General features: G+C 39.7%; 5 protein-coding genes and 2 long non-coding RNA genes across 7 annotated transcripts; 4 read left to right on the top strand and 3 right to left on the bottom strand.

Moving 5' to 3' along the window:
• Positions 1–6,290: 6,290 nt before the first annotated feature.
• Positions 6,291–10,469, bottom strand: LOC117483882 (zona pellucida sperm-binding protein 3-like). Its single transcript, XM_034132213.1, has 10 exons — positions 10,354–10,469; positions 10,107–10,273; positions 9,915–10,018; positions 7,550–7,638; positions 7,280–7,460; positions 7,085–7,190; positions 6,900–6,985; positions 6,611–6,702; positions 6,476–6,542; positions 6,291–6,408 (listed from the first exon to the last, which is right to left on the bottom strand). Exons 1-9 carry the CDS (start codon positions 10,448–10,450, stop codon positions 6,478–6,480), a joined length of 987 nt encoding a protein of 328 aa, XP_033988104.1. The 5' UTR covers positions 10,451–10,469; the 3' UTR covers positions 6,291–6,408; positions 6,476–6,477.
• A 1,001-nt stretch (positions 10,470–11,470) lies between these two features.
• On the bottom strand, positions 11,471–11,922 carry LOC117483884. The gene is made up of 3 exons (XR_004556057.1): positions 11,879–11,922; positions 11,686–11,790; positions 11,471–11,591 (listed from the first exon to the last, which is right to left on the bottom strand). It is a non-coding gene; the product is annotated as an uncharacterized LOC117483884 (long non-coding RNA).
• Positions 11,923–15,193: 3,271 nt separating this feature from the next.
• On the top strand, positions 15,194–22,698 carry LOC117483874 (zona pellucida sperm-binding protein 3-like). The gene is made up of 11 exons (XM_034132202.1): positions 15,194–15,248; positions 15,330–15,496; positions 16,678–16,781; positions 19,213–19,301; positions 19,391–19,571; positions 19,660–19,765; positions 19,864–19,949; positions 20,150–20,241; positions 20,310–20,376; positions 21,886–22,077; positions 22,285–22,698. The coding sequence occupies exons 1-9, from the start codon at positions 15,233–15,235 to the stop codon at positions 20,372–20,374; spliced, it is 906 nt and encodes a 301-aa protein (XP_033988093.1). The 5' UTR covers positions 15,194–15,232; the 3' UTR covers positions 20,375–20,376; positions 21,886–22,077; positions 22,285–22,698.
• Positions 22,699–50,732: 28,034 nt separating this feature from the next.
• On the top strand, positions 50,733–52,763 carry LOC117483875. The gene is made up of 3 exons (XM_034132203.1): positions 50,733–51,198; positions 51,304–51,636; positions 52,186–52,763. The coding sequence occupies exons 1-3, from the start codon at positions 50,749–50,751 to the stop codon at positions 52,213–52,215; spliced, it is 813 nt and encodes a 270-aa protein (XP_033988094.1). The 5' UTR covers positions 50,733–50,748; the 3' UTR covers positions 52,216–52,763.
• Positions 52,764–54,436: 1,673 nt separating this feature from the next.
• LOC117483872 lies at positions 54,437–56,862 on the top strand. Its single transcript, XM_034132200.1, has 10 exons — positions 54,437–54,585; positions 54,664–54,848; positions 54,924–55,027; positions 55,101–55,192; positions 55,268–55,448; positions 55,522–55,627; positions 55,703–55,791; positions 56,349–56,440; positions 56,530–56,634; positions 56,722–56,862. The coding sequence occupies exons 1-10, from the start codon at positions 54,519–54,521 to the stop codon at positions 56,733–56,735; spliced, it is 1,035 nt and encodes a 344-aa protein (XP_033988091.1). The 5' UTR covers positions 54,437–54,518; the 3' UTR covers positions 56,736–56,862.
• Positions 56,863–57,721: 859 nt separating this feature from the next.
• On the top strand, positions 57,722–61,795 carry LOC117483873 (zona pellucida sperm-binding protein 3-like). The gene is made up of 10 exons (XM_034132201.1): positions 57,722–57,824; positions 57,906–58,072; positions 58,161–58,264; positions 60,460–60,548; positions 60,638–60,818; positions 60,898–61,003; positions 61,102–61,187; positions 61,388–61,479; positions 61,548–61,614; positions 61,682–61,795. The coding sequence occupies exons 1-9, from the start codon at positions 57,728–57,730 to the stop codon at positions 61,610–61,612; spliced, it is 987 nt and encodes a 328-aa protein (XP_033988092.1). The 5' UTR covers positions 57,722–57,727; the 3' UTR covers positions 61,613–61,614; positions 61,682–61,795.
• A 4,242-nt stretch (positions 61,796–66,037) lies between these two features.
• LOC117483867 lies at positions 66,038–67,884 on the bottom strand. The gene is made up of 3 exons (XR_004556052.1): positions 67,397–67,884; positions 66,927–67,247; positions 66,038–66,390 (listed from the first exon to the last, which is right to left on the bottom strand). It is a non-coding gene; the product is annotated as an uncharacterized LOC117483867 (long non-coding RNA).
• Between the last annotated feature and the right edge of the window lie 3,326 nt (positions 67,885–71,210).

The raw sequence follows: 71,210 nt of genomic DNA, 5'->3' as shown, positions 1-71,210 counted from the left end.
GCTGTGTCGTTTATTGCACCTCAAACATTAAAACAAATCCAGAGTTACATGTTTCTGTACTTCCTCTAAGAAGAAAGGACAGTAACAGAAGATCTCTGTGGCTCCAGGCTTGATCGCCGTTCAAATGACAGCGTTGGTTTCCCCAAAAGTGGGCGGGGCTGTAAAGTGACGGTGTGGCAGTGCGCCAAGGTTATGCCGAGCGTCAAGCTCTTTGAAATGGAACGAAACCACGGCAGACTATTCAAAACTGGACTCGAACGCCCCCCCAGAACTACACATGCTGGCTATTGTGTTTCGCAACATGTTCTCTATGGCACGTCTCTACTGGGAATTGTAGTTTTATAAGACGTTTTCGTTTTTCCCAAAATTAGAAGTTGACAGTATTAAACTGTGTACAGCCCTGGAGGTTTAGGGGATAGGAAACAAATTGGTGTGTACAAATGTAAAACATGTAGCCTAAGTACTAAATGGGTGAAAATCGCTTGTGTCCATAATGGGCAGCATTAATATATACCCACATGACAGCTCATTGTTACTTTGTAATTCTACTCCACTACAATTCAGAGGTTAACCTGGTATTTTTACTCCGCTACATTTATTTTAGTTACTTTGCAGATTCTGATTAATGATGTGAAATATAAACAACCCTTAAATCAGACTTTAGTCTTTAGTCTTTAGTCTTTAGACTTTAGTATGTCAGTTTGACAATAAAGAACCTTGAACCAACAAGTGCCAACAATCAGGAGAGATATTTGATAGTTGGTGTTTGAGAAGACCAAACATTTATCTGCAGATCCCTATAAAGTATATTAATTACTCGTTATTCTCTACTAATAGTTAATTAAAAACTGTATATAATGGCTATTTTGCATATCCCTTTCAAGATTTCAAGATTTTCTAAGGTTTATTGACATATCATATACACAACTACGGTGTAGTTATGCAATGAATGAAAAACTTGGGTTCCTCAACAGTGCATTACAAGACATCTATCAATATGTGTGTATACCTCCACCATTAAACTGTCAAATTCTGCACATTTCTTATTCTATCTACATACATAAGAGTATAATTAATGTGTATAATATCAGTTAAAATAAGTGCTTCAATAAGTTAACATTGCAGGAAAGCAATATATTAGACGTTAAGTACTTTGTCAGGCTTAATATTTATCTGTAGATAGATACCCCCAAAGCTTTTTTCTTATTTGAAAGAAGACCTTAACCTAAAGTATTCTTTAATGTGTTAATAAAGGTTAATTAGTTTGTCTGTTTTGCACATCCTCATATTAAAGATAGGGTAGGTAAGTTTGAGAAACCGGCTCGAGTGCGCTAGAATTTGAAAATACACAACCGGAGAAAATCTGCCACTTCCTTACAGAGCCCCTCCTCCAACACACACGAACACGCACATGACCAATGAGGACACGAGATAAGTTTGTGCACAGATGGAAGGCTGACAGGCAGATAGGGCATCCAGTTATTTTAGCCGGGCCGGCTAAAATGATTGGTCGTGCTTTTTACAGTACTACGGCTTCCACAGATGACATTTTATTATGGATTTTTTGTCAAAGCACTTAAGATATTCATTGCTATCGGGATGTTAAGAGCATTCCATGGAATATAACAAAAAGTGTATCTCGAGCCGGTTTCTCAAACTTACCTACCCTACCTTTAATATCTTTGTACATCCAGCACTAAACTGTTTTATTGTAGAGATCACTTACAGTATCTTCTTGATTTTTTATATTCTATATTTCTATCATTGACCTTCTACTTTCCCCCTAAGGAAGTATGTACTCTTAATATTTTTTTCATCAAACAACATTATTCAACAAAAATAATTCAATAACGTGCTTTAACCACTAGGCGGTGCACACAAGGTACACACAGCATACTAATAATAACTTTGTATTATTAGTGTAGGACACTTATGTATGTATAACATCTGAAGATGTGTAGTTTTATTCATGTTTTTACATAATTTTACAAGATATTGCTATACTATTTCTCATGTTTTACTTCTACACATAAATATCTCTGATTTGTAAAACATCACAGACAGAAAGGTATATCCGTCATTTAATGGTAAGCTATTGAAATTGTGATTCCATAGATGTGTCTCCCATCACCCAAATCCCCTGACTATTCTCTCAACTCAGTATTTACATTCTTATATTCAAAGAAAATCAGTAATTCAGTTGGAGCAAGTATTTTATTACTTTTAAACACCTCTCGTACCTCAGGATGTGTCCCAGCTGCCTTCAAACATGCCGTGGTTAAGCCACTCCTTAAAAAGAAAAATCTCGACCCCTCCATTCTCGCAAATTTTAGGCCCATCTCCCAGCTACCTTTTTTATCAAAAGCCCTGGAGCGAGTAGTCTACGCCCAGCTGCAGTCTTTTTTAACCATCCATGGAATCCATGAAAAGTTTCAGTCTGGCTTCAAACCCATGCACAGCACTGAAACAGCCCTTTTAAGAGTTTTTAATGATCTGCTCCGAGCCGCCGACTCAGGTAGCCCAGCTGTCTTGGTGCTGTTAGACCTGACAGCTGCCTTTGACACTGTGGACCATAGCATCCTGCTGTCACGGCTTGAACAGTCCGCTGGCATCACAGGCTCTGCCCTTGCATGGTTCAGGTCCTACCTGACAGACCGTAGCTTCTCAGTGCAGCTAGGTTGCCTTCTCCTCTGCCAAAGCCCCTCTTACCTGTGGGGTTCCCCAAGGCTCGATTCTGGGCCCCATCCTTTTTCTACTGTACATACTGCCCCTAGGTTCAATTCTCACAAAACATAACATTCCCTTCCACTGCCAGGCCGACGATGTACAGATCTATCTGCCTCTCAAAGCAAATGTCAAACACTCACTACAGCAGTTGATGGACTGCTTAGCAGAGATAAAATCCTGGCTGAGCAAAAACGTTCTCAACCTCAACGAGAGCAAGACTGAGGTCATCTTTTTTGGACCGCAACCTCCAGCCTCTCCGGTTGATATTCTGGGCTCTATCAAAAAAAACATCCTCCCCTCGGTCATGAACCTTGGAGTGACCTTCACTAGCACTTTTAAATTCGACAAGCAGGTCAGCACCGTAGTAAAATCCTGCTTTTTTAAAATAAGACTATTGGCCAAAACCAAGTCGTATTTATCTTTTAATGACTTAGAAAGGGTTATTAACGCCTTTGTAACCTCGAGACTGGACTATTGTAACGCTCTGTATGTGGGTATGGACCAGGCCCCAATTAAACGCTTACAGCTAGTCCAAAACGCTGCTTCACGTTTGCTGACTGGCCACAAAAAGCGTGACCACATCACCCCTATTCTGGCCTCACTACACTGGCTTCCAGTTCGGTTCAGAATTGATTTTAAAATCCTTTTATTTGTTTTTAAAGCACTAAATGGGCTGGCTCCGGCCTATATAGCTGAACTGCTCCAGCGCTACACCCCAGCCAGAGCTTTAAGGTCTGCTGACCAGCTGCTGCTGGTAGTGCCCAAGACCAGGCTAAAAACCCGAGGGCACCGAGCCTTCGCAGTAGCTGGCCCTAGGCTCTGGAACACTCTGCCCCTCCATGTGAGGTCGGCCCAGACCCTAGGGGTTTTTAAATCTAAACTAAAAACATACTTCTTCTCTCTGGCTTTCTAGTTAGAGCGGAGCACGACTCCTGACTTTTCCGTGTGTTTTATTTTTATTTTGTTTTTAAGATATATCTGTTGTAATTTATTGTCGTTTATTGTGATTGTAGTAATGTGTTTTTATTACATGTACAGCACTTTGGCTCGACCAAAAATCGCTTTTAAATGTGCTATATGAATAAAACCTGATTTGATTTGATTTGATAATATCTTTAAAAACTACAAGTCCTTTTATATCAGCTGTGCACCGTTATGGTGTAAATATAACCTATCTACCAATTGGATCAAATATAAAAGTCAGCCGAATTAGTATTGATACTGCAAGGAGACGTATTGTGTGAAAAGAAATGTAAGATGTTTAATTGCTGATATATTTATGATCCACGTCACGTTTTCAGTTTTGGCGGCAGTGCTTCCTGTTTGTCCAGAAGTCTTCTCATCAGGGCTCTATAAATACAGAACTACGGCAGATATGTCATATTTAATGCAGCCGAACCGTGTATTACAATGCCGTTATGTGATAACCTCCAAAGAGAAAAGCAAGCAAACTCGGAATAAAGTATTATTTTATTTTTAAAAAATGTTTTCGGATTTCACATCAACAGGAAGTCCGGTTAACTAAAATGTCCGTGCGGAACAATACCCCCAACCCATAGATCCGTGGGTGAATAATGTCAATCACCACATTACACACATCCCGTCACATTTACATTTTAATTTACATTAAAGTATTTCGTGAGGCCTTCTAAAATGTTTTTAAATATAATCAGGGTTGTAGTTGGGTTAGGGTTAGGGTTGTAGCGATTGCGTTGCCAGGCAACGCAATCGCTACAACCCTAACAATCGCACAACGTCACGTCCGTTAATTCCACATCCATACCATTATATATACAGTACAGTCTATGATCCACACACATGGATTAACATCGATTTAATACATTAATGTAGCCTTTGTTTCTGCTAAAAGAGGTGTCGACCAGCTAGGGCAACAAGAAAATCGGCGAAATAGAGTGTGCCGATTAAAAAATAAATTAAAAACATCTAATTTTGACAATAAAAACCGACCAATAGGCGCGGTAGACCATTTGCTTGGCACTTCTGGGTATTTCTCCACTGGTTAGGCCATGTTAACAATACCGTGTAACTGTCACGTTTGAAGGGACGAAACCGTGACATATTCACGTCTCCCAGCATGGTAGATCGTCACATCTTCACGTCTTGCCGTGATACCGGGTTGAGGCTAACTGTACCTGTTGTTTAGAGCCGTCATTCTTACAGCAAACATACCAGTCTCCATCGAGGAGCACAAAAGCAACCCACAGCAGACCAACTAAAAAAGCCTTGAGAATGTGAAGGAAATAAAAACACCAAGGAACTTCGTGGCATTTAGTGCATGAGCACCAGTTTCTACAGGCACTTTGAAAATAACTGTTTGTCCACAGTGTGAAGAAAGTCATTATTAAGACTGGCAGAACAATGAACGAGTCGCAGCCTGAGTGTTGTGGTTCGCAATCGCACGCAAAGTCCTTTTCAAGCAGAATATTGTAGGTGAACTCTACCATGATGGCGGATATGGTACCCAGCTTCCCAGAAGCTATTCTCTTCAGGATGCTTTCCATCTGTGATGTGCAGACGGCATCAGCTGGCAATTATCCTCAATACTGAGTTATGTTCTCATTATTATAGAGCTTTCTGTTTCTGCTGGAAAAACGTTATTTTCACCGCCCTGATAAACGTTATCAGGGCGGTGAAACTCCTGGTGTCTGTGTGCAGGCCCGTATCCAGGATGTCGTAAATACCGAGGTCCAAAACATGCTAGTGGCTAGATCTGTTGTTAAGTCCTGTGTGGGGCCGCAAATTGGATAATATATTGATTTCACACCATGTCAGTGGGCTGCAGCATAAATGATATTTGAAAGTGTAATGCATGAGAATCAGTTGATTGCTACCAATAATGATCCACATTATAATCTGGACATGCAGGCCAACATGCTCACAAAATATTTGAAAAGTAATCCGTCTTCTTTCTGTTCATTACTCTCTCTGTCCTCTACTCATCACTCATTGTTAACTGTATGCTCCTCCTTTGTCGCTCCTGCCAGTGTATTAAAAACAATTCGGTAATTTAGTTCATTTCACTTAGCAGATAGATATATGGGGTTATTAAGCCTACATAGTTTGTGTTGAACAGAAAGTCAATGCAACCCCGGGCTCAGAAGGCTGTCCCTGCATTTCCTCTCTGACTTCCATCTCTTTCTCTCTGCCTGTCCTGTATCTCCCTTACCAAAGCTGAGCTAGGACAGATAGTCTTTTTTATTATATCTATATCTGTGTCAGTGAAAAAGAAAAGAAATGTTATCTCTTCAACCTTTAACTCAAATTATAATGAAAGAAAATCATTGAAACTCTCGTTAAAAGGTCTGACATTGGATTAATTCAATTAACTTTAGCTCTCTGGATATTTTACCATATTGCTTTCAAAGATTTAGTGTGATCAATATTTCTGGGAAATTGACACATAAGAAAAAAAGTTCATGACATTGAATAGACCTGGAAATGTTCCCAGAAATAAGACAAGGTCATCAAGATTCAGTAATACAGCTTAGTTTAAACTATTTCACACAAAAGGCAAGTCAAACTCAATAATTTGAGAACTTCAATTAAGTAGTTCGGAAACATTTCTTTTTATTGGCCACATACAATCTGAAATGCAAAGAGAACCAAGAATAAAAAAACAAATTCAGATTGAAGAAACCAGTCGGCTAAATGGATCCATTCCTGTTGGGAGAACAACGTTTAATATAGCCGTTCAGAATAAATGTATATTGCAATACGAAACCCTTACCTTCAGGAATTCACATCTGTGATGGTAAATGGCCCAATGACTGCTTTTTGTACCATTCCATGTTTCTCTGCAAAAATATATATTTTAGTACAAGTCAACCAAACAAGTGTAATACAGCAGAAGTTGTGTACATACCTGACGCAACACTCCTCTGCCTCCTTGACTTGCATTTCGATTCACAGCAGTCACAAAGATTGCTCTGGGCCAAATTGTCCAGCAACTCCCAACTGAGTTCATGATTGGATGAAAAGATAATTAAATTGCATCTCAACTCTTCTAAATGAAGATTCCACAAAGTTTGAATAGTTATGAATGGGATCCATCTGTATCTTCAGTAGACTGGGCTTAAGCTGAATAAGTCATCTCATGTAAAACAAATTAACCTACAATTCAAATTCTGATATATTAAAAGTAATATTTTTACCCATGCCCTTCGACAAAGTGGCAGGCTTTCTTAGTGCTGTCAAGACCATTGGGATCCCAAGCCAAAAGTTTGCAGTGGATAAAGACCTGTTGAGTAGAGGGAAAATATAGGCGTCATGGCATAAATTAATCTCAGTTTCCACAATAAAACCTTGAATCTGAAAAAAAATGTAAATCCCAATTTACCTCTTCTCCCATAGCAAACGTAAAGGTCTGAAGTGATAGGCGGATCTCCGATGACTTTTGCCTTGGTTCGAACTTTGATCGTGACAACACACTTTCCAAAAGACATCTGTTGGGTTACAGAAAATGTATTAGCATTACTACCAAGGTTTCGACCAAAATACGTTTTTTTAAATCAATGCTCATTGCCATGAGTACCCTTTATTGGAGATTATAGGGTACATGGTGCTTTCAGGGTACAGCTCTGGTGTGGTAGCTGCTACACATTCCTCAAGAAGCAGCAGCAAGGGCTGATGGGTCTCCTGCACCACACTAGCCATGATGGGGATGATGGAGCCCAGAGGAAAGCGTGTAGATTCAGCAGGGCCTGAGAAGTCGTCTGGGGCAGTAAACAGGAGAAGAGTCATTAAGTTACAAAAGTCAGGGAGAGCTGCCGTTCGTAGAGAGTTTCTCATGTTGTTTACCCACCATTCATAAGGCCAATGTTAAACTGCAGATCTCCTAGACTGTAGGTTTTAAACACCGGGTCATAGATCGCAGCATACCAGTCTTTGGGCCTGCACAAAATAAAGCAGAATGGTACAGAAAATGCTGCAAAGTGACACTATTGAACTTATTAGTGCAAGCTCATTTAGTTGGAATGCTGATACAGCATTCCAACTACTTGTTCTACGGACGAATTCTTTATTATTATTCCGCCGGGTTATTTTGCTTCTCTTCTGCTCCCACATCGCAGAAACTCCGTTCAAACATCAAAACGTTCAGCTCGGTCGTGAATCGATTGCATCCCATAATTCATCACATTTTTAACATGGAAGTCAATGGAGAAACTCTTCAGACTTGAAAAATCTTCATGCCACTTCAACTGCTAATTCATACTTTCACTCAGAAACCTCATTCCAACTTTAAAATGTTACACATCATTCTGACATTATTCGTGTAACAACTTTAATTCTGATTCGTACTTTTAGAGATATTAAACATTGTTCAGACCTTGTTAAAGAGTCCTTCTTCAGATTTTAGAGTGTGTGATGTCACAGCTAGAGTGGACAGATTTAATTTTGCCTTCATATTTTCTTTTAAACCTGCCATAATTCCCAAACCCTACATTCCTGAGACATAATTTGTCATGAGAAACGTAGGAAAACATCTCGTATCTTGAAAAATGAAAAAATAATTCAGCAAAAAAAATTAAACAAAATGCCTCTCGAGGGCATGAAGTGACAAACTTTCAACATGTCTCCATTAAAGCCCATTGTAAATTCAGGCTCATCTTTCCTCACAGCAGCAGCCGCACACCTTTAGTTAATCTGCCAAAAATGCCACATTATTGACCCGAAAGTACACAAAAAGCACACTTCAGATGCTAAGGGTTCTTGAGATGCTTCACGTGTTGAAATTTCACCGATATCTGTTACGGTTCTTCAACAAAACGTTCACATGTAAGAGGTTTATCCCTCATTCAGAACAATGGAAAGGCTCTCCTCTCACTGATTACTGCACATCACCATGGAAACCTTTGATCTCTGGGCTCAAGGACAGGTGTTTCATAACGTTGTTAGCTCAAACATAAACACCTGTGTGACGGAACATGATGATGTCATAACTCCAATTGACATGCTCAGAACGCCACCAAACATGACGGTTAACACTGTGGCCCTGAACAGCTCTACATCAAATCTGATGTTGGGTAATGTGGTGTTACTATGGCAACGCATCCCTCACCATAAAACACGATGTCGTAACTGATATGAAAATGGTCAAAACACCACCAGACTTCAGATGACAGTTAATGGTCCAGCCTTCAACATGTCTTTGTGCCATTAGTGAATTTTTCTCAAAAGCTGTTGCCATGGCAACGCATCCCTTTCAATAAAACACGATATTGCTATAACTATGAAAATTGTCAAACAGTGCTAAAACTACACATGTGTGCTAACTGTCCAGCCGTGAAGACATCTACAGGACAGTTTTGAGATTTCTTCAAATGCCGTTGCCATGGCAACACAATGCTCGCCATGAAACATGGTTCTCATAACTTCAGTGAAAATGCTCCAAACGGCCCAAAACTTCACAGGTTTGGCAACAATGAAGCCATCCACATATCTAAGCATATTATGGGGTGTCATCAAATACCGTTGCAATGGCGACAGATCATTCGCCATCAAGTTAGTTCAATAGTTTGCAGTTCAAATATTCTGCTGCTTTTCCAAGCTTTTTTTACTTTCTTTTCACACATTCAAGCCCCCAGTGTTCATGTATCATTTCAATCTAAATTCTTCACTTTCTTCTTACACATTACATTTCAGCATCAGCATAAAGTATTCCCACTAGCAATTTCTTCAGGAATTGCATTCTCTAGTTATGAACTGTTACTCCTATGCTAAAAGACAGTCCAAAATAAGTAGACATTAACTACTTCCTCCAAAATGCAAAAAAACTAGAGTGTATGATGTTCAATTAAAACTATGGGAAAAACTCAATTGACAATGAATTGGGAAAAACACAGTGTACCTTGGGGATTGTTCTCAGTAAATGGGTACATTTTTTGTTGAGAATACTTCAATAGATAAAGCTAATTTGGGAATAGAACAGAAACAGGCTGTAGATTCCCTAAATCAGTCTCCCATTCATTGTCTATATAGCAGCTTCAGACTTTATACCTGATGACATCACAAGTTTGAGACAGACTTCCATGGTTGGTGGCTTTGAGAGGGAGAAGCTTATTATCAAATTGAACTTTCCCAGGCCATGGAAATGCCACATTTGAAATGTTAGTTAAGGGTGGTGTCACCCTTTAGCACCTTATGTTGTAGTTGGTATGAACACTAACCTCTCATATGCACAGACAACTGGGTGGGTGAAGGCCAAATTGTAAGAATCTGCAGAAGCAACGTAGGTCAGATCATTGCTGTACACCAGTGCATCCCCGGTGACCTGTTAGAGAGACAAAGATCCCCCCGAGAGAGCTGTAGGAAATATAGCAGACTCACAGCTTTCAGGTTTACAATATATATACACATACCAGTCTCCTAAAGTTACAGTCAGTGAGATCCACATAGAAGTAGGCCTCTCCTGCTGAGAAGCTGGTTGGGAAACAGTTACCCAGACGGAGAAGCGACGTGTCGGCCTGGGGTCGGCTTTCTGTCCACATCAGCGTCACAAAATCTGGCCCACAGTCCACTTTCATGTCTGCAACACAAATAAATTAAGTTTTGACTCAAATAGTTGAGTCAAGGATAATAACATGACTTTATTATGTCCAGTCTTACCTGCATATACCGCCATGGCAGCTGCCAGGCTCAGAAGCAGTGCACCTTGACAAAATGAAACCATCATGACTGAATGCTTGCTACTGACACAGTGCATGTTCTTATACCTTGTTCCTGAGAGGCATTAATCAAGATAACGTCTTTCACCTGGTGCCTGTCAACAGTCCCAGCTGCAGCAGCTAGCACACTGATTACAGCATGGGGAGCATCCAATCACATTAGTCCTTACACCCAATTCATTTGTATTCAGCTTCATCAGCAGCACAAAATCACCATTTGTTAATCAATTTATTATCCTGTATGACTACCTGAAATTCTTATTTAAAACACTTAAGGATGATAGTGCATGGGTTGTCTTACTGGTGTTTTGATTTAGTTTTGCTGTTATATATCAACATTAATATATGGGATTCTTTGTTCAACTTCAAGTCATGAAAGAAATAGTTTTCATTGAGAATTGAAAGGAGTCATTTCTAAACAAATGATCATTTGGGGGAAGGTAGTATTCCTTTATCAGATGTCCTGTCTTATTCAAATGTGTTATTTGTATATCTTTGACCTAATGGAAACTTAAGGTAAGGGAAAAGGTACATTTTTCAGTTCATTCAAGTTGTATACAGTGTGAGAAAATATCCACACACACCTGAATATTAGTGTTGCTATGATGTCCTCTTTTAACTGCATAAACACGTGCCATGCAGGCCATCCCTATTGATTTTATATTCATGGCCAGAAAGTAAACTATGCTACATTCAACTGCAGGCATTAGTGCCCAGAAAATAAATTCAGATCAGAATTGTCTTTTCAAATGAGGCTCAACATAAATAGTTGCCATAGTTGTAATACCAGACAGATCACCAATAACTTTTAAATCTGGTGGTGTATGTAATGTCAGAATTTATATCATGTGCAGAGCTCAATGTAAAATGGAAAGTGAAAGAAAAATTCAGGGGCTATACTCCAACTCACATGGCCATTAAAGGTTACATTATAATTGACAGTACTTGACAGTATCTTTCAATGACAAAAGTCACACATGATTAGTCAAATTCTACTGCTAGGACAAATGGACACAGTTGAGGGACAGTAGGACCTTCATATGAAGTAAAGATACTTGTTTATACTCCACAGGAGTTAACAGTTTTATTTATTCAGAGATTATAGACAACTTTAATCTGCATATGGATGTCGTCCACCTGGGCCCTCTGTTCAGTCTCCCCAATCTTAGACTGGACTTTCTGTTGAGAAAATGTTTAGCAACGTTAGTCTTATGGCAAGTTTTGAAAAACTTCAAGACAAATACCATAAATAAATAAATAAATACTCATTAACCTTGGTCAGCAATGGAAACATCTGATGCATTGTGGGCATTTTGTTGCGATGGATCCATTATGATCAGGGGTCCCAACACAGAAATGTGCCTGAAGCCGTTGGATTCTGAGGTGGAAAAAAACAACAATAACTTCATAATGAAAAAGACTACACTATATAAAAAAAAGCATACAAGTTAGCATAAAAGCGATACCCCATTCGTCTCTCTCTTGGAGCGAGTGTTGCAGGTCCTAGAACAGGCTAACAGCAATGTGTACCCCATCATTACAACTAAGGGGTGAGATCCAGTCTATGATTTTCTTTCATTGTTTTCTGAGTTTAGTCCTTATCGCTTATCTGAATTTCTTCAGGTGTCTCCTGGACAGTTGTGAAGGGAAACTCCCAGTTTCTCCCTCGGTACCACTCGTCTGCAATCATCCTCTACCTGCAGTCCTTCAAGTTTGGTCTCGGCGACGAGGGTGAGGGGGGTGTAAATGTAAAGTGCTCTAAAGAATATTGGTTCCTAGCAAACATGTATGTTTCATGTGCTCCTCAGGTGTACATTCACTGCAAACTGCTCGCATGGGATCCTGAAGTTCTAAGTGAGAGCAAGAAAGCTTGCCACTATGTAAAGGGAAATGAGCGGTAAGGGAAGAGTTTGACATGTTGGAAGTATGTGAAAATGTTCTTGCCAGCAGTTTAATATGATGAATGCAACTGATGCCATGTGCAACAAGTATGCACCATTAGCCAAGGATGCTAGCTGATTTTAGCATAACATATCCAACTTGAAGTACATCAATGCATGTACTTTGATCAGTATTGTGCTTTTATATATCTTATAAAAAATGATCTCCTGCTAACTAAAAGTATAGACAACACTTGTGACGAATGATAATTGTAAAATATTTGAGAATAACAATATATTTGTTTTAAAAGGAGGGGCACTCAAATGATTAGCCACCTAATGAGGAATTTATAAATAAAAAAGCCCTGAGCCTTTTGTAAAATGTTAACCTTTTTCTGCACTGTAGATGGAAATATATTGTATATATATAATATATCTATATATATATAGATATAATATAATATTACTCTCTTACTTGCTACCCTTTTCCCTCAAACCTATCCTAAGGGAGTGCTTGTTCTTCCTTCTGTCTGTCTGTGTCTGTGTATTCTCATGTTCCGATTAACCCAGCCTCCCCCAAATGTTCTTGTTTTGTGTCTATATCTACGCTGGGATCCGGAGTCGAGGCTGATCCTCTTGCTGTGGTCCTGTGTCCTGGATCCTCTATCCTGAGTTCTGGATTAGTTGTGGACTTCGGGTCGTGGCTGGGCCTGTCTCTGCGGTCCTGCCTGGGTCTCTTCATGCTACTTCCCTGATGGCTCCCACAAGATCGCTTTTGACATCCTCGTGGATTCATCTTCTTATTATAGACACATGCATTTCCAAACATTCGGTCTACCTACACTGTAAAATGTATTATCTCTTACACACGGCATCTATTGCACGTCTGTCCGTCCTGGGAGAGGGATCCCTCCTCTGTTGCTCTCCCTGAGGTTTCTCCCATTTTTCCCTTTAAACTGTGGGTTTTTCTCCGGAAGTTTTTCCTTGTACGATGTGAGGGTCTAAGGACAGAGGTTGTCGTTTTCTCATACTGATATTCTGCACAAACTGTGGTGTTGTATTTGCTGTGAAGTGTCTTTACTGTAGGGTATTTTTATTATATGTACAGCACTTTGGCTCGACCAAAAATCGTTTAAAAATGTGCTATATAAATAAAACTTGATTTGATTTGATATATATTTTGGTCATTAACTTCATATTTATAATTTGACCAGTTTTTTTATTTTTTATAGAAACATCATACCATTTTTATAACGGCTTTTTTCTTCTGTGTATACAAAATGTTTTAAAGCCATGCTGATGTATTTGAGCCTTAACGATTGCTGCTTCCTCAGATGGGAACTCCTGGATGACCCCATGCAGAGCTCCATGTGGACTGCTGTTCTAGGACCTGCAACACTCGCTCCAAGAGAGGAGACGAATGGGGTATCGCTATTATGCTAACTTGTATGCTTTTTTTATATAGTATAGTCTTTTTCATTATGAAATTATTGTTGGTTTTTTCCACCTCAGAATCCAACGGCTTCATGCACATTCTGTGTTGGGACCCCTGATCATAATGGATCCATCGCAACAAAATGCCCACAATGCATCAGATGTTTCCATTGCTGACCAAGGTTAATGAGTATTTATTTATTTATGGTATTTGTCTTGAAGTTTTGTTCAAAACTTGCCATAAGACTAACGTTGCTAAACATTTTCTCAACAGGAAGTCCAGTCTAAGATTGGGGAGACTGAACAGAGGGCCCAGGTGGACGACATCCATATGCAGATTAAAGTTGTCTATAATCTCTGTATAAATAAAACTGTTGTTAACTCCTGTTGATTATAAACGAGTATCTTTACTTCATATGAAGGTCCTACTGTCCTCAACTGTGTCCATCTGTCCTATCAGTAGAATTGTACTAATCATGTGTGACTTTTGTCATTGAAAGATATTGTCAAGTACTGTCAATTATAATGTAACCTTTAATGGCCATGTGAGTTGGAGTATAGCCCCTGAATTTTCTTTCACTTTCCATTTTACATTGAGCTCTGCGCATGATATAAATTCTGACATTACATACACCACCAGATTAAAAAGTTATTGGTGATCTGTCTGGTATTACATCTATGGCAACTATTTATGTTGAGCCTCATTTGAAAAGACAATTCTGATCTGAATTCATTTTCTGGGCATAATGCCTGCAGTTGAATGTAGCATAGTTTACTTTCTGGCCATGATATAAAATCAATAGGGATGGCCTGCATGGCACGTGTTTATGCAGTTAAAAGAGGACATCATTGCAACACAACTCATATTCAGGTGTGTGAGCGTGGATATTTTTCAAACTGAATACAACTTGAATGAAATGTACCTTTTCCCTTACCTTGAGTTTCCATTAGGTCAAAGATATACAAATAACACATTTGAATAGAACAGGACATCTGATAAAGGAATACTACCTTCCCACAAATGATCATTTGTTTTAGAAATGACTCACCTTTTAATTCTCAAACAAAACTTTTTCTTGCATGACTTGAAGTTGAACAAGAATCCCAACGTATACATATATTAATGTTGATATATATAACAGCAAAACTAAATCAAAACATCAGTAAGACAACCCATGCACTATCATCCTTAAAGTGTTTTAAAAAGAAGTTCAGGTAGTCATACAGGATAATAAATTGATTAACAAATGGTGATTTTGTGCTGCTGATGAAGCTGAATACAAATGAATTGGGTGTAAGGACTAATGTGATTGGATGCTCCCCATGCTGTAATCAGTGTGCTAGCTGCTGCAGCTGGGACTGTTGACAGGCACCAGGTGAAAGACGTTATCTTGATTAATGCCTCTCAGGAACAAGGTATAAGAACATGCACTGTGTCAGTAGCAAGCATTCAGTCATGATGGTTTCATTTGTCAAGGTGCACTGCTTCTGAGCCTGGCAGCTGCCATGGCGGTATATGCAGGTAAGACTGGACATAATTAAAGTCATGTTATTATCCTTGACTCAAATAGTTGAGTCTAAACTTAATTTATTTGTGTTGCAGACATGAAAGTGGACTGTGGGCCAGATTTTGTGACGCTGATGTGGACAGAAAGCCGACCCCAGGCCGACACGTCGCTTCTCCGTCTGGGTAGCTGTTTCCCAACCAGCTTCTCAGCAGGAGAGGCCTACTTCTATGTGGATCTCACTGACTGTAACTTTAGGAGACTGGTATGTGTACAGTGGCGTTTTTATATGTACAAAAGTGGTGGGGCACAAAAAACTTAGATGTCTATATATATATATATAAGCTTATGCAGTGACGTGCAGTGAGGTTCATGGCTGCTGAGACACTGGCACTGACTCTTCAGGTTTACGAATATTATATTTTGACCTAAACCAAAATATAATATATTTTCAAAAGCTTTTTTTGTCTGATGCTTCGATTAATTTTAAACAGACAGTTCTACAAAAGGATACCCAACAAATGTCATTTTATCATTTAAATATTGAATTGTCTCTCTTAGTAAGATCCCATTTTCAATAAAATGGGGTCTTACCTTGACTTGAAGATGAAGTCCATTTGCCTATCCTTCTGGACAAACATTTCTATTACTTTTTTGTAAAGTCCTCCTTATGTTCTTGTAGTTTCAAAAGTCTATCATAAATCTAATCCATAGATTTATGATAAAAAAATTATATAAGTAGGGTAGACATGTGGATGTTATCCGGCTAATCAAGACGTGCATTTATCTAACCGGTACGTTTCCCACAGATCTTATTTCGAGCTATTTTCTAAAATCCTATGGAGAAACCTCATTGCTTTTTTGCAGCTTACTTCCTGTTTTAGGACGCGTCACTGCAGCTCTCGTCTCCTCTTCACACGCCACACTTTTCGCGGCACACGTACTTACAGCCAATCAGCTCTGAATGATTTGAGAAGACGTATGGTGGGGATGGCAGCTCAGTGCCCCTATGGTCATTATTTTTTGCCACACACATTACATTACAAAATACTCTGAGCATGCGCAGTGAAGTTTTTACAGTCACCGTTGACTTCACAGCGAGAGGAAGGGGCATAATCAGGTTTTGTCCCACATGGCTCTAAACAGCTCAATAGGCACACACTGTGACTGTAGACACACTAATTAGAAGAACACAGACTAAAACAGCAATGTACAGACGAATCAGATGATTAAACATGATCTTAAAATATATTTTATATTTTTTTATTATTTTTTTGCATTTTTGTAATCATATTTGTAATACTTTCTGCTGACACTAGGTGGGGCTGTGCCCCACCTGCCCCTAATGACCAGTCGCCACTGTGTGTATATATATTTAAACTTGCAAGCTGTGAGTCTGCTATATTTCCTACAGCTCTCTCAGGGGGATCTTTGTCTCTCTAACAGGTCACCGGGGATGCACTGGTGTACAGCAATGATCTGACCTACATTGCTTCTGCAGATTCTTACAATTTGGCCTTCACCCACCCAGTTGTCTGTGCATATGAGAGGTTAGTGTTCATACCAACTACAACATAAGGTGCTAAAGGGTGACCCCACCCTTAACTAACATTTCAAATGTGGCATTTCCATGGCCTGGGAAAGTTCAATTTGATAATAAGCTTCTTCCCTCTCTAAGCCACCAACCATGGAAGTCCGTCTCAAACTTGTGATGTCATCAGGTATAAAGTCTGATGCTGCTATATAGACAATGAATGGGAGACTGATTTAGGGAATCTACAGCCTGTTTCTGTTCTATTCCCAAATTAGCTTTATCTCTTGAAGTATTCTCAACAAAAAATGTACCCATTTACTGAGAACAATCCCTAAGGTACACTGTGTTTTTCCCATATCATTGTCAATTGAGTTTTTTCCATAGTTTTAATTGAACATCATACACTAGTTTTTTGCATTTTGGAGGAAGTAGTTGTCTACTTATTTTGGACTGTCTTTTAGCATAGGAGTAACAGTTCATAACTAGAGAATGCAATTCCTGAAGAAATTGCTAATGGGAATACTTTATGCTGATGCTGAATTGCTATGCTGAAATGTAATGTGTAAGAAGAAAGTGAAGGATTTTGATTGAAATGATACATGAACACTGGGGGCTTGAATGTGTGATAAGAGAAGAAAAGAAAGTAAAAAAGCTTGGAAAAGCAGCAGAATATTTGAACTGCAAACCATTGAACTAACTTGATGGTGAATGATCTGTTGCCATGGCAACGGTATTTGATGATACGCTTAGATATGTGGATGACTTCATCGTTACCAAACCTGTGTAGTTTTGGGCCATTTTCACTGAAGTTATGAGAACCATGTTTCATGGCGAGCATTGTGTTGCCATGGCAACGGCATTTGAAGAAATCTCAAAACTGTCCCGTAGATGTCTTCACGGCTGGACAGTTAGCACACATGTGAAGTTTTAGCACTTTTTGACAATTGTTATAGCAATATTGTGTTTTATTGAAAGGGATGCGTTGCCATGGCAACAGCTTTTGAGGAAAATTCACTAATGGCACAGACATGTTGAGGGCTGGACCATTAACTGTCATCTGAAGTCTGGTGGTGTTTTGACCATTTTCATATCAGTTACGACAACATCGTGTTTTATGGCGAGGGATGCGTTTCCATGGAAACGGCATATGGTGAGATCTCAGATTTGACATAGAGCTGTTGAGCCATCGACCGGTGATATACAACTGAAGATTGGGGGACGATTGGACCGTGTCTATTGGAGTTACAGCGACATCGTGTTTTATGGTGAGGGATGCGTTGCCATAGTAACACCACATTACCCAACATCAGATTTGATGTAGAGCTGTTCAGGGCCACAGTGTTAACCATCATGTGATGTTTGGTGGCGTTCTGAGCATGTCAATTGGACTTATGACATCATCATGTTCCGTCACACAGGTGTTTATGTTTGAGCTAACAACGTTATGAAACACCTGTCCTTGAGCCCAGAGATCAAAGGTTTCCATGGTGATGTGCAGTAATCAGTGAGAGGAGAGCATTTCCATTGTTCTGAATGAGGGATAAACCTCTTACATGTGAACGTTTTGTTGAAGAACCGTAACAGATATCGGTGAAATTTCAACACGTGAAGCATCTCAAGAACCCTTAGCATCTGAAGTGTGCTTTTTGTGTACTTTCGGGTCAATAATGTGGCATTTTTGGCAGATTAACTAAAGGTGTGCGGAAAGATGAGCCTGAATTTACAATGGGCTTTAATGGAGACATGTTGAAAGTTTGTCACTTCATGCCCTCGAGAGGCATTTTGTTTAATTTTTTTTGCTGAATTCTTTTTTCATTTTTCAAGATACGAGATGTTTTCCTACGTTTCTCATGAAAAATTATGTCTCAGGAATGTAGAGTTTGGGAATTATGGCAGGTTTAAAAGAAAATATGAAGGCAAAATTAAATCTGTCCACTCTAGCTGTGACTTCACACACTCTAAAATCTGAAGGACTCTTTAACAAGGTCTGAACAATGTTTAATATCTCTAAAAGTATGAATCAGAATTAAAAGTTGTTACACGAATAATGTCAGAATGATGTGTAACATTTTAAAGTTGGAATGAGGTTTCTGAGTGAAAGTATGAATTAGCAGTTGAAGTGTCATGAAGATTTTTCAAGTCTGAAGAGTTTCTCCATTGACCTCCATGTTAAAAATGTGATGAATTATGGGATGCAATCGATTCCCGACCGAGCTGAACGTTTTGATGTTTGAACGGAGTTTCTGCGATGTGGGAGCAGAAGAGAAGCAAAATAACCCGGCGGAATAATAATAAAGAATTTGTCCGTAGAACAAGTAGTTGGAATGCTGTATCAGCATTCCCACTAAATGAGCTTAAAGCAAATGTGAGTAAACAAGCTTGCACTAATAAGTTCAATAGTGTCACTTTGCAGCATTTTCTGTACCTTTCTGCTTTATTTTGTGCAGGCCCAAAGACTGGTATGCTGCGATCTATGACCCGGTGTTTAAAACCTACAGTCTAGGAGATCTGCAGTTTAACATTGGCCTTATGAATGGTGGGTAAACAACATGAGAAACTCTCTACGAACGGCAGCTCTCCCTGACTTTTGTAACTTAATGACTCTTCTCCTGTTTACTGCCCCAGACGACTTCTCAGGCCCTGCTGAATCTACACGCTTTCCTCTGGGCTCCATCATCCCCATCATGGCTAGTGTGGTGCAGGAGACCCATCAGCCCTTGCTGCTGCTTCTTGAGGAATGTGTAGCAGCTACCACACCAGAGCTGTACCCTGAAAGCACCATGTACCCTATAATCTCCAATAAAGGGTACTCTCATAGCAATGAGCATTGATTTAAAAAACGTATTTTGGTCAACCTTGGTAGTAATGCTAATACATTTTCTGTAACCCAACAGATGTCTTTTGGAAAGTGTGTCGTCACGATCAAAGTTCGAACCAAGGCAAAAGTCATCGGAGATCCGCCTATCACTTCAGACCTTTACGTTTGCTATGGGAGAAGAGGTAAATTGGCATTTACATTTTTTTCAGATTCAAGGTTTTATTGTGGAAACTGAGATTAATTTATGCCATGACGCCTATATTTTCCCTCTAGTCAACAGGTCTTTATCCACTGCAAACTTTTGGCTTGGGATCCCAATGGTCTTGACAGCACTAAGAAAGCCTGCCACTTTGTCGAAGGGCATGGGTAAAAATATTACTTTTAATATATCAGAATTTGAATTGTAGGTTAATTTGTTTTACATGAGATGACTTATTCAGCTTAAGCCCAGTCTACTGAAGATACAGATGGATCCCATTCATAACTATTCAAACTTTGTGTAATCTTCATTTGGAACAGTTGAGATGCATTTTAATTATCTTTTCATCCAATCTTCATGAACTCAGTTGGGAGTTGCTGGACAACTTGGCCCAGAGCAATCTTTGTGACTGCTGTGAATCGAAATGCAAGTCAAGGAGGCAGAGGAGTGTTGCGTCGGGTATGTACACAACTTCTGCTGTATTACACTTGTTTGGTTGACTTGTACTAAAATATATATTTTTGCAGAGAAACATGGAATGGTACAAAAAGCAGTCATTGGGCCATTTACCATCACAGATGTGAATTCCTGAAGGTAAGGGTTTCGTATTGCAATATACATTTATTCTGAACGGCTATATTAAACGTTGTTCTCCCAACAGGGAGAACAACTTGCGAATCTTGCGAATCTTGCGAAACGTATTTGAGAATGCAGTTTAGTTTTGTGGGAACGTAATTTCTAGGAGACAGGGTTGTTATGTGATGACCTCCAAAGAGAAAAGCAAGCAAACTCGGAATAAAGTATTATTATTTTTTTTTTTAAATGTTTTCGGATTTCACATCAACAGGAAGTCCGGTTAACTAAAATGTCCGTGCGGAACAATACCCCCAACCCATAGATCCGTGGTTGAATAATGTCAATCACCACATTACACACATTCCTTCACATTTACATTTTAATTTACATTAAAGTATTTCGTGAGGCCTTCTAAAATGTTTTAAAATATAATTAGGGTTGTAGTTGAAGAGTTTGTAAATTGCGTTGCCTGGCAACGCAATTGCACAACGTCACGTCCGTTAATTCCACATCCTCACCTCCACACACATGGATTAACATCGATTTAATACATTAATGTAGCCTTTGTTTCTGCTAAAAGAGGTGTCGACCAGCTAGGGCAACAAGAAAATCGGCGAAATCGAGTGTGACAATTAAAAAATAAATTAAAAACATCTAATTTTGACTATAAAAACCGACCAATAGGCGCGCTAGACCATTTGCTAAGCACTTCCGGGTATTTCTCCACTGGTTGGGCCATGTTAACAATACAGTGTAACTGTCACGTTTGAAGGGACGAAACCGTGACATATTCACGTCTCCCAGCATGGTAGATCGTCACATGTTCACGTCTTGCCGTGATACCGGGTTGCCCTGAAGAGAATAGCTTCTGGGAAGCTGGGTACCATATCCGCCATCATGGTAGAGTTCACCTACAATATTCTGCTTGAAAAGGACTTTGCGTGCGATTGCGAACCACAACACTCAGGCTACGACTCGTTCATAGTTCTGCCAGTCTTAATAGTGACTTTCTTCACACTGTGGACAAACAGTTATTTTCAAAGTGCCTGTAGAAACTGGTGCTCATGCACTAAATACCACGAAGTTCCTTGGTGTTTTTATTTCCTTCACATTCTCAAGGCTTTTTTTAGTTAGTCTGCTGTGGGTTGCTTTTGTGCTCCTCGATGGAGACTGGTATGTTTGCTGTAAGAATGACGGCTCTAAACAACAGGTACAGTTAGCCTGCAAAGCTGAGGCGAATATCACGGACAACCAGAGTCATCATTGAAGAACTGAAAAACTCTTCCCAGGTGAGTGCTTCCACTCTTGATCTACTTCATCAGCTTCACTTCCATATTAAAAAAACAGGAATGCAGTTTTGCTGTTATATAACCATCTTTCTTTCTTTTATCTTTCTTCAGCATTACGGTGGCTTTTGGGCATTTTTTATCGCTTTCATCTTGCCATTCTGTGAAAGATGCAAATGCTGTGAAAAAGTATCATGTTGTTTCGACAGTAAACATCTGATTGAGGAACTGATATTCACAGAAGAAGAAAATGTGCTGGAAGAGGTTTTGATGAAAGCAGTAAAAGAGAAGTTGGCTGAAGAAGTCAAGGAGAAAACCTGAGATAAGCCATGGAATGAGTATAAAGGGACTGCCAGAGCGCTGTTTGACGAGGCCATGGCGCAACTGATCAATTCTTAAGAGGAACAGCCAGGAGCATGTGAACGAGAACCAGGTAAAGAATAGAATAAAATCTCAAGGACTACAGAAAACACATTTTGTAGGTGGATAACTTTTGTTCATGAGCAGTTTCTAATAACTAAGTTACTTCACCTAATTCCGTTCAAGCAACAATGAGGTGCAAATTATTTTTTTAATAATTGTAACTGTTTTAACTCGACATATTTGAACAGTTTCTGTTTGTTTTTGTCTCCAAATGCAGGGCATTCCAGTAAACTCTTCCTACCAGCAGGTGGATCAAACAGGAAAAGGAATTTGGTCTTTGTAATTAACCCTACACCAGTCATCCGTGTTTCACCAAAAATACACGCACTTTTAATCAAGTAACTGAATAAATGTCTGTGCTCACAATTTCACAACAAGAAGATAATTATATTTCTCTCTAATGATAATCTTTTATATTTTATATTTTCTGAATTGAAGATTAAGATATCTCAAATAGTGATGAAGCTAATAATGTTGAATGATTTTTATTTATTTGTCAGAATGCAATGTGATCAATTTTATATTTTTAAACTTTTTATTTTCTCAACAGATAATTGAGATGTATTAAAATGTTTGTACTCCACTGGATTTATAATATCCTAAAATAAATGTCACGCAAGCTTGTTGTCAGTGTTTTTTGTCCTGGTTTTTTCTTTTGTTCAGTCCAGATGATAACTGTGTGCCGACTAGACTGGCTGGTTCTTCTCACACCCAGCTAGCCCATCTGTCTGTGCAAACAATATTAGAGACGGCTTCAAGTTGTTTATATCTGTATGACAATAGTAAGATAAGATGTACTTTATTAATCCCAATTTGCAAAAAACCTTTTGTTGCAGCAGCATAAAAAAAAAACAGGCATTGCACATAATAGCAAATGAAAACAGAAATAAACAATTATAAAATAAAAAAATATCTCGAAATAGAAATAAACCAGCATTACACAGTAAGAAACATCTATAAACTGTCTGACAAATACAAACACTGCTGAAGGGCCAATATAATATATATAATTAAATGTTTATCTTATTTTGAGTGTTCCATGAAGAACACAAACAGCATTGGGCAGTTGGCAGCCATGGATGTATTAAGAGAACAGCAATCCTAGGTCATTAGTATGAAAGTTGCTCAGTGGCTGATGGAGCATAACAATTGACTGAGTGTAGTTACAAAAAGTTACAGGGATCATTCAGGTTCTTGGGCCCATAGCAAGCGTGATTGAGTTCCCCCTTAAGCCCTGCCACAGTCGGTCTGGGTTCAGTCAAATGGAGGAGGCTGTATACCTATGGATTTGGCTTTGAGCACATTTTACAACACATGATTTAAAGGTCCCATGTCATGCTTTTCCGGTTATTATCCGTCCCCTTGAGTGTTATGAAGGTTTTTCTGCATGTAAACGGTCTGCAGAGTCACAAACCCTCAAAGTACACCCTGTAGCGAGTAAAACTCTAACACAAAAAATACCTGTCTATGCTGCCCCAGAACGCCTCGTTGGGGATTTATCTTTTTCCATCGTTTACTTCTTGGGTATAATGACGTTACGTCCGCGGAGCCGTTACGTTTGGACCAATCCGCGGACTTCCTCACACACACACACACTTAGCGGGCAGTTGCGAGGCTCGCTGCTGCAAGGAGCGGGACACTGTGAGCTGGCTCACTGGTGTGGGGTCGGCGAAACAGCGAGACACCGCGGAACTCAGCCTGGGCACACACACAAACTCCCAGCCAGGCTGCGGGTGTGTGTGTGTGCCCAGGCTGAGTTCCGCGGTGTCTCGCTGTCTCGCAGACGGCCACTGGGCTCACAGGGAGGGGAGGGGGGGGGGCAGGAGCTCCAACAAGCCATTTAGGACAGAGAGTGAATACACATACTATACAGAGATGCTGTATGAGAAACCAATGTGAGTTTGGAAAATTGCACAATATAAATCTATTTTAGTAGACCTCAACAATGGAATTATGATCAGTAGAAATGGCCATGACATGGGACCTTTAAATACGGGCTTTTCCAGTGTTTTGAGTTAGTTAGTTAATTTTTGTTTGGCACATCACCCATTGCATTCCTCCCTCCCATTGTTGTGTGTTCACTGTCACATGCTTTACCTGATAATAAATACACTCTGATTACCTCAAATATATTAGTTGTTATATTGTAAAAACAAAACAAAAACATTTTAAACTGTTCATTAGGCCTTGTAACTAATTCATCAGCACTGTAGAGCCACTGTAGATGCTCCGCCAAACAAGCCCCCCCAGAATTCACGCATACACAAAGTGCGGCGGGCAGGAACGACAAGCCGACCACCACGACTCCGGAGAACAGGAGCCTGGGAGACGACGACTGCAGGGGTGGTCGATGGGAGCGGTGGGACCGGAACCGTAGGTGATAAGCAGTTGTCCGGTGGAGCTTCACCCCCAAATCCCCGGCCATGGTGTTCCAGAGCTCGGACGTGAACTGCGAACCACGGTCCGAGGAAATGTCCGATGGGGTGCCGAAATGACACACCCATATTGCAATGAAGGCACCATGCTAATTCAGCCGCAGTTGTCGACGCCTGTGGGATTTCCTCCGGCCAGCGGGTCATCCTATCCACCATAGTCAGGAGGTAGGTGAAACCTTGACAGGAGGGTAATGGGCCAACCAGCTCCTCTCAGGCACGAGGAATTGCTCCAGGGGGGCCATCGTGTGGCGGTGCACTTTGGCACGCTGGTAAGCCACACACGTTGAGTTCTTTTTGAGTGCCCGCCAGACGAACTTCACGGCCACCATCCGCACCGACGGCTTCCCACCGGGGTGCGACAGGTCGTGCACCGCCTCAAACACGGAGTGCCTCCAGCTGGTGGGAATAACTGGACGCGGCTGGCCCGTGGAGACGTCACACAGGAGAGTAACGACCGCGTCGCCGAAATCCACATCCTCTAGACGCAGCTCCACGTCGGCCCCCTTCAGGGCCTGGACGCTGGGATCCGTGACCTGGTCCGCTGCCATGCGGGTATAGTCGAGGCCCAACTGGATGGCCCCGATGACGACCCTGTAGAGGCAATCTGCGACCAGGTTTTGACTTGCCAGCCACGTGCTGGATGTCCGTGGTGAACTCCGAGATGTAGAGAAGCTGTCGTTGCTGGCGAGCAGACCAAGGCTCCGCCACCTTGGACATGGTGAACGTGAGCAGCTTGTGCTCCACGAATGCTGTAAATTCACGGCCTTCCAGCAAAAACCGGAAGTGCCGCATGGCCAGCCAGAGTCCAAGGAGCTCCCGGTCAAAAGCGCTGCACCTGCGTTCCCTGGGCGTCAGCTGGCGGCTGAAAAAGGCGAGTGGTTGCCAGGCGCCCTCCACCCACTGCTCATGCACCGCACTGACGGCGTAGTCCAATGCGTCGGTGGTAATGGAAATGGGGGCCGTGGGTGACGGATGCGCCAACAGACAGTGCGGTCTTGACCTCCTTGAAAGCAACCTCAGCCTCCGCCGTCCAGCTGATCTCCTGCAGGGGGGTCTTACCCTTCAATGCCTCGTACAGTGGCCGCATAATTTGGGTGGCCCGGGCGATGAAACGGTGGTAAAAGGTCACCATCCCGAGGCACAGACAATCGGGCCGTGTGCGGGCTGTTTAGAACAATTCCGTCTTGATTTTGAAGAGAGTATGATACTTACGGAACCCCCATATTCGTGTCCGAAATAAAGAAAAACAGCAAATTTGATGCTGGAGGAACAGAGGTGAAGACACAATCTGGTGTTAAATAATTTAAGGCAAAAAAATGTTATTCAAGTAATTTTGGGATTACAAAGAAAAGGTACCTATTTTAGAAAGATTTTAAAGATTGAACTTTCTTTGTATGTAACTACACCTTGGGCACATATACATATGGCCTTAAATCATGGTTCAGAGACTTCAGGAGGATGCCGTGGTTGGTCTTCAGGACTCCTCCAACACGGTTGAGCTGCAGAAAAAGGAAATCAAAGTCTAAGTCAACTTTATTGTCAATTCCTCTGTGTGTGTGATACAGACAGGGAGATCTAAATGCATGCATATACAGTACTGTGCAAAGGTTTTAGGCAGGTGTGGAAAAATGCTGTAAACAAAGAATGCTTTAAGTAGGTGACATTTTCCAAAAATGCAGTTTCCAAAAATGGCGTTACTTGACTTTATTCTGTGTTCGAGCAACAAGAATGCACAATCTTAATCGTATGGTAACAGTTGTGTTTTTCCTAAACTTGTGTTAGGGTTAGGGGATACATCAGGTTAAAATCTGCAGGCTTACTGATTATGAAGAATGCAAACTATGTTTATGATATAACATAATTTAATAACATGCAAAAGGACACATCCTTAACATTTTCTATTTAATCAAAAACTGCAAAACGTTTGGTCTTTACAATCTTTGAAATTAATACTAAACAGTTTGCACTGGACATGCTTTGATAGATTCTGCTAGTTTTTTCTCAAATTGCAAGTCGCTTTATCTTAGTGTGTGTTGTAGACTGGATTTGCATTAAGTGATGTTTGAGTTTACCTATTTTGATATAAGAATGTCCTTTTTATGTTAGATATCATCATCATCACTGTCATTTAAACACATGTAAATGCACTGTGCTCAATGCACCAGGCGATGGTGCCAGACAGGCTGTTAGTGTGTTTTTCACCTCCTGCTCTCTTTTCTCTTAGCCTCTTTGTCCAGTCCAGTTGACACGCATCATATCTGTTCCTGCCGGTGCCGACTAGAATGGACGATCATTGAGGAGGCACACCTGGAAGAGTTCTGTCTCTCCATGGATCATAATCTGTTGCTGACTACAGAGCTTAAGTGTAGACAGCATCTCCCAGTACGGCTGGTCTCCCTTGAAAAAGAGATCTATGATATCAATGGGACCAATCTGGTTAAATAAAGGTTTGAAATTAAATTAAATGTGCATTAACATGCATATTAGCAGTATATTGGCTCTTTATTAGACAGTATTAAACACGTATTAATGCCTTATTCTACATGAACATATTTTACAAGTAATAAGCCATTAGTTGAGAGTTTGTCCTCAATAACCCTCCAATTAGTGCTTATTTATTGCAAGTAAGGAAGTTGTTGTACATGAGTTTTGGTCTTAATATGCTCTGCTCAATATCAGCCTAATAAGGCAGTAGTACCACAATAATAGTAATTCTCCCATAATAACACTTAACAAATATGATCTATTCTTATGTAACAATACATGAAACTATAAGTGTTAATGGTGTCTAAATAACTTAAAATTAGGTATTTCTATCTAAGAACATGTTCCCTATTTTAAAGTGAAGTCTTGTTCATAACCAATACGCTAGTAGTTTGACTCTAATTGAGCTGAACAGGTTCCCTATTCTGAAGTTGCCTCCTCTTCACACTTTGTATATACATTATAACACACAACTACTGCAATTAACCTCAACAGTACATTCAAAGTAGGCACACGTTGAAATATATGTTTTATTAAACCACTAAAGAGTGGTTCAGACACATTAATAAGTGTTTTATAATGACTAATAAAGAGCCAATATACTGTTAATGTGCATGTTAATTAAGAACTAGTTGATGGTGAATTTGTGTACCTTAATATAAAGTGTTATCATAAACTTGCTTTGTCTTGCCTGGCAGTACTGGTTTATCAATCTGATCTCTGGGGGAAAGGGCGTGGAGGCGAGGGACGACTGAAGGCGAGAAAAAAGGATCTGAAAGAGAAAAAAGGATCTGAAAGAGAAAAAAGGATCTGAAAGTGAAAAAATATATATTTAATTCCAAAAGATTGCTGAAGTGAATCAAAATAATATTCAACCTGAATTTGTATTTTTCAAATACTTATTTTTAGTTTGAATACATCATTGAATTTTTCAAAGTTCAGGATAAAAACTTGAAATTTCAGATAAATCGTATTTTTTTGAATGATCAAAACTTTGGACCCTGATAAAGCTCCATAGTAAAATGCTTGCACGACATCAGGGACTTTGTAGGATTATAGTCAGGTGTATGATCAAACAATTATACCAAGCAAGTGCTAATGATCATCAATTTCACACGTTGAAAAACAGTCATTAACTGAAACAGAAACAGCTTTGTAGGAGGGTTAAACTGGGTGAGGAACAGATAAACTGCTACGAAAGTGAGGTTTTGGAAGACAGTTTCATTTCCCAAGTCACTCACACACCATGGCACGACTGAGCATGGCAACAAGACACGTAGTTATTCTGCATCAGCAAGGTCTCTCCCAGACTAAGAATTCAAAGCAGACTTGGGCTTGGAGTTTCAAGATGTACTGTTCAAGCTCTTTTCAAGAACCACAAAGAAACGGGCAACGTTGAGCATCGTAGACGCAGTGCAGCAGAAGAAAAACTGTAACTAAAGGTCTTAAATAAATTAAGTGGAGCAGAAGTACACCATTTACCTCTGAATTGTAGTGGAGTAGAAGTACAAAGTAGCATAACATGGAAATACTCAAGTAAAGTAAAAGTACCTCAAAATTGTACCACTACGTGAGAATGTATTAAGATCATTTAATGAAGTAAAAAAATATATATATATACCTACTGTATACTGTAACTATTAGTCCAAATATCAATGATGTCAATCAGTTACAAAATCTCACTGCGTAGGTAATGGCGAAGACTCTAAAGTTGTTGCAGCATTAGTAGTGCAGAGATTGGAAAGTGCTAGAATGGCACCACAAACATGAATATAAACATGGCACGACATAAACCAGTCACACTTGTAATTTATTCTCTAATATTCCTTGTACTTAAAACACATTTGCTAACATTTGTTATCATTGTTTCTGCCGTTGTTTGCACTGCCGTTAACACTGACGCCATAATGTGGTTTCTTTCTGGTTCTGGTGATGGATCTTACACATCATACGTTTCACAACACTGTACCTTTTGACATCTGAGTGATCACAAAACACAGACTGCATAGGGAAACTTCGTGTACCATTAGTGCGGGGGGCCCCTTCTAAGAAAACTCATAGCATGATTTACAGCACTTTATTATATATCCATGATTCCCTCTACACTACGATCATACCATATACTACCATGATAGTGTTGAAGCAAAGATGGATAAAAACAACTATGTAAAACAAGACACAAGGAAACAGAGATCGGAGGCAATGGTGATTGCAATGCTATTGCTGTAAAGTCTCGTTCTGACACAAGACTTTACAGCGTCGCTGCTTGTAAAAACGAACAGGAAATACTTTTTTTGTGTATATATGTAAATGTGTAGCTGCAGAACTGTGATCATTGTCAGTTGATGCCAGCTGCACATCAAAGATGCAGAGCCTTATAACAAAAATCGCCACTGAGAAGCTGAGCACCAACGCTGCGATCATATCTATCTTCACCTACACTATTTTGCTCAACAGGGATTTTACCTGCACCTGCAAACCACAAGCCTCGATCTGCGACCTGTACATGCTTCTGCCACCCTTTATCATTTCTTTATTAATATTGTTGGCGGACAGTTCTTTCCAAAGCGTCTGCAGATACTATTCCTCACATTGTAAATGCCTCTGCGGTCTTTGCTGGTCTTATGTCCATTTCTTTTTTTTTGGACAAGTCTGGAAAAACTTGTCCATGCTTTTATCTTCAGTAGGCTCGACTACTGTAATGGAGCTGCTGCTCGAGTCCTCACTAACACTAAGAAAGTGGATCACATCACTCCTGTTCTGAAGTCTTTACACTGGCTTCCTGTGTGTCAAAGAATTGATTTCAAAATACTGCTGCTGGTTTACAAAGCACTGAATGGTTTAGGCCCAAAATACATTTCTGACCTCCTGCTAAATGATGAACCATCCAGATCTCTCAGGTCTTCTGGTCAGCTTTCTGTCCCCAGAGTCAGAACTAAACATGGAGAAGTTCAGTTATTATGCTCCAAATATCTGGAACAAACTCCCTGAAACCTGCAGGTCCGCTGCAACTCTGACTGCTTTGAAATCCAGGCTGAAGACTTTTCTTTTTGCCGCTGCATGCTTTTAATTGATATATTCATATCTCAAACTGCATTGTAACTTCTATTCATGTACCTGTGTTATTCATGTTTTATAATCTTTGCTTTTAAATGAATATTTTAAAATGCCATTTAATAATATGTTTCTGCTGCACTATTTCTTAATGCTCTTAAAGGTCCCCTATTATACTGTTTTTCATCAATATATTATAGTTCTCAGTTATATACAAAACATATCTCTGAAGTGTTTGTCTGAAACACCGAACAGATCATTGCAGCATCCCATAATCCCCTCTGTTTCAGCCCTGTTTCAAAAGTGCTGATTCTCTGTCTGTTACTTTAGATGAAAATAAGGAGCCACGCCCCATGCCCCTCTGAGAGATATTTGGTTAAAAAGAACACAATAGCCGCTTTCACACCAAGTTCTTAGCCGGTACTTGTTCCCCCGGAAATCTTTAGTCCCTCGAACTGTCCTAGTAGATCGCGTTCTCACCGGAATAAGTTCCCTGGGGGAGGATTAGGCAAATGAAGCCGCTGACGTCACTTCTTCTTCTTCTGCTTTGGGTTAACTGGCAGGCTTACTTTGTAGTGGTTTATCTGCTATTTATCTTTGCACTAAGGTGTGTCTGTGTGTGCTGCTGAGCCTATTTACTATGCATACGACACACCTGGGACAGTGTGATGCCGTTATTGTTATTACAACACACTCTCACTCCATAAACGTCCAGGAGCGACGCTTGGTCAGGGTCCCGTGGCGTGCAGTTGGGACGCTCCTATAGGCTCCTTCAGCTTCATAAAGGGACGCAAATAGCTTTCAACTGATTGCAATGTATTCCCATCTGCGGCGGGATTTGACGCTCATGGAAGCACGGCATTCGTTTGTGTCGGCGGCTGTTAACCTGTTAAGCCCTGAGCCTGTTTTTCAGGTCTCAGGCTCGAAAAAAAAAATGACATTCCCAGAACAAATGACCATATCTTCCCTTCTAAAAGGGTTCAATTAATAATATTTTTTCTCAAAGCAATGATAAACCTGTGAGTTGGATGTAGAAAAGTCAGAATCAATATAGATGTTTTTTATTTAAAAAAAAATTCAGATTTTACATAATAAAAAACTGTAAATTATAGTGTCCGTCCAAAAATTATTTTTTACTTATAGTGAAAGCTACCCTTGGATGATGGTAAGGTAGACTAAAAGCTTTAGGAATCCAAAGTACAACATATAATAAGTATCTGTATCAAGATTGATGCAAAACAAGTGACATTTGACCTTTTTTAGAGAGATTTAGCAAAAAAAAAAACACTTCTGGGGTCATTTGGGTGGATTTTCCATATCTCTGGCCCCCCTTGCTCGATTTTGATGGTTGACACCTCTTTCTGACCGCTAGAGCCAATAGAATCGAAGGGGGAGTCCCCCACACACACTCATTGTGAAACAAAAAGGTGGGGGCTTTGCGCATGTAATTTTGCATTAGAGTGAAGCTACATTCTAGCTCTGACATCTAGAAACGGAAAAACATGGATTATCAATCTCATTGCTCATGGATTATCAGAAATCATTTGAAAGGGACACAGACACATTGGATTAACCTATGGATTAACTTCAGCAGCGTTTTTATCGTTTTAATGCCATTGAAGACGACTTTGGAGATACTACAGAGCCAAGGTAACCATGTTAGCATGTTTAGCTACCTTGCACCACCTGTTTTGATGTCTGTTTTTGTTTATAACGTCGCGATTCCGTATAATTCAGTGATAATGTGGGTACCCATCGATTCTGTGTCACCTCACGATGTGAATCGATGTCATGGATGTGGAGAAAACATAAATAATAAGGTTTTGTGAGTGATTTTCGGTGCAGTAATCTGTTAGCATTTTTTGCTCATTGCTAATTCAGAGGCTCAGTGTTAGCATTGTGGTTTTTCTTTTGAAAAATAAATAAAAATGATCAGTTAGATGAGTTTCTTCCCGTTACATGGATATAAAACATTCATAGTTTATTAAATGAACATGCCCTCAGACACTGTTTCCTGCAATATGTTGCGGCAGTGCCCCGGTACCGGGGTCTCTCGGACTTAACAGGTTAAAGGCAATGTGAGCGTCCATTCCCATTGGATAACGGAGAATTGTACACCCGGAAGTAAGTATTCCCCTTACTGTCGATTGATTTGACAGTGAAATCTCCACTACTCATCAACTCATCTGCAGCACAAAAAGACCAGATTATCCTTGTTAATTAAACGACATTGATAAGTTTTAGTGTGTTTAATGCTTTTGTCACGTTTTCCCGTTCAATTCTGAGAAACAAGTAGTTTTCTATGAGTTTTGGATGGCCGAAGACATTACATTACCCACAATCTTCTGTAGCAACCATAGTCTGTATATTGCAACAGGCAACAGCTTCGGTTCATGTTAATTTACAAACTCTTCAACTACAACCGTAGTTATATTTAAAAACATGTTAGAAGGCCTCACGAAATACTTTAATGTAAATTTAAATTTAAATGTGAAGGAATGTGTGTATATTAACTGTGGGTTTTTCTCTGGAAGTTTTTCCTTGTACGATGTGAGGGTCATCCGCAAATGTTTGATGGGGCGGAAGTGAGTGCACACATGGAATCGAGTGCTGCTACAAAAACCTGAAAGAACGTGAGAGATAACATAAATAAACATAACTAAAGAGCAAAAATGGCACCCAGGAAAAATCCAAACTCTGACGAGGTGGAGGAGATCAAGAATTCTCTCGACTTCTTGTCAGCCGAAATTAAAACAGTCGCGGCCCAGCAAAATAAAATCATGGAGCTGATGGGAGAAATACAATCTCTGAAAATGCAGAATATTGAGAAGGACAAAAAGATCACTTTTCTGGAGAATCGAGTGGACGACCTCGAACAATACACCAGGATGAACGATTTGATTATCAACGGTCTGAAGACCAGACCCCGAAGCTATGCCAGGGTGGCAGCGGCCTCAGAGGACTCCGCCGCCGGGAGAGGTGGAGCCGACGCTCCGGAGGTGGACCGTGAGTCGCTGGAGCAACAGGTGCTTTGCTTTTTGGACAGCAAGGGCATATCTGTTGACAGCGGAGACATTGAGGCCTGTCATGCCCTGCGGAGCAAGAACTCAACAGCCACCCCAGCAATAATAATCCGGTTCATCAACAGGAAAAAGAAATATGCACTCCTCAGACAAGGAAGGAAACTGAAGGGGACCAATGTTTACATCAACGAACACCTTACGAAGAAGAACGCGGACATCGCAAGGAGAGCACGTATACTGAAGAAACAAAACAAGATTCAAGCAACATGGTCGACAAATTGTAAAATTTTCATCAAACTAAACGGATCAACAGCAGAGATGGCGAAAGTGCTCATTATCAGGGACATCACCGAGTTGGATCAGTTTGATGAATGAAACATCAAAATCAACATAAGGTAACTCAATCGCTACACACTGAAATGAACACACTAAGAACACCCATGATAAGCTTGGACAAAATTGCTGAATATAAAAAACTGGACTTGAAATGTTTCAAATACACGGAACATAAATCGCAAGACAATGAAAAGGATATTGACCCTGAAAATAATTTCTACAAGAACATCCATAACCAATGTGAATACTACACAGAAGATCAACTCAAAAGAAATGGATTGATGGATGGATCAATATCAATATTACATTTCAATAGCAGAAGCCTAATTTCAAATGTATCAAAGATCAAACACTGTTTAAGGCAACTGGAGAAACAAGTTACAGCCCTAGCAATATCAGAGACCTGGCTTAGTGATGAGCAAGCTGACATGGTTGAAATCGAGGGATACAACATGTTTTTTACTAATAGGACTCATTCTAAAGCTGGGGGGACTGCACTTTATATTAACAAAAGTTATAAAAGTAGATCTGTCAGTAATATGTCTTTTGCTTTAGACAACATCATGGAATGCATAACAGTAGAAATTGAAATCAAAAAATCTAAAAACCTTCTGATAAGCTGCGTGTATAGAAAACCAGGATCATGTGTTGACACATTTGAGAAAAAGCTAGCTGAACTTTATAACTACACAAGCAGCAAGAAAATGCTTTTTGTATGTGGAGATTTTAATATTGATTTGCTGAACCCACAAGAACACAATGCAACTACAGAATTTATTAATTCTATGTATAGCAACAGTTTATATCCTACAATCACACGACCGACCAGAATAACATCACACAGTGCTACACTCATTGACAACATATTCACAAATGTTATGGATAGGAAAGTAATAAGTGGAATATTAATAAATGACACAAGTGATCACTTGCCAGTCTTTGCAACAATACAGAACTGTACTAGGATCAAAAAAGACACCAGAACAGTCGTAATTACAAGACACAAAACACCAGAGTCTGTCAATTATTTTAAAGAAGAATTACGTAAACAAGACTGGAACAAAGTGTATGTACCAGATGTAAATGAAGCTTATGAATCATTTCTAGATATTCTATCAGGGCTGTATGAAAAACATTGTCCTCGTGTAAAGAAAATTGTGAAACAAAAATATGCTGAAAAACCATGGATCACTAAGGGAATAGAAAATGCTTGTAAAAAGAAAAATGAATTATATAAAGACTTGTTAAAGAATAGAACAGTAGAGGCTGAACAAAAATACAAGACATACAAAAACAAATTAACAAAGATAATACGATGTAGCAAAATGGATCATTACAACAAATTATTGGAAGATAACAAAAATAATATTAAAAACACATGGAATGTATTAAATACCATTATTAAAAAAGGAAATGGAAAAGCACAGCACCCAAACAGTTTTCTGTCAAAAGACAATACAGTCATTTATGACATGACCTTAGTTGCTGAACAGTTTAATGAGTATTTTGTTAATGTTGGTCCTTGTCTAGCTGGGGAAATTCCAAATACTGGTAGTAGTGAAGGTGTAGAAAGTAAAGATATAAATGTGAAGGAAACTATATTCTTAAGAGGGACTGATGAAAATGAAATTATTGACACAGTTAAAAAACTAAAGAGTAAAAGGTCTACAGACTGTCATGATATTGACATGTATACAGTTAAAAACATTATTGAATGTATAGCCAAACCACTAACTCACATCTGTAATCAGTCAATACAAACCGGTGTATTTCCAAATAAAATGAAAACTGCTAAAGTCATACCGATACATAAATCTGGAGATAAACATGTACTGTCAAACTATAGACCAATTTCATTGCTCCCACAGTTTTCTAAAATACTGGAAAAAATCTACTATGTAAGACTAAATGACTTCTTCACCAAACATAACATACTCTATGAACAACAATATGGTTTCAGAGCAAACAGAACCACATCATTTGCAGTTATAGAATTTATGGAACACATTACTAAGGCAATAGAAAAGAAAGAATATGCAATAGGGATATTTCTGGACCTTAAAAAAGCATTTGACACGGTTGACCATGAACTATTATTAAAAAAACTACAGAGATATGGAATTAGAGGTGTTGCACTATCATGGCTATCCAGCTACCTACATAACAGGAATCAGTACGTTGAAATACAAAGTCATACATCACAACTACTACAGGTTACATGCGGGGTGCCTCAAGGCTCTGTCTTGGGGCCATTATTATTTATTCTGTATATTAACAACATATGTGAAGTATCAAAAACTGTTAAAACCATTCTTTTTGCAGATGACACAAGTCTACTCTGCTGTGGGGACAATCTAGAACAGCTATTGGTCACAATGGAAAAGGAACTGAGCAGGATGAAGATCTGGTTTGACCAAAATAAATTAACATTGAACGCAAGCAAAACCAAACTCATAATATTTGGGAATCGGTCGACCAATACAGAGAAGAAACTCACTATAAATGGCGTCCAACTAGAAAGAGTAACGTAAATAAAATTCCTTGGAATAATCATAGACAATAAATTAAGTTGGAAACCACATATAAGCTATATCAAAGCCAAAATATCCAAATCAATAGCAATCCTAAATAAAGCCAAATACCTAGTTAATCAAGCTTCCTTGTTTATGCTGTACTGCTCCTTCATACTTCCATACATGATGTATTGTGTGGAGGTTTGGGGGAACACATACAAAACAAATACACATCCTATCTTCATCCTGCAAAAAAGAGCAATACGAGTTATACACAAAACTTTGTACAGAGAACCAACAAATAAATTATTTATCAAACTAAAAACACTAAAACTACAAGACCTGGTTGACTATAAAACCATTCAAATTATGTACAAGGCCGCAAATCATCATTTGCCTCATGGTGTCCAGGGACTTTTTACACGGAGAGAAGGCATGCACATGTTGAGAGGAAACTGCATTTTCAAAAAACCACCCGTACGTACAAATGCCAAACTTCATTGCATCTCATCAAAAGGTGTTAGTCTGTGGAATAAATGTAGTGATGCACTGAAAAATTGTACAACTTTATATAAAATGAAAGTATTATTCAAGAGCCAAACCATTAGTGGTTATGAACAGTACCTGTAAAAATTATTTTTGTTATTTCCTGTAATTGTAAAAGTAATTACTTCCTGATTGTTTTTGTAAAAAAGTATCAAGACAAACATGTCGCTGATGACGATGACCAAATTACTTCATTTATACTGCAAGGAAAATGTACGCTAGAAGGGGTAGGACCAGAAAAGTTTTTTTAAGCTTCTTCTTGCCCCTGTTGAACACGACAGAGACTAATTTAAGATTTATTGTTGTTGTTTCTTTTTATTTCTTTTTTTTTTTTTTTTTTGCATTATCATTATTATTTATTTTATTGTACTTTGGTATAATTATTATTATTATGAGTGAGAAGGAAGAAAAGGAAGAAGCAATATATATTATTATTAGTATTGATGTATGTTTTGTTTCTGACATGTTCAATAAATTGACATAAAAAAAAAAAAAAAAAAAGGGTCAAAGGACATGAGGATGCAACACACTCTCACTCCCTAAACGTCCAGGAGCGACGCTTGGTCAGGGTCCCGTAGCGTGCAGTTGGGACACGCCGAGGCTCCTTCAGCTTCATAAACGGACGCAAAGAGCTTTCAACTGATTGCAATGTATTCCCATTGGCGGCGGTATTTGACGCTCATGGAAGCACCGCATCGGTCCTTGTCAGCGGCTGTTTAAAGGCAATGTGAGCGTTCATTCCCATTGGATAACGGAGGATTTTACACCCGGAAGTAATTATTCTCCTTACTGTCGATTGATTTTACAGTGATATCTGCACTACTCATCAACTCAAAAACACCAGATTATCCTTGTTAATTACACAACATTGATTGGTTTAAATTGTGTGCAATGCTTTTGTATTTTTCCCCTTCGATTCGGAGAAACAAATATTTTTTCGGAGTTTAGGATGGCAGAAGACACTACACTACCCAGAATCCTCAGCTATCGTTTAGGACTACACCATGTGCTTTGTTTGACAAACCCCGTGATTAGTTCTCAAGCTCTGTGATTGGTTGACCTCCAACTGCATTCCATATGAAAAAAAACGTTTCGTAAAAGATCAAATCATACTTTATTCAGCAGTGCTTGCTTTACTCTTTGTAAATCATCACATGAATGCATTGTAATAAATGGTTCGGCTGCATTAAATATTACACATCTGTCGTAGTTCTTTATTTATCTACAGAGATCGGGCTTCAGAATAGACCGGAAACTATTGTTTTACCGTTCTGTTTTAATTTCACAATAAAGTTAGTAGTAATATTTTTGTTTTGATATTATTGTTTTTTATTAACTACTAGACCGCTGGGTCATGTTAAGACTATCTTTTCTGTGTTGCTGTGGGTTTTTCCATCGCTTTTGTGTTACAAATATCAAAACAATAACAAAATATATCCGTCATAAACTAAACCGGAAACAGCAGTATATTTTATTTTGTTAACACTGTAAACTGGACAGCTTTTTAACCCAAACCACCTACTGGATATAGCACGTTATTACACGTTTAGAGTAATTGCAATGCAGGTAGATTGTGTTGCTTTTTAATGACTGTTTTAAAATGCCTTTTTCTTAATGTCTTTCATTTTTTTAAAGCACTTTTGAATGTGTTATATTTTATGAAAACATTTAAATATTAAGAGTATATACAAAATAGGAGGAAAGTAGAAGGTCAATGATAGAAATATAGAATAGAAAATATCAAGAAGATACTGTAAAGGGTATCTAGAATAAAACAGTGTAGTGCCGGATCGGATGTACAAAGATATTAATAGGAGGATGTGCAAAACAGACAAACTAATTAGGCTTTATTTAAACATTAAATAATACTTTAGGTTAAGGTCTTCTTTTAAATACATGTAAGCAAAAAGCTTTGGGGGTATCTATATTAAGCCTGACAAAGTACTTAACGTTTAATATATTGCATGGTTTGTTTTGGGACTTGACAATCAACTTTCCTGCAATGTTAACTATGTTGAAGCACTTATTTTAACCGATATTATACATATTTATTATACCTGAAAAACAGGCTCAGGGCTTAACCTGTTAAGCACCAAGCCTGTTTTTCATGTTTCAGGCTCGAAAATGACATGCCCAAAACAAATGACTACAACTTAACTTCTAAAAGGGTTTTATGAATAATTTCTTTTATCAAAGCAAGGTTACATCTGTAAGTTGGATGTAGAAGTGTCAGAATCAATATAGATGTTTTTTATTTTAAAGAAAATTCTTATTTTACATAGTAAAAAACTGTAAATTATAGTGTCCGTCCAAAAATTCTTTTTTACAGATAGTGAAAACTACCCTTGGATGATGGGTTAGTAGACTAAAAGCTTTACGAATCCAAAGTACAACATATAATAAGTACCCTGTATCAAGATTGATGCAAAACAAGTGACATTTGACCTTTTTAGAGAGGTTTAGCCAAAACCACCCCACCTCTGAGGTGATTTGGGTAAAAATTGTTTTTTTTCCATATCTCTGGCCCCCCTTGGTCGATTTTGATGGTTGACACCTCTTTCTGACCGTTAGAGCCAATAGAATCGAAGGGGGAGGCCCCCACACACACACACGTTGTGAAGAGAAAAGGTGGGGGCTGCGCGCATGTAAATTTGCAGCAGAGTGGACCTATCTCTAGCTCTGGCATTTGGAAACGAAAAAGCAGTTTTATTGCTTATGGATTATCAGAAATCATTTCAAAGAGGACACAGACACATTGGATCAACCTATGGATTAACTGCAGCATCGTTTTTTTATCGTTTTAATGCCATTGAAGACCAGTTTTGACCAAGGTAAGCCATGTTAGCGTTTCTAGCTACCTAGCTCCACATGTTAAGATGTACGCTTTCGTTTATAGCGCCGCAAATGTTTATCACTGAGTGTTGAGGTGGGCACCAAACGATTCTGTGTCTCCAGCTGATGCAAAACGAGTGGTTGGCTGTGCATCTAGGATAAGTAATAAGGGAGTTATTGTGAGTTTAGGTGCCGTTTTAGGTTACATTTTTTCGCTCGTGGCTAATTCAGAGGCTGAGTGTTAGCATTGTGGGGTTTTTTTGGAGAAAAGAAATTAAAAAGATCAGTTAGCTGAGTTTCTTCCCGTTACATGGATATAAAACATTCATAGTTTATTAAATATTAAGATTCCTTAGAAGTTGTTTCCTGCAAATGACGCGTTTATCCGCCCGGTACCGGGGGGGGGCGTGCGTAACAGGTTAAGAGGTTAAGGGTTGTTTATGTTTCACATCATTAATCCAAATCTGTAAAGTAACTAAAATTAAAACTGCGGTCACAGACGTGCACGCAGTTGTGGGCGGGCCTTCGCATCCGAGCGCCCGTAGGGGAGTGTCGCCGGTCGTCCCGGCGTCCAGCGGACGCACGCGAGTCCGCCGAAATGAGCCGTTTGTCAAATGTTTGCGGCCCGGAGTCCCAGGTCCTCCGGCAGTGACCCGGAAACGCATGTGGGCGCGCCGCCTGGAAGGAAATGGAATTTCTGTAAAGGCTCGTCGAGGATCGATTATGGCGGAGGCTGTCTGGAGGAGCAGTAACCGTGGCGTGTGGTGCAGTGGGTTGTGCAGACTTTCTGCCCTTTACCGTTTGTTTACTCAAGAAACGCATCTCCTCTGGATATTAGGCCATGTATATTTTTAATACAACTGCTTTAATTGTGAGCCGACATTTACAGCGACAACAGCTGCTGAGGCCAGTGCAGAAAGCAGAAGAGTGTGTATAATATATATCACTCAGTAATATAAGTAACAGGCCGACATTACACACTGTATTTGTATGCTTTAGTACAGTGGTTCTCAACTGGTGGGTCGCGACCCAAAAGTGGGTCGCGGACCCGTTTCGAGTGGGTCGCGGATGTGTGAATGAAGAAAAAAAAGTTGGAAAAAAAAATTTTGATTTTTTTTTTTTTTTTTTTTTGGGGGGAAAAAGTCAAACTTTTATTTTGAAGGCCCGATTTTCTTCTCAGAGTGTACCAGAATGCGTAGTTTGTTAGTATTTCTAAAAATCTTCTGGGGGAGAATCCCCCCAGACCCCCCTGCTGGTGTTGGGTTTCAGCATGTGTGCCTTTTTATATAGTTCAGCTTTGATTCCATCATCTCATTAAACCTTTTTTAAAAGCATACTTTAGTTCTGTGAAGGGATATAAGGGATATATGCACTGTACTTCAATTTATTTTATTAATATTGTATGCTCAAAAGCGTATATATATATTACAGCACGATTTTTTGTTGAATAGATTTGAGTGCTTCAAAATGTTGGGTCGCGATGTATTGACCAAGTAAAATGTGGGTCCCGAGGCCTGACCAGTTGAGAACCACTGCTTTAGTAGATATCTACAAATAAACAGTTGATATTTTGCATGAAACCAAATAGTGTAAATCGTGAAAAATTGTATCTTTTCTGTTAGCTCTCGACCGCCCCGATTGAGCTAGCAACTTCTTCATTCCCAATTCAGCATGGCTGTGGATATGGGCATAATTTGTCCTTGACTGGAATTTTTACCATCATTTCCCCAAGAGCAGTGTGCAAAAATGTGCAGAAAATGCATGAAAAACGGCCATCTTTCCAAATTGCCATTTTCTGATTTGATGAAAATCAATTTGAAATATGTGTGCAATCATAAGAGCAATGTGTATACAGCGTGTGGTGAATATCGAGAAAATTATATGCGAGTAGTTTGGAGTAACCCCTAATCCTAACCCTAACCCTCGTAAAAAATGGTACATTCTCTGTTAGCTTACGACCGCCCCGATTGATCTAGCAACTTTTTTATTCCCAATTTAGCATGGCTGTGGATATGGGCTGAACGTGTCCTGGACTGGAATTTTCCCGATCATTTCCCTAGGAGGAGTTCGCAAAAACGCGCTTAAAACGCACATTTTCCAAAATGGCCGACTTTTTGGGGGGAGGGGCTAATGGAAGCCATTTTGAAATATGTCGGCAATTCCATGAGGCATGTCTGTGCCAAGACTCAGGTTGCTGGGAGAAACTATATGTGACTACCGCATAATAGGGGGCGCTACTGAGCTGATTTCACAAAACGCACGATTTTATTGTACAGTCTGGAAAAGGTCCTGGGCTGTGACGTCTGTCCCAAGTTTCACGTCCGAAGGTCATTTTAGCGAATTTGTGCTATTTAAATCGTCGAACATGCCACATTCTCCGTTAGCTTACGAGCACCCCGTGTGAGCAGTCGACAATGCGTTTCGCAATTTAGTTAGTGAAGTTGTGCTGGATTGGAATTTTTCCGATCATTTTCCTACGTGTAGTTTGCTTTCGACCTGTTTTTGAGGGGGTTACCACACTATTCACGTATCGACATTTGGCAACGCCGCCAGGACGGGTGAAACATTTTACATTCTGGATTCGATGGTTGCAAAATTTCCGACATGCTCACTAGCGCCACCTGTCAAAATTCAGTTTTCGAAAAATGTACATAGTCGCAGCGTAAATCGGATGGACCTGAAATTTTGCACACTTATCCGGGTGGAGCAGCCCTACATATTATCCTCTCATATCCCTAAGCTCCGCCTACTTTGATTTTTTTTAAATTAGCATAATGTGAAAAACAGTGAAATATTAACTACAATTTCAATTTTTTGCTTTTCAACACCAAACTTAGTGTACAGTATCAGTGGAGGGTCAGACACACTACCGTAGAACATGAGCACGACGTGTGGAAAAATGTGCCCGACATCAATCGCAACGTATTAGCAAAAAGGTGTGGCTTAGACATAAATGCTCCTAACTAATCCGCAATGTAACCAAATATCACAGATTTCGGTGGATAGGTTCAGTCTGTCTTGGGGAATAGGCACAACAAAGCATGTTCATTTTGGACAATATGGGGCGCCAAAAGCACAACAAATGTATACCTCAAGATCCGATGGACGAAATAAATATATTTTGTCATGCACATACTGGCAGGATGAGTATGAACTGAGATTTAAAGGGGCGCAACCAATGACGGAAGTGGGCGTGACCTATTCAGTTTTTTGTCGAAATCGAAGGGTTAAAAAACGTACCGAGCCATAAGTAGCGGGAAAATACAGTTACGGCCTTTAAACTTGGAACACACGTCACAGACCACGGCCTCCTCCAGACTGTACAAAAACATTGTGCGTTTTTGCAAATACGGCTCAGTAGCGCCCCCTATTGTGTGGTAGTCACATATAGTTTCTCTGAGCGACCCGAGTCTTGGCACAGACATGCCTCATGGAATTGCCGACATATTTCAAAATGGCTTCCATTAGCCCCTCCCCCCATAACGTCGGCCATTTTGGAAAATGTGCGTTTTAGGCGCGTTTTTGCAAACTACTCCTAGGGAAATTATCGGAAAAATTCCAATCCAGCACAAGTTCAGCCCATATCCAATGTGATGCTAAATTGCTAAATGCATTGTCGACCGCTCACACGGGGTGCTCGTAAGCTAACGGAGAATGTGGCATGTTCGACGATTTAAATAGCACAAATTCGCTACAATGAGCTTCAGACGTGAAACTTGGGACACACGTCACAGCCCAGGACCTTTTCCAGACTGTACAATAAAATCGTTCGTTTTGTGAAATCAGCTCAGTAGGGCCCCCTATTGTGCGGTAGTCACATATAGTTTCTCCCAGCGACCCGAGTCTTGGCACAGACATGCCTCATGGAATTGCCGACATATTTCAAAATGGCTTCCATTAGCCCATAAAGTCGGCCATTTTGGAAAATGTGCGTTTTAAGCGCGTTTTTGCGAACTCCTCCTAGGGAAATGATCGGAAAAATTCAAATCCAGCACAAGTTCAGCCCATATCTAATGTGATGCTAAATTGCGAATGAATAGTCGACTGCTCAAACGGGGTGCTCGTTAGCTAACGGAGAATGTGCCATGTTCGACGATTTCAATGGCACAAATTCGCTAAAATGAGCTTCGGACGTGAAACTTGGGACACACGTCACCGCCCATGACTTTTTCCAGACTGTATAATAAAATCGTGCGTTTTGTGAAATCAGCTCAGTAGCGCCCCCTATTGTGCGGTATTCACATATAGTTTCTCCCAACTACCCGAATGTTGGCACAGACGTTCCTCATGGAATTGCGGACATATTTCCAAATGGCTTCCATTAGCCCCGCCCCCCAGAAAGTCGGCCATTTTCAGAAGTGGCCGTTTTTCATGCATTTTCTGCACATTTATGCACACTGCTCTTGGGGAAATGATCGTAAAAATTCCACTCCAGGACCAGTTGAGCCCATATCCACAGCCATGCTAAATTGGGAATAAAAAAGTTGCTAACTCAATCGGGGCGGTCTTAAGCTAACAGAGAAGATACCATTTTTCACCATTTACACTATTTGGTTTCATGCAAAATATCAACTGTTTATTTGTAGATATCTACTAAAGCATACAAATACAGTGTGTAATGTTGGCCTGTTACTTATATTACTGAGTGATATATACTATACACACTCTTCTGCTTTCTGCACTGGCCTCAGCAGCTGTTGTCGCTGTAAATGTCGGCTCACAATTAAAGCAGTTGTATTAAAAATATACATGGCCTAATATCCAGAGGAGATGCGTTTCTTAAGTAAACAAACGGTAAAGGGCAGAAAGTCTGCACAACCCACTGCACCACACGCCACGGTTACTGCTCCTCCAGACAGCCTCCGCCATAATCGATCCTCGACGAGCCTTTACAGAAATTCCATTTCCTTCCAGGCGGCGCGCCCACATGCGTTTCCGGGTCACTGCCGGAGGACCTGGGACTCCGGGACGCAAACATTTGACAAACGGCTCATTTCGGCGGACTCGCGCGCGTCCGCTGGACGCCGGGACGACCGGCGACACTCCCCTACAGGCGCTCGGATGCGATGGCCCGCCCACAACTGCGTGCACGTCTGTGACCGCAGTTTTAATTATTATTATTATCTAGTGTTTCCCACATAATTTGATTCTATTTGTAGGGGCACCACTCCCCCCCCCCATGCAAATGAGCCATTATACCATTAAATATGCGCATATTTTAATACATGTTCAGGGTCATTTGTTTTTTGTATAACATTGCTTGGTGCAAGTGACAATTGTTGTCGTCTTCCCTGTGAACGTTTTTATCGCTGTTCTTTTGCCATTTTGAGATTTAAATTTCCAGGGAAAGCAAAACCAGGAAGTGTTTTAGCACCCCACGTGACGCATCTGAACGAATCACGTTGTCAGAAATTGACATCAGCCAATGGGATTTTGTTTCTTGGTTTAAGACCCCTTTGTACTGTCACGATTGGTTGCTGATACAAAGGAAATGACCATATTTGGATCCGATGAGATTGTGCAGGAGAAACGGAGCTTTCGAACGATACCTCTGATTACATGGTCCAAACAGCGGTCGCGGTACTTTATGTTACGTTAGAATGCTAACTTTTGGTGAATTTAGGAGAAACCTACAGACGCAGATAGACAAACTATAGTAAAATAAACACCTAAATGTGTATTTTGTACGTTTTCCTTCCAAAAGCCTGAAAGAAAACATGTTATGGAATCAAAATAGCACAACATATGAAAATTGACCAGTGCATAAAAAACTATGTTTTTGCCTGCAGTGTCTCGCCTTAATGAGTGAGACACACTGGAGTTGAGGATCTGTGGGGTTTGTATCTCGATGTATGGGAAACACTGTTCTTTGTATGACAATTCACTAACAACCAAAAAAAAAGTTATGTGCACCCCTGGTTATGACATCATAAAGTGGTCAAAATCTGATCAGCTCATTTTCAGACAGGTTTTTATATAAATGGATCAGGACAAAAAGTGAGAGAATCTTTTTTCCTGACACTTTCAGAGTCTCTTTACACAGAGGGGACACATGTTGATGGAGAAGAGACATGAAGAAGAGGGGACACATGTTGATGTAGAAGAGACATGAAGAAGAGGGGACACATGTTGATGTAGAAGAGACATGAAGAAGAGGGGACACATGGTGATGTAGAAGAGACATGAAGAAGAGGGGACACATGTTGATGGAGAAGAGACATGAAGAAGAGGGGACACATGTTGATGTAGAAGAGACATGAAGAAGAGGGGACACATGTTGATGTAGAAGAGACATGAAGAAGAGGGGACACATGTTGATGTAGAAGAGACATGAAGAAGAGGGGACACATGTTGATGTAGAAGAGACATGAAGAAGAGGGGACACATGTTGATGTAGAAGAGACATGAAGAAGAGGGGACACATGTTGATGTAGAAGAGACATGAAGAAGAGGCGACACATGTTGATGTAGAAGAGACATGAAGAAGAGGGGACACATGTTGATGTAGAAGAGACATGAAGAAGAGGGGACACATGTTGATGTAGAAGAGACATGAAGAAGAGGGGACACATGTTGATGTAGAAGAGACATGAAGAAGAGGGGACACATGTTTATAGAAAAGACAGGAAAAAGTGGATTTTGCATGATAGGTGAACTTTAATGTGTTTCATTTTTGTAAAGGACTTTGAATTGCTTTGTGTTGAAAGGTACTATATAAATAAACGTGCCTTGTCTTGCCTGGCAGAACTGGTTTAGCAATCTGATCTCTGGGGGAAAGGGCGTGGAGGCGAGGGACGACTGAAGGCGAGAAAAAAGGATCTGAAAGAGAAAAAAGGATCTGAAAGTGAAAAAATATATATTTAATTAAAATATTTAATTCCAAAAGATTGCTGAAGTGAATCAAAATAATATTCAACCTGAATTTGTATTTTTCAAATACTTATTTTTAGTTTGAATACATCATTGAATTTTTCAAAGTTCAGGATAAAAACTTGAAATTTCAGATAAATCGTATTTTTTTGAATGATCAAAACTTTGGACCCTGATAAAGCTCCATAGTAAAATGCTTGCACGACATCAGGGACTTTGTAGGATTATAGTCAGGTGTATGTTCAAACAATTATACCAAGCAAGTGCTAATGATCATCAATTTCACACGTTGAAAAACAGTCATTAACTGAAACAGAAACAGCTTTGTAGGAGGGTTAAACTGGGTGAGGAACAGACAAACTGCTACGAAAGTGAGGTTTTGGAAGACAGTTTCATTTCCCAAGTCACTCACACACCATGGCACGACTGAGCACGGCAACAAGACACGTAGTTATTCTGCATCAACAAGGTCTGAACAAATAAAAAATTGTACCACTACTTGAGAATGTATTAAGATCATTTAATTAAGTAAAATTATTAGTCCAAATATCAATGATATCAATCATTTACACAATTTCACTGCGTAGATCATGGCGAGACTATAACGTTTTTGCAGCATTAGTAGTGCCGAGATTGGAAAGTTCTAGAATGGCACCACTAACATGAATATAAACATGGCACGACATAAACCAGTCACACTTGTAATTTATTCTCTAATATTCCCTATACTTAAAACACATTTGCTAACATGTGCCCATTTGTTATCATTGTGTGCGCTGGCGTTAACACGGACGTTATAATGTGGCTTCTTTCAGGTTCTGGTCGGTCGAGAACAAATTCTGTTCTTAGTGTGAACCAGCACTACAAACTGAAATATCCCCAGGACAGAACTGGAACAAATTTCAGTGAAAAATACATTGGTCTTGACTTGAACCCCCCTGTGGCCCCCCTTTGAAAGAAGAATCTATGATCATATATCTGATAGTGTTGAATCAAAGACTGATAAAAACAACTATGTAAAACAAGACACAAGGAGACAGACATTTGAGGAAATGGTGGTTGTCATGCTATCGCTGTGAAAAATGGTGTTTGCCATGCCAGAGTCCCGTCCTGTCACGATACCAGCGTCGCTGCTTGGTAAAAAAACAGGACATGTTATTTTTTGGGTATATATAAATGTGCAGATGCAGAACTTTGATCATTGCCAGCTCATGCCAGCTGCACATCAGAAATGGAGAGCCTCATGAAAAAAATCGCCACTGGGAAGCTGAGCTACTACGCTGCGGTCATATTTATGTTTACCTACAATATTTTGCTCGACAGGGATTTTTCCTGCACCTGCGAACCACAAGTACCGATCTGCTTCCTCTACATGCTTCTGCCACCTTTTATAATACTTTTATCATACTGTTGACGAACAGGTCTTTCCAAAGAGTCTATAGATTCCATTGCTCACATTGTAAACTGCGCTGGGGTCATTTCTCTTTTTATATCCATCACTTTTTAAGGGCATTTTTAATCGGCTTGCTGTGGGTTGCTTTTTTGTTACTTGATGGAGACTGGTATGTTTGCTGTCAGAATGACGGCTCTGAACAACAGGCAAAGTTAGCCTGCAAAGATAAGAGGAAAATCAACGACCACGAGAAAGTTCTCAAAGCTGAACTGAAGAACTCATCCTGGGTGAGTGCTTCCACTCTGGATCTACTTTATCAGCATCAGTTCTATCTGAAGTAATGCTGTTGTATTATAACTATCTTTCTTTCTTTCTTTCTTTCTTTCTTCAGGTTATCGGTGGCTGTATTCTATTTGGAATTGTTTTCGTGGCTTTCGTCTTGCCATTGTTTAAAGAATGCAAATGTGAGAATGAAAACTCATGTTGTTTCAACAAAACATTTCTGTATGAAAAACTGATTATAATAGAGGAGGGCAAAGTGCTGGAACAGGTTTTGAGGAATTCAGCAAAAGAGAAGTTGACCAAAGCAATCAAGAGTAAAATCCGTGATGAAAAATGGGAAGAGTGTTTCGATGTTGCTGGAACGCTGATTGATCCACAAAAGCAAGTGGAAGAAAAAACAGAGGGCCAGGTAAAGAAAATAAAAAATGTTAAGATTTCAGAAGGAGGACTCTGCTTTGTAGTTTCCTACATAAAGAGCCCAAGCTGTTAAATTTGCCAAAGCTCTGTATCGTTATAACATCTATACACAAATACACACAAATAGACAAATAAACAGTTATAAACAAACTGCTAAGAATTTGAATATTAAGCAAGAACATGTTTTTTTTTCTTCGTGTTTCTTACAAGGAATACAGATTCCTTTAATTCATATAATACATTAATTCAAAATATAATATGATATATATACATAAGATAAGTTATCCTTATCATTCACTTTAATACAGAAATACACTTAGTACCAGAACATAATGGAGTAAATGACATACACGTGCTCATTTGATGTAATTTCAATTGTTTTAATTATGTATTTCTTAGAATGGAGCTTTCACTATTTTATGAACACTTTTTCAGGATCAAGGAGGAAGAGGTGAATATATCCACTTTTATCTATCAGTATGTCTGTATTTTGTAAGTATTTGAAAACAGGTTCCACAGGACATATTTTAAAAGTTTCTGTTTGTTTGTTTTTCTCTCCAATTGCAGGTTGTTTATCAACAAGTTTTGAGGGTCCACAAGCTCTGACAGAAAAAGGAGGGAGGAGTACTCAGAATTAAAATAAAAGTAGCAATACTAAATGTAAAAATACTCTGTTACAAAAACAAATCATGCTGAATGATTTATTACTTTTTCATTATTACTTTAACATAAGTCAGGATGCAATGTAATTGTATATTTGAGATAATTTAGTTGTATTGGTTTTGTTACTGTGTTTATGCATGCCCCATTAACACCAATGCAAATTGTATGTGTAAACCTACTTGGCAATAAACCTGTTTCGGACTTTGATTGTTTTGTTTTTCGAACAATGGATTTACAGAATATCGTAAAATAAATGTAACATACACTGTGAGCCGAAACTACTGTATACAAGTGATTAAACAGCTAAAGACAAGTTCATTACATTCAATTAAATGGGCCCTATTATGCTTTTGCAGTTTTCCCTTCCCTGTAGTCTTTTATATAGGTTTTTGTGCATGTAAATGGTCTGCTAAGTGTTCCCTCCAAAGGGAGTTTCTACCTGAAAATGAGCATATTATGTCCTTTTTTTACAGTGCACTGTGCTTAAAGGCCAACTTGGTCTCACCAGAATGCGTGACTCCACCACGACTCCTTAACACTGCAGTGCGTGGTGGAGTCACGAACTTTGCTACATTGTACATTACCACAACCCCAATGTAAAGTGAATGAGGCTCCTTTGTCGTGGTGCACACACGCATTTCTACAACGTCCCGCAGTGAGCTTTTATTCTATAAAACGTTTTTAAAATCTACTTTATAGCTTGTAGTAACTCACAGGAGGCTTCTTTTATTTTATTTGTATTCATAATAATTTTTATTTTTCGGAAGAGTTGACGTGTCTGAAAAACGATGGTTGTTACCAAGTGGCTGAATAGGACTACAGAAGTTGTGGAAGACGTTGTACGTCATTACACCGAACACGTAAACACTCCTCTAAGTTTGTTTGCCCTGTTCTGCTTGAAAGCAAGTACCTGCCTCCTGCAAACTGTTCAAACAAACGCTTCAACTTGAACCATTTAGAATCTGTATGTTTGAATATGGATCTTAAGTTGGCGTGACGTTGAAGTCGTGCTGCTGTACTCGGCTGTAGTTCCTTTATAGCATAACGTTAGCATTTTGCTTCTAGTGATTAGATTTATGATTGGAAAATTATAAAAGTAGGGTAGACATGTGGAGATTATCCGGCTGAACAAAACGTGTATTTATCAAACAGGTTCGTTTTTCACAGATCTTATTTCGAGCTATTTTCCAAAATCCTATGGAGAAATCCCATTTCTTTTTTGTTGAGGGGACCGGGAGGAGCTTACTTCCGGGTAAATACGTCATCCCTGCACCACTCTATTGAGGATAATGGTAACGCCTTACATATTAATGACAGTGGGATGCAGTATTAGTAGAAAAAAGGTGTGAACGATGTTGTTAATCTGAAACAGACTTTTCTCAAAGAACTTGTTGAAGAAAAAACATGCATACATTATAAAATGAAGCCTAGTGTTCATAGAGACTTCATTAAGAGAAATTGAGCTGTGAGCTGCAAAAAAACAAGTCTGCGCAGAGGTTAACGTAATGTTTTTGATGTTTGATGGCCATCTCTGTCACAGAAAGCTGTTGCTCCCAATCTGGTGAGACACATTTCCCCTGCTTTGATAGACAGTTTGTCTTTTTCAACCTAACAACCCAGCACAGCATTTATTGGCGGTTGCAATGCTATCGCTGATACACAGATCTGGGTGTGCCATGATGACACACATGTGGGGTTCACAAGATAATACGGTGCCAGCATCCCTGTCACTACTTCTAAAAACGAACAGGAAATGCTTTTTTTGTGGGTATATATAAATGTGCAGATGCAGAACTGTGATCGTTGTCAGTTGATGCCAGCTGCACATCAAAGATGCAGAGCCTTATAACAAAAATCGCCACTGGGAAGATGAGCACCTACGCTGCGATCATATCTATCTTCACCTTCACTATTTTGCTCGACAGGGATTTTTCCTGCTCCTGCAAACCACAAGTACCGACCTGCAACCTGTACATGTATCTGCCACCCTTTATAATTTTTTTATTAATGCTGTTGGCGGACAGGTCTTTCCAAAGAGTCTGTAGATACTATTGCTCACATTGTAAATGCTCCTGCAGTCCTTGCTGGTTTTTGATCCAACACATTTTAAGGGCATTTTTAGTCGCCTTGCTGTGGGTTGCTTTTTTGTACCTCGATGGAGACTGGTATGTTTGCTGTAAGAATGACGGCTCTGAACAACAGGCAAAGTTAGCCTGCAAAGCTGAGAAGGATATCACTCTCAACGATACAGGTCTCAAAGCTGAACTGAAGAACTCATCCCGGGTGAGTGCTTCCACTCTGGATCTACTTTATCAGCATCAGTTACAGTTTATCTGAAGTAATGCTGTTGTGTTATAACCATCTTTCTTTCTTTCTTTCTTTCTTTAGCGTATCGGTGGCTGGATTATATCTGGAATTGTTTTAGGGGCTTTCGTCTTGCCATTGCTTGTAAGATGGAAATGCTGTGGGAAAGAATTTCTGTATGACAAACTGATTATGATGGAGGAGGGAAAATTGCTGAAAGAGGTTCTGAGGAATTCAGCAAAAGAGAGGTTGACTGAAGGAATGAGCAAAATCAGTGTGAACGAATGGGAAAAGTGTTTCGATTTTGCCAGACAGCTGATTGACAAAGACCCGCCAGACCTGCCAGTGAAGCCACGGCCACTGCCCACCACTGCAGGACCAGAAGTCAACCCTGACCGACTAAAACCGCTAATAAAGGTAAAGAATACAAAAATAATAACAAGAGATGTTTTCATTCAGTCGGCCTCAAGGCCTGCAGCAAAATATTGTTTGTAGGAAGATAAGCAGGTGAAATGTTATGAGCAGTTTCCAAAAATTGCATTACTTGACTTTATTCTGTGTTCGAGCAACAAGAATGCACAATCTTAGTCGTGTGGTAACAGTTGTGTTTTTTCTAAACTTATGTTAGGGTTAGGGTATACATCAGATTAAAACCTCTAAAGTTAAAATCTGCAGGTTTACTGATTATGAAGAATGAAAACAAATGTTTTTAATAACTTGCAACAGGCCACGTGCTTAAAATGTTTCTATTAAATCAGCAACTGCAAGTCGCTTTATCTTAGTGTTCATGGTAGACTGGATTTTTAAACCTATTTTGATATTAGAATGTCCTTTTTATGTTAAAAATCATCATCACTTTTATTTAAATAAATATAAATGCTCTGTGCTCAATGCACCAGGCCTTTGGCCAGACAGGCTGCTAGTGTGTTTGTTTTTTTCACCTCCTGCTCTCTTTTCTCTGTCCAGGATGATGCAGTCCAGGATGATGCAGGCTAGAATATACCCTTGCTCTCTGTATCTAGACGGGCTGATCATCGAGGAGGCACACCCTGAAGAGTTCTGTCTCTCCATGGATCATGATCTGATGATGACTGCAGAGCTGAAGTGTACCTTGTTTAAAATGTCAACTGTAAAATGTGTTATATGAAGTTTAGGACTTTAGGTGATACATCTCTTCATCACGTAGTTCAGCTTTATGTAGGTTTATTGGTCATTGCCCCCCCGATTTGATTTCTGTATAAACTGTATAGTGGATCTAGGCTGCAGTAGCTCAGTCTGTACAGACGGTGCTTTGTAACGGAGGGGCGCCGGTTTACTACACCTTCATGCATAAATATGGCTTACAATTATTGCAATTAAAGAAATGTTTTGTCAATATGACAACATTTATTTAATGTAGCTTTTACTTAGAGATACTGAATATTAAGGAATTAAGAATGTTATACAAAAACTCGCTTGATAATGATCTGATGCAAAATAAATCTGGTTTTAATTAAATATATATATTTTGATTGAGTTCAGTAAACTTTCTATTTGAACATTTAGTTTTGTGTCCTTTGTGAATTTTCTTTTTTTACATGTAATTAAAATGTTATCAAATCAAAATAAATCAAAACATGTTAAATAGATCGAGCAGGATATTTTCATGCATGTTTTCAGGATAAATCATTTCTGATAATACTGAAACGTGACTTGAGGTGAGTCGATATTTATGAGGTGAAAGCGAAAGAAAACAAGTTTAGGATGATTCTGAAATGTTTTATATTCCAGAGTGATTCATGACGGCACACAGCACGGTGTCACTCACAATGACGGTGAACGGCTCCGACTAAAAAGAGCCTTTTTGAAAATACAGAATATGACAAAACACCAACAATCAATACTAAATCTGAGCCAGTTCCAATCCCAGTTGTATAATAACATACTGTACATAAAATAAAAACGTTTATTTTCTCATACATCTGTGCAAAGATCCCCAAATTCCCTCGAACACCACCAACACCGCCAAAGTGCATAACTGGAAGAACACTGTATGCTATGCATATCTTCAACACTCACATACTGGAGGTTTTACTAAAGCACAGGACAGTAGGAGTCATTATATGACAACATCCAATGGAATTAGCTTAACGTAACACATGACACCTTACAAACATGAACATTTTTTTTCCTTTCACCTTTTTTATAGTTTCCTTTTTCGCCTAGTATCATTTTTAATAGGCTTATAATGCAGTCTTCATGTGCTCTTAAAAGTGATACTAAGATTTATGTATTGAAAAGAAAGACTTGAGACACAGCAGGACTTCGTTTTCTCACCTAAAGCGAACAGTACTTTAGTACATTTGAACCTAACTTGAGAACTCCTTTTCAAGTGTACTTGGATCCAGGCCTCGGTCTCTGATGTGAAAGCCTCCTTACAAAGACATCATCTGTTGGAGGGTTACACTCTGTACATCTTCCCCTACTTGATGCACTTTGGGCATACGCACCAACTCAATAAAAAAGGCTAAAGCTAACTATTTTTAAATAAATGTCTCTTACACTTTAATGTTGGTTATTATCTTTTAGTCTCTTTTTGGACTGACTGATCTACACAGAGGCCACCAGAGGACGCTGCTCTATTCATTTCAGTCCTTGACAGCGGCCTGTCTGTTCTGGATTAACAACGTGTCACGTGTTCTGAATTGACCAATCAGAATCGAGTATTCAACTAAACCGTAATAAAGTCGTGAAATAACTGCACATAATTAACAGGGTTCTATGTAGTACTTCCATTTACCGACGGTGGGGGCCAGAGACCTGCACAGACATTTTGGGGGGCGGGAGCTCAAGTGAGAAAAAGGGCACTTCCCATAATCATTTATAAAAAAAAAATGTAAAACAAAAAGTTAAATGTAATTGCACATCTCTGACTTACTAACATGTAGGTATATTGACTTGGAAGCTTGTTATGGTTGGGCTGATTTGAGAAAATTGCCTTTAAGTAGTTTAATCTGAATTGTTGTATTGTTTTATAAATAGTGTTGTATGTAAAATAATCAGGTAATTGTTGAAACATAAATTCAGTAGAATACAAAAAAAAAGAAGCAATTGGGCAGATAAATAAAAATGTACTTGAATAAGTGCACTAGAAATTATCCAGATGAAAACTCTACAATGAAATTGCAAGTATGTGAAATGGCATCCCAGTATAAGTAGACAGATGCTGCCCTGCTCTCACACAGGTGTTGCTCGTTCAGCTAATTTGGCAGGGAGTCTACAAATTGTGCCACTTCCTGTGTGATCCAGATCATTCAGTCATGGGGACTCAACTCTACCTAGGTGTGATAGTCGTGACTCTTTTTGCAACGACTGTTGCCAATGCAGGTATGCTTAGCACATGTATGTAAACATCTGCTTTTGTTGGGGAATGTAGGGAAATATATAATAATGATTTTTTTGCAGAAATCAAAGTACAGTGTGAAAAAGACTCCATAAGCATCACATGGACGATCCCCTCGACGCTGCGGCAATATGCAGCTCGTCTCTTCCTCGGAAACTGCAATCCATCTAGGTTTAATGTTCTGCCCAGCGGAGAGGGGAAAGCTGAGTTTAACTACAAACTAGCTGACTGCAATTTTAAAAGACTGGTAATGTAACTGCCATGTTTCACCAAAATACCTCTCAGTCTTTTCAATGTCATAATGAGCTTCTTTTTTCTTCAGGTGAAAGGGAAAAATCTCCTTTACAAAAATGAGCTGACTTTCCGGCCCAGACCAAAGTCGAGTCCTGCAGCTTATGTGTATCCCATCGAGTGTGTTTATCCAAGGTAGGAGTTGCTTTCTTATTTAAATTCAAGTTTAAAGCTGATATATGGGATAAATGTTGTTAATATATTTCAGACCTAAGGAGTGGGCTCCTCCTTTCCTGAACCCGGGGTCAGGTGTTGCCGAAGGCCGAGGAGGGCTGAAGTTCCACATGCTGCTCCTAAATGGTGAGGGCTCATGCTCCCAAAGGCAAAACACTCAAAAAATGCACACTAAGCCGTTTTGACTTTTCCCCTTTTCAGAAAAAATAACAGGGGTAGCGGAGACAAATGTCATCCCCCTGGGCTCCTTCATGCCAATATGGGCAACAGTGGAGCAGAAGTCCCATCAGCCATTGCTGCTGCTCATGGAGGAATGTGTGGCAGCCACTACGCCTGAGCTGCAGGCTAACAGCAATGTGTACCCCATCATTACAAATAAGGGGTGAGATCCAGTCTCTGATTTCTTTCATTGTTTTCTGGAGTTTAGTCCTTATCGCTTATCTGAATTTCTTCAGGTGTCTCCTGGACAGTGTGAAGGGAAACTCCAGGTTTCTCCCTCGGTACCACTCGTCTGCAATCATCCTCTACCTGCAGTCCTTCAAGTTTGGTCTCGGCGACGAGGTGAGGGGGTAAATGTAAAGTGCTCTAAAGAATATTTGGTTCCTAGCAAACATGTATGTTTCATGTGCTCCTCAGGTGTACATTCACTGCAAACTGCTCGCATGGGATCCTGAAGTTCTAAGTGAGAGCAAGAAAGCTTGCCACTATGTAAAGGGAAATGAGCGGTAAGGGAAGAGTTTGACATGTTGGAAGTATGTGAAAATGTTCTTGCCAGCAGTTTAATATGATGAATGCAACTGATGCCATGTGCAACAAGTATGCACCATTAGCCAAGGATGCTAGCTTATTCTAGCACAACATATCCAACTTGAAGTACATCAATGCATGTACTTTGATCAGTATTGTGCTTTTATATATCTATAAAAAATGATCTCCTGCTAACTAAAAGTATAGACAACAATTGTGACGAATGATAATTGTAAAATATTTGAGAATAACAATATATTTGTTTTAAAAAGAGGGGCACTCAAATGATTAGCCAACCTAATGAGATTTATAAAATTAAAAAAAAGCCCTGAGCCTTTGTAAAATGTTAACCTTTTTCTGCACTGTAGATGGAAATATATCTTTTGGTCATTAACCTGATATTTATAATTTGACCAGTTTTAGTTTTTTATAGAAACATCATACCATTTTTATAACAGCTTTTTTCTTCTGTGTATACAAAATGTTTTAAAGCCATGCTGATGTATTTGAGCCTTAACGATTGCTGCTTCCTCAGATGGGAACTCCTGGATGACCCCATGCAGAGCTCCATGTGTGACTGCTGTTCTAGGACCTGCAACACTCGCTCCAAGAGAGGAGACGAATGGGGTATCGCTTTTATGCTAACTTGCATGCTTTTTTTTATATAGTATAGTCTTTTTCATTATGAAGTTATTGTTGTTTTTTTTCCACCTCAGAATCCAACGGCTTCAGGCACATTTCTGTGTTGGGACCCCTGATCATAATGGATCCATCGCAACAAAATGCCCACAATGCATCAGATGTTTCCATTGCTGACCAAGGTTAATGAGTATTTATTTATGGTATTTGTCTTGAAGTTTTTTCAAAACTTGCCATAAGACTAACGTTGCTAAACATTTTCTCAACAGGAAGTCCAGTCTAAGATTGGGGAGACTGAACAGAGGGCCCAGGTGGACGACATCCATATGCAGATTAAAGTTGTCTCTAATCTCTGTATAAATTAAACTGTTAACTCCTGTGGAGTATAAAACGAGTATCTTTACTTCATATGAAGGTCCTACTGTCCTCAACTGTGTCCATCTGTCCTAGCAGTAGAATGTTACTAATTATGTGTGACCTTTAATGGCCATGTGAGTTGGAGTATAGCCCCTGAATTTTTCTTTCACTTTCCATTTTACATTGAGCCTCATTTGAAAAGACAATTCTGATCTGAATTTATTTTCTGGGCACTAATGCCTGCAGTTGAATGTAGCATAGTTTACTTTCTGGCCATGAATATAAAATCAATAGGGATGGCCTGCATGGCACGTGGTTATGCAGTTAAAAGAGGACATCATAGCAACACTAATATTCAGGTGTGTGAGTGTGGATATTTTCTCACACTGTATACAACTTTAATGAATGGAAAAATGTACCTTTTTGCCTTACCTTAAGTTTCCATTAGGTCAAAGATATACAAATAACACATTTGAATAGGACAGGACATCTGATAAAGGAATACTACCTTCCCCCAAATGATCATTTGTTTAGAAATGACTCCTTTTAATTCTCAATGAAAACTATTTCTTTCATGACTTGAAGTTGAACAAAGAATCCCAACGTATACATATATTAATGTTGATATATAACAAAAACTAAATCAAAACACCAGTAAGACAACCCATGCACTATCATCCTTAAAGTGTTTTAAATAAGAATTTCAGGTAGTCATACAGGATAATAAATTGATTAACAAATGGTGATTTTGTGCTGCTGATGAAGCTGAATAAAAATGAATTGGGTGTAAGGACTAATGTGATTGGATGCTCCCCATGCTGTAATCAGTGTGCTAGCTGCTGCAGCTGGGACTGTTGACAGGCACCAGGTGAAAGACGTTATCTTGATGAATGCCTCTCAGGAACAAGGTATAAGAACATGCACTGTGTCAGTAGCAAGCATTCAGTCATGATGGTTTCATTTTGTCAAGGTGCACTGCTTCTGAGCCTGGCAGCTGCCATGGCGGTATATGCAGGTAAGACTGGACACAATTAAAGTCATGTTATTATCCTTGACTCAAATAGTTGAGTCTAAACTTAATTTATTTGTGTTGCAGACATGAAAGTGGACTGTGGGCCAGATTTTGTGACGCTGATGTGGACAGAAAGCCGACCCCAGGCCGACACGTCGCTTCTCCGTCTGGGTAGCTGTTTCCCAACCAGCTTCTCAGCAGGAGAGGCCTACTTCTATGTGGATCTCAATGACTGTAACTTTAGGAGACTGGTATGTGTATATATATGTTAAACCTCCAAGCTGTGAGTCTGCTATATTTCCTACAGCTCTCTCAGGGGGATCTTTGTCTCTCTAACAGGTCACCGGGGATGCACTGGTGTACAGCAATGATCTGACCTACGTTGCTTCTGCGGATTCTTACAATTTGGCCTTCACCCACCCAGTTGTCTGTGCATATGAGAGGTTCGTGTTCATACCAACTACAACATAAGGTGCTAAAGGGTGACACCACCCTTAACTAACATTTCAAATGTGGCATTTTCATGGCCTGGGAAAGTTCAATTTGATAATAAGCTTCTTCCTCTCTAAGCCACCAACCATGGAAGTCCGTCTCAAACTTGTGATGTCATCAGGTATAAAGTCTGAAGCTGCTATATAGACAATGAATGGGAGACTGATTTAGGGAATCTACAGCCTGTTTCTGTTCTATTCCCAAATTAGCTTTATCTATTGAAGTATTCTCAACAAAAAATGTACCCATTTACTGAGAACAATCCCTAAGGTACACTGTGTTTTTCCCAATTCATTGTCAATTGAGTTTTTCCCATAGTTTTAATTGAACGTCATACACTCTAGTTTTTTGCATTTTGGAGGAAGTAGTTCATGTCTACTTATTTTGGACTGTCTTTTAGCATAGGAGTAACGGTTCATAACTAGAGAATGCAATTCCTGAAGAAATTGCTAATGGGAATACTTTATGCTGATGCTGAATTGCTATGCTGAAATGTAATGTGTAAGAAGAAAGTGAAGAATTTAGATTGAAATGATACATGAACACTGGGGGCTTGAATGTGTGATAAGAAAAGAAAAGAAAGTAAAAAAGCTTGGAAAAGCAGCAGAATATTTGAACTGCAAACTATTGAACTAACTTGATGGAGCATGATCTGTCGCCATGGCAACGGTATTTGATGACACCCCATAATATGCTTAGATATGTGGATGGCTTCATCGTTACCAAACCTGTGATATTTTGGGCCGTTTGGAGCATTTTCACTGAAGTTATGAGAACCATGTTTCATGGCGAGCATTGTGTTGCCATGGCAACGGCATTTGAAGAAATCTCAAAACTGTCCGGTAGATGTCTTCACGGCTGGACTATTAGCACACGTGTGAAGTTTTAGCACTTTTTGACAATTTTCATAGGAGTTATAGCAATATCGTGTTTTATTGAAAGGGATGCGTTGCCATGGCAACAGCTTTTGAGGAAAATTCACTAATGCCACAAAGACGTGTTGAGGGCTGGACCATTAACTGTCATCTGAAGTCTGGTGGTGTTTTGACCATTTTCATATCGGTTACGACATCGTGTTTTATGGCGAGGGATGCGTTTCCATGGAAACGACATATGGTGAGATCTCAGATTTGACATAGAGCTGTTGAGCCATGGACCGGTGATATACTACTGAAGATTGGAGGACGATTGGACCGTGTCTATTGGAGTTACAGCGACATCGTGTTTTATGGTGAGGGATGCGTTGCCATAGTAACACCACATTACCCAACATCAGATTTGATGTAGAGCTGTTCAGGGCCACAGTGTTAACCATCATGTGATGTTTGGTGGCGTTCTGAGCATGTTAATTGGAGTTATGACATCATCATGTTTCGTCACACAGGTGTTTATGTTTGAGCTAACAACGTTATGAAACACCTGTCCTTGAGCCCAGAGATCAAAGGTTTCCATGGTGATGTGCAGTAATCAGTGAGAGGAGAGCCTTTCCATTGTTCTGAATGAGGGATAAACCTCTTGCATGTGAACGTTTTTTTGAAGAACCGTAACAGATATCGGTGAAATTTCAACACTTGAAGCATCTCAAGAACCCTTAGCATCTGAAGTGTGCTTTTTGTGTACTTTTGGGTCAATAATGTGCCATTTTTGGCAGATTAACTAAAGGTGTGGTGCTGCTGTGAGGAAAGATGAGCCTGAATTTACAATGGGCTTTAATGGAGACATGTTGAAAGTTTGTCACTTCATGCCCTCATGCATTTTGTTTAATTTTTTTTCATTTTTCAAGATACGAGATGTTTTCCTGTGTAATGTGTAACATTTTAAAGTTGGAATAAGGTTTCTGAGTGAAAGTATGAAGTAGCAGTTGAAGTGGCATGTTGATTTTTCAAGTCTGAATCGTTTCTCCATTGACTTCCATGTTAAAAATGTGATGAATTATGGGATGCAATCGATTCACGACCGAGCTGAACGTTTTGAGTTCCTGCGATGTGGGAGCAGCAAAATAACCCGGCGGAATAATAATAAAGAATTTGTCTGTAGAACAAGTATTTGGAATGCTGATACAGCATTCCCACTAAATGAGCTTAAAGCAAATGTGAGTAAACAACTTTGCAGCATTTTCTTTACCATTCTGCTTTATTTTGTGCAGGCCCAAAGACTGGTATGCTGCGATCTATGACCCGGTGTTTAAAACCTACAGTCTAGGAGATCTGCAGTTTAACATTGGCCTTATGAATGGTGGGTAAACAACATGAGAAACTCTCTACGAACGGCAGCTCTCCCTGACTTTTGTAACTTAATGACTCTTCTCCTGTTTACTCCCCTAGACGACTTCTCAGGCCCTGCTGAATCTACACGCTTTCCTCTGGGCTCCATCATCCCCATCATGGCTAGTGTGGTGCAGGAGACCCATCAGCCCTTGCTGCTGCTTCTTGAGGAATGTGTAGCAGCTACCACACCAGAGCTGTACCCAGAAAGCACCATGTACCCTATAATCTCCAATAAAGGGTACTCTCATGGCAATGAGCATTGATTTAAAAAAACGTATTTTGGTAGTAATGCTAATACATTTTCTTCAACCCAACAGATGTCTTTTGGAAAGTGTGTCGTCACGATCAAAGTTTGAACCAAGGCAAAAGTCATCAGAGATCCGCCTATCACTTCAGACCTTTACGTTTGCTATGGGAGAAGAGGTAAATTGGCCTTTACATTTTTTTCAGATTCAAGGTTTTATTGTGGAAACTGAGATTAATTTATGCCATGACTCCTATATTTTCCCTCTACTCAACAGGTCTTTATCCACTGCAAACTTTTGGCTTGGGATCCCAATGGTCTTGACAGCACTAAGAAAGCCTGCCACTTTGTCAAAGGGCATGGGTAAAAATATTACTTTTAATATATCAGAATTTGAATTGTAGGTTAATTTGTTTTACATGAGATGACTTATTCAGCTTAAGCCCAGTCTACTGAAGATACAGATGGATCCCATTCATAACTATTCAAACTTTGTGGAATCTTTATTTGGAAGAGTTGAGATGCATTTTAATTATCTTTTCATCCAATCTTCATGAACTCAGTTGGGAGTTGCTGGACAACTTGGCCCAGAGCAATCTTTGTGACTGCTGTGAATCGAAATGCAAGTCAAGGAGGCAGAGGAGTGTTGCGTCGGGTATGTACACAACTTCTGCTGTATTACACTTGTTTGGTTGACTTGTACTAAAATATATATTTTTGCAGAGAAACATGGAATGGTACAAAAAGCAGTCATTGGGCCATTTACCATCACAGATGTGAATTCCTGAAGGTAAGGGTTTCGTGTTGCAATATACATTTATTCTGAACGGCTATATTAAACGTTGTTCTCCCAACAGGAATGGATCCATTTCGCTGACTGGTTTCTTCAATCTGAATTTGGTTTTTATTCTTGGTTCTCTTTGCATTTCAGATTGTATGTGGCCAATAATAAAAAAAATGTTTATAAGGCATATTTATACTTTTTTTTTTTTTTTTTTTTTTTTTTAAATGCCAAACTTATCATGCATTTTAGCCATGCCTCATTTCGCTCAATTTGCACTTTTTTAGCTCTGTTTTTGCAAGGGCTGATTCTGTGAAAACAGCACCACCTACTGGCCTGGCATATGTACTACAGCACTTTCGAACGGCAATGGCCGTGGCTGTCCTCCTGATTGGTGGAGTTGGCCCAATAGCCATAGCGCCACTGTCCTGACGTCAGGACAGTGTTCAAATCTGGATCAGTTTTGATCAGATCCGTTGCAGCCCCTTTTTTAGAGATTTGGGTATGGAGGAAAATAGAGAGGGTTGTGTTTTCTGACACTTGGTGAGTTCCCTGGAACACCGGGGACACATATTCATGTAGAAAAGACGTGCATTTTGCATGGTAGGTCCCCTTTAAGATTATTTGTTTTTCTATATGATTTTGGCCGCTACAAAGTAAAAAACCTTGCCGTCAAAGCGGACTTGTTTTTTGAAGTTCTTTTTTTGTGGATTGCCCGCATTTGAAGTGGAGTATTGGATTTCACTTTAAAAGACACATCGGACTCTGGACGGACTTCAACAACGGCACAGGAACATGGGCGGTATGTGAACATTATCTCCAGTGGCTGTATAGGAAAATGGCCTCACTATTGGAGTGCTGGAGTCATTGTTTCGCCGCATATTAATGAACAGTGGAAAACGTTTAAAGAATAGTCGGACCGTGGGAACAGGTGCACATAGTGATGACGCGCATGCAACAGCGTTTTCTGCTGTGGATTAAAATAACATATTTGGATATTTAAATAACGCCAATCAAATAAATATTATGCAAGACGCCGCATCAAAGGACAGAAGTGGATCTTCTGACGAGGTAAACCCTAAGGACATTGCACCACACGTTATGTTTAAAGGACAATGATTCCAGACCACAGAAATTGTTCAGATTATCATACCGCTCATCTGCAATAATCCAAGCTGAAGCGGATTTAGCAGTCCTTAAAGAACGCATGGCTGCATTGAAGAGGAAACATGCATTGGAAGCCCAAGAGGAGGAGCTTAGAAAAGAAAAGACAAAACTTGCTTTTGAACTAAAACTGTCTGCACTCAATGCCAAAATTGACATACTGAAAATCCACTCGAGGCGTGGATCTAAAGGATCTGTGGAAAAAAGTAACAAACAGATGACTTTCCGGTCCTTTGGTGCAGTTTCTAATGTTTATTTAGCGTTTTACATACCAAGGTTTTAATTATACAGTTTAATGGTTGTGGTGAGCATCTGCCGGGCTGGTGGAATCGGTATGCTCTCTTCTGTGTACTCGTTATTTCCTGTCACCTGTGACCCCTTTATACACCCGGTGCAGCTAAACACCGCCACCAAGTGTTCAAAAATAATATTGCACTATACATATAAATAAGGTAAACTGAGACACCAACAACACTCATAAAATGGCTCCTACACGGGTTGTATCCGCATAGTTTCTCTTGCGTATAGCCCTTTCGTTTACACAAGGCTGTAACAAAACTATAGAAACGGACCCCGCAAACGATAACGGGTCCCAAGATGGATAGATCTGCAAACGGAACACTCTGGGGGGTCAAACGGCTCCGTGTGTACGCCTCTATACGATCATTTTCTGATAACTATGAAATAGCCTCGCCTCCCTCTCCCCACATCTCCCTCTCCCCACGTCTCCTGCTCTGAGATCAGCTGCTGGGCTGTCAGAAGAGGGGGAGGAAAAGAGAGGCTCCGTTTATTATTCTTATATTATTATATCGAGTCGTTATCAATTTGTTTTAAAGCTCAATAAATAACAAAGAAGACCTCTGACGGCACTTTTCTAATTTTGTCCGGAAGATTTAAACTTTAACGGACATGTTGACCGGCGGAAAAAAATGTTAACGGAAACTCTGCTGCATGGTTCCTTCGTAGTCGAAAATCGGCTAAAGGGCCCCCCACTGCGTTGATAGTGACACCAAGGGATCCTGACATATAGGACGAGTTAGGAGTGAGAATGTGTTGGACAGTGACGAGAATACTCATTTCCAGCAGCGAGACCTGGCAACCACGTTACTGTGAAAACACAGACACCGGAAATACTGTTTTCACGCCGAGAGATGACGATAACTTCACATGGAGACTGGCCAATCTAAAACCTCTTTAGTAACATACGTAGTACATATACATTTGCTTGACAAGAACTGAAAAAATCTTCTGTGTTTTAGTGAACCAAAAGTCGTGATAGAGGCTTGCCTGTCAACATCCGGATATTTCTGCACTGGTGGGCCATGTTAACAATACCGTGACACAATATCAATCGATCCAGCAGAGCAATAGCCTACAGGCAAAACACAGAAGATCAACAAAATATATGACATAAAATGAACTTACCAAAGCTGAAGTAGATGGTCAACTTCATTCATTTTCTTTCCGTTTTACTGATTTTTATCGCTATAAGCTGCTCTCTCTCGTCTCCTCTTCACAGCTACACTTTGCGGCACACGTACTTACAGCCAATCAGCTCTGAATTATGGGATGACGTTTGGTGGGGTTGCCAGCACTTTGCCCCACTGGTGATTATTTTTTTGCTGCACACATTGAATACAAAAATACTCTGACCATGCGCAGTGTAGTTTTCACAGTACCCATTCATTTTGACAGCAGAGAGAGGGGCTTGCTAAAGACGGCTCAATAGGCACACTGTGGACACTAATTAGAAGAACGCAGACTAAAACAGCAATGTACAGACGAATCAGACGACTAAACATGATCTTAAAATATATTTTAAGATATATATTTTTTTCATATTTTAGGAATTATTATTTTAATTACTTTCTGCTGAGACTAGGTGGGGCTGGGCTTTTCTCAACTTTCGAAGCGAGCAACGGAGGCAAAGCGATGGAACCACAATGCAGTTCGGCAAAGCGTGACGTCACCCCATTTAAAGTGAATGGGAAGCGTCTCCGTTGAAGCAACGCACGCTGCCGTGTGGACGGGCCGTAACACTGAAGTTCTGCACTGTCTGTGTTTAAGTGGATGTCATTGAAGACCTTAACAAGAGGAGTCTCAGTGCTGTGGTTTGGTCAAAAGCCTGACTGGAACAAATTGAAACTGTTATTTAAATGCAACAAATTTGTGATTTTACCTAGAAATGGGAGATTTGATATGGGCCTGTAATTGTTTATTACTGAAGCATCTAGATTATTCTTTTTTAAGAGAGGTTTAATGACTGCAGTTTTCAGGGCCTGTGGAAAAAGACCTGAGTGAAGAGACTTGTTTACTAGTGGTGGGGGAAATAATCGATACAGCATAGTATCACGATACTTTGCGTGGCGATATTGTATCGATACACGTTACATTTTTTTTATATAAACTGTAGCATATCCCTCCGAAAGATAGTCTTACACTTGACTGATGATTTTTTACTTATTGAAAACTCCAAAAACCAACGTAAGAGCTACACAAAGACTCAAAACAACAAATACATTTAAGCTACATCCGAGCATTACTTTAGAATACCATTAAACAAGTGAACTTCAAATAGTTAGCAAAGTTATAATACAGTATAAACGAATTAAGACACACACCACATTTTTACATTACAGTTAACACCTTGTACCTCTTCGCTCCCCGATACTTAAATGTAAACTTTATCTTTTGATACCGCCGTATTTAAATGTTGATATCTCCGTTAATATCTGTACTTTATCTCCGTTATTTTTCTCCGTCAAGTTTTTGCTTCGGGAACTTCCTGCAAAGTCGCCTTCAAAATAAAAGCATGTCTATATAAAACAGCAAGTTACGTTAAGACATGTATACAATTGCAATGAAAGTAAGTAAGCCTGGTGATTCCCACCCCTATTGTTTACTATTTGATGTAGATCTGAGACATTTTTGAAAAAGCCTGTTGGAATAACATCAAGGCAGCAGGAGGAGGATTTCAGAAGTTGTATAACGTCCTCTAGGTTTTTATCATTAATCAGATGGAATTGTGTCATGGTGTTTGAATTTATTTTAAGTGAACACAGAGACAACACATCTGCTGTACCTGATACAGAGGCACTGACTGCTTGTCTGATTTTCTGAATTGTGTCAGTGAAGAAGGAGGCAAAATCATTGCAGGCCGTGGTGGATAGAAATTCAGAGGCTACTGACACTGGGGGGTTTGTTAGTCTGTCGACGGTAGCAAACAAGGCACGTACATTGTTTTTGTTTTTGGCAATGATGTCAGAGAAGAAAGACTTTTATGCATTTTTCAATTCCAAATGATAAAAGCCAAGTCTCTCTTTATAGATTTCAAAATGGAGATTTGTTTTTCGCCACCTGCATTTAGCAGGTCATGGCCTTTCTGCATGGAGATATTTTCTTGCCAGACACTTCCTTTACCTTGGTGGGAGCAATGGCATCTATAACATTTTCCAGTCGTACTGGGAGCTGCTGACTTCACTTAAACTCTGTAGTCAGCAACAGATCATGAAACCATGGAGAGACAGAACTCTTCCAGGTGTGCCTCCTCAATGATCGTCCAGTCTAGTCGGTACCGGCAGGAACAGATAGGATGCGTGTCAACTGGACTGGACAAAGAGGCTAAGAGAAAAGAGAGCAGGAGGTGAAAAACACACTAACAGCCTGTCTGGCACCATCGCCTGGTGCATTGAGCACAGTGCATTTACATGTGTTTAAATGACAGTGATGATGATGATATCTAACATAAAAAGGACATTCTTATATCAAAATAGGTAAACTCAAACATCACTTAACATCTACGACATATTGCAAATCCAGTCTGCAACACACACTAAGATAAAGCGACTTGCAATTTGAGAAACAACTAGCAGAAACTATCAAAGCATTCTTCATAATCAGTAAACCTGCAGATTTTAACTTGAGAGGTTTTTAATCTGATGTATCCCCTAACCCTAACCCTAACAAGTTTTGAAAAAACACAAATGTTACCACACGACTAAGATTGTGCATTCTTTATGCTCAAACACAGAATAAAGTCAAGTAACGGTCATCAAATTTCACCTACTTATCTTCCTACAAACAATATCTAGCTGTAGGCCTTGAGGCCGACAGAATGAAAAAGAAAAGTGGAGAAGTGTTATTTTATTATTCTTTACCTAGGTCTCTGCTTCTTGTGCCCCTAGCGGTTGGAGCTCATCTTCTCGCGGGTCTTTTTCAATCAGCTCTCTGGCAACTTCGAAACACTCTTCCCTTCGTTTTTCACGGATTTTGCTCTTGATTCCTTCAGTCAACTTCTCCTTTGCTGAATTCCTCAGAACCTCTTTCAGCACATTGCCCTCCTCCATTATAATCAGTTTGTCATACAGAAATCTTTTGTTGGCAGAATGTTTTTTTTTCCCCCAGCATTTCGATCTGACACAGAATGGCAAGATGAAAGCCACTAAAATAATTCCAGATAGAATCCAGCCACCGATAGCCTAAAGAAAGAAAGAAAGAAAGAAAGAAAGAAAGAAAGAAAGAAAGAAAGAAAGAAAGAAAGAAAGAAAGATAGTTATAACACAACAGCATTACTTCAGATAAACTGTAACTGATGCTGATAAAGTAGATCCAGAGTGGAAGCACTCACCCGGGATGTGTTCTTCAGTTCAGCTTTAAGAACTTTCTCGTTGTCTTTGATATCCTTCTCAGCTACGCAGGCTAACTTTGCCTGTTGTTCAGAGCCGTCATTCTGACAGCAAACATACCAGTCTCCATCGAGGAACAAAAAAGCAACCCACAGCAAGCCGACTAATAATGCCCTTAAAAAATGATGGGCATAAAAACAGCAAAGACCGCAGAGGCATTTACAATGCGAGGAATAGTATTTACAGACACTTTGGAACGAACTGTCCAACAAAAGTATTAATAAAAAAATGATAAAGGGTGGCAGAAACATGTACAGGAAGCAGATCGAGGCTTGTGGTTTGCAGGTGCAGGCAAAATCCCTGTCGAGCAAAATAGTGTAGGTGAAGATAGATATGACAGCAGCGTAGGTGCTCAGCTTCTCAGTGGCGATTTTTGTTATAAGGCTCTGCATCTTTGATGTGCAGCTGGCATCAACTGACAACGATCACAGTTCTGCAGCGGGACATTTATATATACCCGCAAAAAAAAGCATTTCCTGTTCATGTTTACAAGCAGCGACGCTGTAAAGTCTTGTGTCAGAACGAGACTTTACAGCGATAGCATTGCAATCACCATTGCCTCCAATGTCTGTTTCCTTGTGTCTTACATAGTTGTTTTTATCCATCTTTGCTTCAACACTATCTTGGTATATATGGTATGATCGTAGTGTAGAGGGAATCATGGATATATAATTAAGTGCTGTAAGTCATGCCATGAGTTTCTTAGAAGGGGCCACCCGTACTAATGGGGTATAATCTTTCTATAACAAACCATGTCATTCCAGACGTGTGGAAAACTGCAAATGTTCTCCCCTTATTGAAAGGTGGTGATGAATAATTACATTCCAATTTCCAAGCTCTCTATTTTAGCTAAAGTACTTGAAAGGCTGGTGAATGATCAAATCAAAGAATATTTAAGTTTGAACAACATTCTATCTCCTCACCAGTCAGGCTTTAGGAAGCAGCACAGTACAGTAACGGCTGCTTTGAAAGTAGTGAATGATATTGTTGAAGGCTTGGACACAAAGAGCTACTGTGCTGCCCTTTTTATAGACTTATCCAAGGCATTTGATACTGTGGACCATGGCATTCTATGACCAAGCTGTTGGTTGGTTTTCAAACTATCTTTCAAATCGCAAGCAATGTGTACAATTCAGCGGTCTCTCCGCAAGCTTTCTTAAGTTAACCAGAGGTGTTCCTCAAGGTTCGGTCTTGGGACCCACCCTTTTTACAATTTATATACATGATGTGGGTCAAAGTATTGACGCCTCTGTACATCTATATGCAGATGATACTGTTGTGTACTGTTGTGCTAGCACTGTTGCCCTTGCATTTGAACGTCTGCAGTCTGCTTTTGACACTTTTCAGTCACACCTGTTCCACCTCAGGTTGGTGTTAAATTCAGACAAGACAAAAGTCATGTTGTTTTCCAATAAGAAAAAGTTACCAACTGTTCTTCCCTGCATCATGTCTGCACAGCATAACCCAATTGAAGCTGTTAACACCTACAGATACTTAGGCATCACTATAGATGAAAATCTCTGCTTCAAACCACATATTGACAATCTTTTAAGGAAACTGAAATTAAAACTGGGATTCTTTTTTAGAAATAAGGCCTGCTTCTCCACAAGTGCGAGGAAACGGCTTGTAGCTGCCACAGTTTTTGCCGCTCTTGGACTACGGGGATGTTGTGTACTAGAGATGGGCGAGTCCTGATTCATCCGGATCATTAACCCGGATCCTAGAAATGAGCTGGTCGTGACGAGTCTCCCCTCTCCATTAACCCGAGTCCTTGAGTCCCACACTTGGTGTGACGTACAAATTAAAACTATAAATTGCGTCACTCGCTACTCTCTTTATAACATGTAAAATCACATTACAACGTACCCCAGTCCATCTGCCTACCCTTTAGCAAGTATACAGGATAGCTGCCTGCCAGAAGTTATCGTTTGGCTCAGGGGAGGGGACGCGGATCAGTGAAACTTCCTGCAGACTCGTGGGGACTCAGAGGAGCCGACGGCTCCTAACCGTAATAGCATAGCAGATCCAGAGATCCATACTCGTCATGTGCACGAGCATAGCCCCTCCTCCAGCACCCGGCTCCCGCGCTATATTATGCACGAGTCAACAGCAGACTCGCAGACTCGCAAATCCTGACTCGCTGTGCAACACACAGCAGAGCAGACTCGTGCGGACTCGGAGCCGTAACCATATAGCAGCAGATCCAGAGATCCAGCAGACTCGTCCTCATGCACGAGTCAACAGCAGACTCAGATTCGCAAATCCTGACTCGCTGTGCAACACACAGCAGAGCAGACTCGTGCGGACTCGGAGCCGTATATAGCAGCAGATCCAGAGATCCAGCAGACTCGTCCTCATGCACGAGTCAACAGCAGACTCAGATTTGCCAAATCGCAAAACAACCCTTTTTTTTGTGATCAACATTTTTTATTAAAGCAAAATACACTGTGTAGCGGAGGTTAATATAACGTCAGTTTAATAGATAGATAGATAGATAGTACTTTATTGATCCCAAATTGGGAAATTGTTGTTGTTACAGCAGCATAAGGCATTTTACAATAAAACAAAACTACAAAATATACAAGAATAGAAAGAAAAATAAAATAAAATATAAAATATAAAATATACATGTCGAAATAGAAAATATACATGCAGATATTACATATATATATATATATATATACAAATATATATATATATATTCAAAATATATGGAATAATAATATGCTCGTGAAATGCAACAACTTTTCGGTTTCACCGATAGGATTTCTACGGTCTTGGTGATGCTGACTCATATGACTTGTTGGAGCAGAACACCTCTGCTACGCGCCGTTCGTTGGATGAGGCTGGATCTCTATTAAATTAAGAAAGGAATTGAAAACACCGGAATCAAAGTTATAACAAATTATCTGAGTTTACTTCTAGTAGGAAACCAAACACATATACAAGTTATACAGAGTACTCGAGCACTCCGGGCTTCAGGTTTGTGACGCGGTTTACAGGTAGACAGACCAGCCTTCAGGAAACGAGAAGTACAGACTTCAGGTTTGGGATGCGGTTTACACGTCTCTAGACCAGCCTTCAGCAAACCAGAAGCATTTTTACATACAAAAACATCAGTATTCATATCTATTTTTGGGGCGGAGATGGCTCGACTCTTCCTTCCCATTTTCCTCCCAAGCGAATCAGAGTTCCGTGAGGAGGAGCTGTGTAAGCTGATCACCTTCCCCAAGTGTCCTGATTGGCTGGATTCGCTTCTGGTCGAGGTCAATAGTTCTCACCAGGACTTGAAATTCCAAAGTCCCCTAAGGTCAAAAGTCAACCTCTATCTTCGATTCGAATCTTAACTATATTCCTTTCCCATGAGTCCTTCACATAAACTATCCCTTTTCAGACATTTGAACTTTCCTTCACCTATTTAACGATGTCTTTAACGACTTAAAACCAACATCTGGCTTTTAGGGGTGATACAGGCAAGGTTGCTGTGTGAAACACAGAATCTCTGGGTCAATGAGTTTAAAAGTGAGAATAACATTCCTATTCTAAGTGATTTATCAAAACCCGTTTGTGATTACCTAAAACAGTTCAAACAATACATGTTCACTAAAATACAATTCAAAATAATACATGTTTACTTCAATACAGTGTAGAATCATATCTTTTTACTTCAGACTCAAATGACTCGTATGATCCGGATCTCTTCAATGACTGACTCAGAAGACCCTGAGTCCGTAAAAGGATCCGGATTTGCCATCT

This window comes from Trematomus bernacchii, unplaced genomic scaffold (assembly GCF_902827165.1).
Source record: "Trematomus bernacchii unplaced genomic scaffold, fTreBer1.1, whole genome shotgun sequence".
NCBI classification, from domain to species: Eukaryota; Metazoa; Chordata; class Actinopteri; order Perciformes; family Nototheniidae; genus Trematomus; species Trematomus bernacchii.
The sequence above is the reverse complement of the archived record's forward strand: the minus strand, read 5'-3'. Positions and strand labels throughout refer to the sequence as shown.

Coding starts and splice junctions, on each gene's coding strand:
- LOC117483875 (XM_034132203.1), top strand. CDS start 50,749: ATGCAGAGCCTTATAACAAAAATCGCCACTGGGAAGATGAGCACCTAC. Junction 51,199..51,303: donor AACTGAAGAACTCATCCCGG/GTGAGTGCTTCC, acceptor TTCTTTCTTTAG/CGTATCGGTGGCTGGATTAT. Junction 51,637..52,185: donor GACTAAAACCGCTAATAAAG/GTAAAGAATACA, acceptor TTCTCTGTCCAG/GATGATGCAGTCCAGGATGA.
- LOC117483873 (XM_034132201.1), top strand. CDS start 57,728: ATGCACTGTGTCAGTAGCAAGCATTCAGTCATGATGGTTTCATTTTGT. Junction 57,825..57,905: donor TGCCATGGCGGTATATGCAG/GTAAGACTGGAC, acceptor TTTGTGTTGCAG/ACATGAAAGTGGACTGTGGG. Junction 60,819..60,897: donor CCTATAATCTCCAATAAAGG/GTACTCTCATGG, acceptor TCAACCCAACAG/ATGTCTTTTGGAAAGTGTGT.
- LOC117483874 (XM_034132202.1), top strand. Junction 15,497..16,677: donor ACTGTAACTTTAGGAGACTG/GTATGTGTACAG, acceptor TCTCTCTAACAG/GTCACCGGGGATGCACTGGT. Junction 16,782..19,212: donor GTTGTCTGTGCATATGAGAG/GTTAGTGTTCAT, acceptor TATTTTGTGCAG/GCCCAAAGACTGGTATGCTG.
- LOC117483882 (XM_034132213.1), bottom strand. CDS start 10,450: ATGCACTGTGTCAGTAGCAAGCATTCAGTCATGATGGTTTCATTTTGT. Junction 7,639..9,914: donor GTTGTCTGTGCATATGAGAG/GTTAGTGTTCAT, acceptor TATTTTGTGCAG/GCCCAAAGACTGGTATGCTG. Junction 7,191..7,279: donor CCTATAATCTCCAATAAAGG/GTACTCATGGCA, acceptor GTAACCCAACAG/ATGTCTTTTGGAAAGTGTGT.
- LOC117483872 (XM_034132200.1), top strand. CDS start 54,519: ATGGGGACTCAACTCTACCTAGGTGTGATAGTCGTGACTCTTTTTGCA. Junction 55,028..55,100: donor ATCGAGTGTGTTTATCCAAG/GTAGGAGTTGCT, acceptor AATATATTTCAG/ACCTAAGGAGTGGGCTCCTC. Junction 56,441..56,529: donor CAAGAGAGGAGACGAATGGG/GTATCGCTTTTA, acceptor TTTCCACCTCAG/AATCCAACGGCTTCAGGCAC.